The following is a 72,089-nucleotide window of genomic DNA, read 5'->3' on the forward strand; positions in this document are numbered from 1 at the left end:
AACCCAAAGCCTAAGCGTGAAAAATTCTGTGCATTGTTATAAATACGCTGTACAGAAGATCATTGTATAAAAAAGAAACCCTAAGGACTCAGTTATTAGACTCTCTGGAACATGGACTCCAAGATAACCTTTGAAGTATTTCCCATTTATTAAACTAACATGAATAATTGTATAAGGAATTGATGAGAACAATTGAGTCAAAGATTTCTCATGTTTACATTTGAAAGTTAAATGGTTTTAACCTTCTAATGTAGCTACTCTTGTGTGTCTCTTATATAAAAGTTTAAAATATATATTTAAAAATATCATTTAATTTCCTAACAAATTTTGTTGGTTCTATTCTCCAAAACTAGTAGCCTAATTTAAACCACCACAAGTTACTAAGGATGCTGCAAATGCTAACATATTTGTCCCACAAACTTTCATATCTGCCCATTTACTGATATCTCCTGCAACATTCACTATGTGAGTACTGTAGGATCCTAGTCTTGATGCACTCCTCTATTCCCAGATACCATGTGTATGACTGGCCTATGACCACATCTCGTGATTTGTAATGAAACACACATGAAATTAGTCACTGCTGATTTTTGTATTTTGATGCTGAATCACTGGCGTAATGGATCTGAATAGTCTGTTAGTCATTGAATGCGGTGGTTTGGACTGTCCAGGATCCAGTATTTTGTTAGTCAGACTTACATCAGCAATTACAAAAAACAACAACACCCTGGCCTTTAATTTCAGGCAGCAATACTGCACAGTGTAAACAAAATCATGTGAAAATTAAAATTAAATGCACTACATGTGAAAAATGTGTGAAACATAACGTGTAAGATTATATGAACATTTTTTAAGATGACCGAAATCTTGTTAATACCACAGTCTGCACATGTGAATAGTCACATGATCCATAATCACATAAATAACAAGATTTAACTGATTTCATTAAACCTTCAACAAATTAAACAAAAAGACATTATTACACTAAACAGGCCTTAAGTTCACCTAATGTCATCTCAGTTGACATAATTATAATTAAATGATTTGATTTCCATCCATCCATCTTCTACCGGTTACTCCTTTTCAGGGTCACGGGGAACCTGGAGCCTATCCCAGGAAGCATGGGGCACAAGGCGGGGTACACCATGGACAGGGTGCCAGTCCATCACAGGGCACAATCACATACACACTCACACACCCATTCATACACTACGGACACTTTAGACACGCCAATCAGGCTACCATGCATGTCTTTGGACTAGGGAAGGAAACCGGAGTACCTGGAGGAAACCCCAGCAGCACGGGGAGAACATGCAAACTCCGCACTCTGCACACACATGGCCCCGGCAGGACTTGAACCCTGGAGGTGTGAGGCAAACATGCTCACCACTAAGCCAGATGTATTTGAATTCAAATGTTTGTGAAAGATCATTTGAGAAATCTTGGTTCTTGCACTTTGAATGCTGACTTGGTTGCTTTCAAGACACAATACTAAAATGGAGAACTTGTCATGCCATCTCTCATAACCAAAGCATAGCTGTGAGATTTAGGCTGAATGTGAAAGAGGAACCCAGCTGAGTCTTCTGATCACTGGAAATGAATAAGCTGGTTTCTTTTACCACAGTCGGACTGCATGAGGAGAGAACCAAAAAAAAACATTTAGCCTCTAAGAAGCATCACAGGGAGACTCCCTAACTTATCTTTGGAGTTAAAATGTGAACAATACTAGTTATAGGACACCTTCCATCCATTTTCTGTACTGCTTATCTTACACAGGGTCGCAGGAAGTCTGGAGCCTATCCCAGGGAACTTGGGGCACAAGGTGGGGACACCATGGACAGAGTGCCAAACCATTGCAGGGCACAATCTCTCACACATTCACACACCCATTCACACACTGCAGCCATTCAGCCTACAGCACATGTCTTTGGACTGCAGGAGGATATCTGGAGATACATAAAACCCCCAAAGCATGGGGAGAACATGCACACTCCGTGCACACAGGACAGATGTGGGATTCAAACCCCCCAGCCTTAGTGGTGTGAGGAAAACGTGCTAAGACACTATATTACCAATAATTAAATGTTGCTGGTTTTGATTAAATGTGATTTATTTTGAATCTAAATTCGCAGCTTATTAGACTCAAAAGAGAAAGCTCCTGTAAAAAGATGAACTTCTACAAAAGTTATAACTTGTTTCAAAGATTGGAAGTGCAGTGTAGCAATGCAGGGATTTGTGGATCTATATATTTTATAATTTGTATTCTAATTTATATTCAGGATGTTTTGGGGCACAGTGGCTTAGTGGTTAGCACATTTGCCTCACACTTCCAGGGTTGGGGGCGTGAATTCTGCCTCCACTCTGTATGCACAGAGTTTGCATATTCTCCCCATGCTTTGGGGGTTTCCTCCCCTAGTCCAAAACCATGTGTTGCAGGCTGATTGGCATTTCTAAATTGTCCATAGTGTATGAATGTGTGTGCGATTGTGCCCACAGATGGGTAGGCACCCCTTCCAGGGTATCCCCGCCTTGTGCCGAGTTCCCAGGGATTGGCTCCAGGCTGCCCCGCAACACTGTGTAGAATATGGTATGGAAAATAGATGGATGGGTGGATTCTAGAAGTTTATAAAAAGTAAAGGTAAGTACAAAAGTGAAACAGACCAAAAAAGTACAAACCTTATGCAACAGATGCTCATGCAGCTTTTTGTTGAGTCCTATGAGATCCCAGTCCAGAGATGCTGTGAACAATACTAGCAAGCTTTCTAAAAACAAACAAACAAGCCAAAAAAAAAAAAAAAACCTCTTATGACTGTACATCTCATGAGAAACATATGAATTTAGTCATCATTGATTTTTGTATTTTGATGCTGAATCATTGGCATAATGGATGTGAATATTTTGTTAGTCATTAGTTGTTGTGTTATTGGAGTCAATAATATCAGCTATTAAAAAAACAAAACAAAACAAAACAACAAAACAATCTGGTGGCAATACTGCCCAGACAGATAAAGTGAGATTTCATGATAACAGGGATGTCAATATTTTCCTTTAAGGGCTAAATCATTCCTAAATAAATTAAATAAATGAAAAATTGGTATAATTAACAAATAAATACATTAATTGTCCACAACGAACTGTTTTAACAAGTATCAATTGTAATAAAAGTCCACAAACTGTACACAAATGGAAACATTTATGCAAAACAAGCCTCTCATTTCTCTCAGATAAGAAATAAAAGCTGCGATAATTAATAAAGTTTTAGCTATCAGTTGTTGGATGAAGACTCATCTGTCAGAGTGTGATAATTATATTCTCCAGCATATTTATAGCTACAAAGACATTACAAACAAGTTCTAAAAAAAAAAAAAAACAACAACAACAAAAAAACAAAAACCATTGGAAATAAGTGATAGCTAGGGTTCTATGGAAATCAAAGCTATATAATTTGTATCATCGACCATAAAATGAGATTCTTCCTGTGTAACTGACGGCTTTCCATGAAATGCAGTAAAATTCAGATATTAGGTGAACTGTGCCTTAACTGGAGCTTCAGAAAACATAGCACTAATATAATTTGTCATTTTGGATGAAGCAAGGCATTCAAGCGGCATTACTTAGTATACAAGTTAGCAAGTTTATAAGAAAGCTTTCATTAACCACAGATCCTAAAAACTGCACAGATCCTAAAAGCTGCACAGATCCTAAAAGCTGCACAGATCCTACAAGCTGTATGCAGTTTTGACCTTTCAAATTTTTTCATGTAGACTTGAATTTAACCACCATTCAGAACCACCATTCTTGGATTTGACCACTGCCAGATTCTCTATTAGTATATTTAACTATTAGGATACTACTACAATCATGTGTGATTAAAAAGTGCCATTAAATAATTGTTGTGGATTGATCTAGCTTTTCTCTTTGAGAAATCCACAAAATCTGTGATTTTTTAAAATTTTATTTTAGAAAATATGTAGGCCCACAGCAGTGTGTGCTCCTGTGAACCCAGAATCATTTTCTTGTTCACAATCAAGTTCTTTACCAAGTCTAAATCTAAATAAAGTGACTAGTCTAGTCTGTTTGTCGATCACCTGACTCTATTACATCTTTGAGTATTGGTTTGTCTTGAGTTATTTTAATGAAATAAAACAAACTGTTTTGTGAAATTTGTGGATCCTTGCTGAAAAATAATAACTGGATGTCTGGACATTTTCCACTGACCTTTACTTGGTCTTTTATTTGGTACTTTCACATTTGAAATCCATAACTTCAAGTAAAAAGGGCAGTGTTGCAATGACTTGTCTCAAGGCCAGTTTCTCTTCCTTTTTACTCTGACAATACTGAGACGGAGGTGATCTGTAAGTCATACTACGGGCATCAAACCAACAAGCAATTTAATCATAAAGAAACATTGACATTGTTAGTACTAAATAAGAGTCATTGATTATCTTATACTGAAACACTATCACAAGTATGCAAAGGGCAAATGAACTCTCATAAAAATAAATGTGTGTGTACTTCCACCCAGTGGTCACAGCCTAACATTACGTCTAAAGGGCTGTGACATAAATCCATGATAAGAAACCCATTCAGCATTACTATACATTCATTTTACACACCGACACGTTCAATTTCACATGCAGAAAGTTATTATTTCTAAATACAGCAAAAAGCATATGTATATTTGTATGAATATTTTACCATAAGCAATAATAAAGATCCAGGTCCTTTTCACAGAGAGGCTACAACTTCAAGTCAAGTCAATCTTTACTGTAATAACAACCATATGCAATGTCTAGTAGACAGTGTGATGAACTAACATTTCTCCTAGACCAAAGGTGCAACATATATGCATGATATACACAGTGCTGACAGGACGTAAATAAATACAATACCAGGGCTCTATGGTAACAATTTATTTTAGGAGCACTTGTGCTCCTAATTACAAAAATTTAGGAGCACAGTAAAAAATTTAGGAGCATGGTTGAAGTTTAGGTTTTTTGTTTGTTTGTTTTTTTTTTTTTTGTTATAGATTGTAACATTAATGTGCCACAATATAACACAAGTAGACATGAGAAAACTTGAGCTTGTCAATTAACACAGAATTTAGGAACATAGTGTGAGCCATGACACATTCATTTACCTTCTGATAAACTAAATGTGATATTTTCAGTTAATTTTACAGGCTGTATGCAAAAAAAAAACAAAAAAACAACAACAACCGTTAACCTGTTCCACCTTGTAAACAAATACAATAAACATCAATGTTCAATCTTTGAAGTCCGCTCCTCTTAAATATATATTTAAAGCTATGCTATTAGACATTTTCCACTGTCGTGGTTCTAGGTTGGAGCCAGTTCTCGAACCGCTCTGTGTATATTGTGTATATATCTGAATAATCTCATATAGGATGTGATTGGGTGAGTTCATTTACCTGTCAGAAGCAAAGCGCTTTAGTTTAATGGTGTTCGTTAGTGATGCACTGATCAGGATTTTTAAGACCGATACTGATCTAGATACCAATCTTTTTTTGTTGTTTACTGTTGGTTAATTGATAAATAAACAAGCATAAAATATTTATTTTTAAATATCTTAAACAATAAAGAGTACTAATTAAAAGTAGACTAACACAAAAATGATCCATGTTGACTTTTAGAGTTAGTTTTTAGAGTTAGTGAAGGAGAGCGACAGAGTACTGTATGTTTACAGACTGAACAATTACTACTCTTATTATTATGATTGGTGAGGAATTATTTAATCAAGAAGGTTGAATTAAAACCCACCTAGTAGCATTAGCATTATTATTAATTTACTCTGCCCGACGCCGCTGTGTCTACACGAGCAGCTCACAGTCGCAGGTTCAGGTCATTTTGCGGGATCAATAAAAGATGGCGGTTTATGAGATTGGGAAGTTGAGAGAAGCAGATGATATACAGTGTTATTCCTGTCATAATAATGGCTTCCCTGCAGTATTTACACACTTGTTCGGTTGACTGAGCAGATGAAAAGCAGTGTGAAAGTAACTGTTGCATGGTGTAGATGCATTTTGGACTTCCTGTAGTTTTTATTCTAATTGTATTATACAACTCTGAAAAGGTCACTCGCACTGGTGCGAATAAATATTTATTCTGGTGTTTATGCACTGAATGTGTGTCACGATTCCCCCTTGAAGCAGCGTGCTCTAAGCGCGAATGCGCGAGCACCTGCTTTTCCGCTGTTGACCGTAGTGACATTGGGACACGTGTGTTTTGTTTGTCTGTCATGTCTCCACCCTGTTCCGTCATTGGCTGGGAATTCACGTGGGTCTGAATTGCTCTCAGCTGATAGCAGTTGAGACGCTGATCATGTCGGCATATATACCATGTGTCTCCCACCACACAACGCGGATGATTAAGAAGTCGTAAGTAGTAAGTAAATGGTTAGAGTAAGGTCAGGTCAGGTCAGGTCAGGTCAGTTCGTAGCGTATTCATAGTCACAGTTCATGTTAGAGTTAGTTTAGTTTGTGTCATAGTCACAGTCCCATAGTCACATAGTTCGTGCTGGATTATACGCTTCCAGTTCCTCGTTCTAGTTCGTGTCGTTTTGTTAATCGACCTAGATTCCTGCCTAGCCCCGTGTATGCCTGTTTGCCAATCGCCTGACCTCTTGCATGTTTATAGATTACGTTTTGGATCACGTTTTGGATTTGTCTGCCTGCCTGTCTCTACAAATAAACAACTGTTATCCTGCACTTGCATCTGCCTTATCTCTGCTCCGTCACAATTCGTAACAGAATCTTCCGCCGAAACATGGATGCAGCAGGAGAACGGAGGAGACGCAGAACCCGGAAGTCGATGCCAACCGTCCCTGTATGGACTCAGTCCACTTCCCACAATGGACAATTATGGAGCTTCCTGATCCATTTGACGGATTTTTCGGTGCCCCAGAGTATTTCCTGGTAGATTGTCAATTCTATTTCTCCAGCCTGTCAGACCCTAAGCCAGAGGAGAAGCACTGGCTCCGATTCATGTGGTCCCGGTTCTTTGGACCGGCCCGTCAATGGGTGCAGTTCAAACTGGATAAGCACTGTAGGAACCTGGACAGTGTAGAATAGTTTGTGGGGGAATTCATGATGCGATTCGGGAGTCCGGAGGCGAAGGAGGAGCTAGAACAACTTCTCAGGGGGGTAAGTCTGGAAGGCGAACCTGCCCTGCCGTTTACCCACTACTACAGGCAGCATCAAGCAGAGCTCAACTCTGAAATCCAAGACAAGCCTCCAGCCCCTGAGATCCAAGTCAAGCCTCCAGTCCCTGAGATCCAAGTCAAGCCTCAAGTCAGGAAGGTCCAAGTCAAGCCTCCAGTCCCTGATGTCCAAGTCAAGCCTCAAGTCCCTGATGTCCAAGTCAAGCCTCAAGTCCCTGAGATCCAAGTCAAGCCTCCAGTCCCTGAGATCCAAGTCAAGCCTCAAGTCCCTGAGATCCAAGTCCAAGTCAAGTCTCCAGGCTCTTATGTCCAAGCCAAGCCTCCAGGCTCTTATGTCCAAGCCAAGCCTCCAGGCTCTGAAGCCCAAGCCAAGCCTCCAGGCTCTGACGCCCAAGCCAATCCTCCAAGCTCTGATGCCCAAGCCAAGCCTCCAGGCTCTGACGCCCAAGCCAAGCCTCGCATCCCTGAGGTCCAAGTTAAGTTTCACCTCCCTGGGCTCACATTCAAGCCTGCTGATCCAGTTTCCCAAGCTCTGCTCATATCTCAGCCTAATGACCAAATGCTGCTCACGCCCAAGTCTACCGACCCGGTCACCCAAGTTCAGCCCACTGACACGCACACCCAAGTTCTGCTCACGCGCCAGTCTGCCGACAGGCCCAGCCAAATTCTGCTCACGCGCCAGTCTGCCGACACGCCCAGCCAAGCTCCGCTCATGCCACAGACTGTCGACACGCCCAGCCAAGCTCCGCTAGCGCCACAGTCTGCCGACACGCCCAGCCAAGCTCCACTCACGCCACAGTCTGCTGACACGCACCGCCAAGCTCCGCTCGCGCCCCAGTCTGCTGACACGCACCGCCAAGCTTCACTCACGCCCCAGTCTGCTGACACGCACCGCCAAGCTCCGCTCGCGCCCCAGTCTGCTGACACGCACCGCCAAGCTCCGCTCGCGCCCCAGTCTGCTGACACGCACTGCCAAGCTCTGCTCGCGCCCCAGTCTGCTGACACGCACCGCCAAGCTCCGCTCGCGCTCCATTCTGCTGACATGAACCGCCAAGCTCCGCTCGCGCCCCATTCTGCTGACACGAACCGCCAAGCTCCGCTCGCGCCCCAGTCTGCTGACACGCACCGCCAAGCTCCGCTCACGCCCCAGTCTGCTGACACGCACCGCCAAGCTCCGCTCACGCCCCAGTCTGCTGACACGTACCGCCAAGTTCCGCTCGCGCCCCAGTCTGCTGACACACACCGCCAAGCTCCGCTCGCACCACAGTCTGCTGACGCGGCCAGCCAAGCTCTGCCCGCGCCACAGTCTGCTGACACGACCATCCAAGCTCCACCCTTGCCCAAGGTTCACCTAGTGACCTCAGAGCCTCAGTCTTCCTGTTCAGCTGTTGACGTCGCTCAGCCTCCCTGTTCAGCTGTGGACATCGCTCAGCCTCCCTCTTCAGCTGTGGACGTTGCTCAGCCTCCCTGTTCAGCTGTGGACGTCGCTCAGCCTCCCTGTTCAGCTGTGGACGTCGCTCAGCCTCCCTGTTCAGCTGTGGACGTCGCTCAGCCTCCCTGTTCACCTGTGGACGTCGCTCAGCCTCCCTGTTCAGCTGTGGACGTCGCTCAGCCTTCCTGCTGCATGGCACATAGCGTTCCCCCCTTCTGCTTCGAGGAGACCCACGCTCCTCTCCCTGGCCTTACAGGGGACTTCACTCTGCCTCCCAGTTCAGCTGGGGATGCCACTCCGCTTTCATGCTCCGACGAGGACGTCGCCCTGCTTCCTTGCTCCGCCCAGTACAGTGCTCTGTTTCCCTGCTCCGCCGAGTACAGTGCTCTGTTTCCCTGCTCCGCCGAGGACGTCGCTCTGCCTTCCTGCTCCGCAGAGGATGTCGCTCTGCCTTCCTGCTCCGCCGAGGACGTCGCTCTGCCTTCATGCTCCGACGAGGACGTCGCCCTGCTTCCTTGCTCCGCTGAGTTCAGTGCTCTGTTTCCCTGCTCCGCCGAGTACGTCCCTCTGCCCTCATGCCCAGCCGAGGACGTCGCTCTGCCCTCATGCCCAGCCAAGGGCGTCGCTTAGCCTCCCTGTCCAGCCAAGGTCGTCGCTCAGCCTCCCTGTCCAGCTGAGGTCATCTCTCAGCCTCCCTGTTCAGCTGAGGTCGTCGCTCTGCTTCCCTATGCCGCCAAGAACACCGTGCAGTTTCCTGGCTCTTTCGGGACATTCAGCCCAGGGTGCCGGGGCCGCCAATGAAATGGGATGACTCCTTTCGGGGGGGGTTCTGTCACGATTCCCCCTTGAAGCAGCGTGCTCTAAGCGTGAATGCGCAAGCACCTGGTTTTCCGCTGTTGACCGTAGTGACATTGGGACACGTGTGTTTTGTTTGTCTGTCATGTCTCCTCCCTGTTCCGTCATTGGCTGGGAATTCACGTGGGTCTGAATTGCACTCAGCTGATAGCAGTTGAGACGCTGATCATGTCGGCATATATACCACGCGTCTCCCAGCACACAACGCGGAAGATTAAGAAGTCGTGAGTAGTAAGTAAATGGTTAGAGTTAGTTTAGTTCGTAGCGTATTCATAGTCACGGTTCATGTTAGAGTTAGTTTAGTTTGCGTCACAGTCACAGTCATAGTCATAGTCACAGTCATAGTCATAGTCAATGTTTAAAGTTAGTTCGTGCTGGATTATACGCTTCCAGTTCCTCGTTCTAGTTCGTGTCGTTTTGTTAATCGACCTAGATTCCTGCCTAGCCCCGTGTATGCCTGTTTGCCAATCGCCTGACCTCTTTCATGTTTATGGATTACGTTTTGGATCACGTTTTGGATTTGTCTGCCTGCCTGTCTCTACAAATAAACAACTGTTATCCTGCACTTGCATCCGCCTTATCTCTGCTCCGTCACAATTCGTGACAATGTGGTGCTAATTTTATTGTCAGAATTACCATGACATTGCTGTGTTTTAAGGTCAATGTTGATCACAAACTTGAAATTCTTTTGACACTGTCACTGTGGTATACTGAAAAATAGTGATGTGTATATAGGGATTCAAAGTGGTGTGATAATTATATTTCTACAATTTGAATTTTGAGAATGCGCAAGTGAATAATTTAAAGGTTCATATGGTTTTCTTTAAAAATCTGATGTCAATTTCTAACAGTTCATCTGTGCATTGTGTTTTCAAAAGTGATCTGTTATGATGTGCATTTATTGAATTATTTAGTTGTCTTTACGTACCTGCACGCTGATGTCATCACAAGCTTCAGTAAGAAGTATGCCCATGATGCACTTCATTCGAGGTAAAGACACCGCTGAGAAAGCCATTCAGGAATACTACATAAGAAGCTGTGAAACTAAAAACTGTTGCCAACCCATGGATACATCTGTGCCTCAGATCTGGGGATGTGAAGGGCAGCAGTTGGCATACTCATTCTGCCACTAACAGTCTCCTTTTGTGCTTTGTAATGCCTCTGAAACATTCTGGTTGCTAATGCAGTGCTTGAGTGGGAAAACAACACATTATTCACTATGTAGATGACTTAATCTTCAACGCTTTATACATTTTCTTTGCTGTAAACAACATTTATCTGTTTGTTTGGGGATTTTTTAAAGCGTATACTTTATTGATTCCCAAGGGGAAATTTGATGTCACAACAGCCACAAGACATGAGCAACAGAGAGGACTAAGACTTAACAGTGCACAATTATACAACTGTATGAAATAGATTACAGGTTGGCAGACTTGAAACTGTATATTAGACATGTGTTATGAGTAGTTGTGACAGTGTGTGTATAAGAATGTGCAGTGACCCTATGTAAAAATTGTTGTGAAATATGCTGTGTAATAGTTGGGTATGCTAAATCAGTGGACATGTCCATTATATCCAAGTCCACATAGCTCCCTAACCTCATTGTTGACTCATTGTAGAGTCAGACAGCAGTGGGAAAGAATGACTTCTTGTACCTTCTTTATCACAGCAAAGCTGCCATAATCTACTGGAGAAGAAGCCCTACCGTTTGGCCAGTGTGGCATGGTTTGCTATTGTCCATGATCCTCTCAATTTTGTCCACTATCCGCCTTTCCACTACCACCTCCAGGATGCCCAATTTGCAGCCAAGGATGGAGCCAGCTTTCATGATTAGCTTATGTAGCAAGTGGCTCATTCGTAAGGACTACGTCACCCCGAGGAAATTGGGAAAACAATCCAAACGAAGGCACACAACTACAATCCACTTAGGAAATGCAAGAGGCATGGGTTTCCATACAAAATAAATTTTATTTGAAGCTAAAAAGACTGCCCCAGAATTATTTAAAAAGAACAACCAATGTGTAATACAACAAAAAAAAAGAAAAAGGAAGGGACCTTCCCGCCCACTTGGGTATTAGACGGGGACCTGACTGGACACCAAAAAAGGAAAACAAAGCAGAGCAAAGCAAAGCAAAACAGAGCAAAGCAAAGAAAAACAAACATCCGCTCCACGAGTGAGGGGGAGGAGCTATACTGAAATGACCACACTCACTCAGCCTACCGTAACGCATGCCAAATCAAGGACCGTAAGAACAACAAACAGATGTTACGACCTCAATTTAGAAAGCATACGAGATCATTTAACTCTAATAATAGAACTGAACAATTTACCTACCGTGGTCCATTGACATAATACTCATGATAGAACATACAAAAATCATATGATAGCTTCTTTAATAGTTGAGACAGCAACACCTGGTGCTCCGACCGGGACTATGTTAAACTGCCATGCTACACAGATGGGACTCCTGACAGCACACCGGAATGAGTGTGAGCAGCACACCACACATGCACACAGTCTTGGTAGCCCAACATCACACTAAACAATTAAATCGCATGATATGAGTGGGCTACACTAGCATCAAACAGCTAAGCAACAAAGCTAAAAACACATACCTCTGTAGTCCGTAGCAACAAAAGGAAGGGGTGGGTTTTCGGCCATGATGCATACCATGAGGCATAAACAACAGCTTATATACTGTGGTAGAGAGATAAGTCATTGTCCACGTAGTTAACAATGGTGACGTTTTAATCATAGCGCAAGCCTCACTACACTTATTCAGCTTCTTTGCCTCATCAGCTCTGATGCTGCTCCCCCAACTGATTGCAGCAAAGAATATTGTACTTACATCCACAGACTGGTAGAAGGTCTCCAGCAATTTGATACATACATTGAAGGATCTGAGTTTCCTCAGGAAGTAGAACCTGCTCATACCCTTCTTGTAGACCATCTCATTGTTGGTCCTCCAGTCCAGTCTGTTGTTGAGGAGGACACCAAGGTATTTACAATCACTGACTACCATGACTTCTTCAAATTTGATGAATTTGGCTGGGTTACCATCTTCTTCCTCTTATGGTCCACCACCAACTCCTTGGTCTCCCTGCCCATCCTTAATAGACCGTACCACTGCAGAGTGATCAAAGAACTTCTGCAAGTGCCATGACTCAGTATTGTATTGGAAGTCCAAGGTGTAGATCAGAATTGTGAACAGAAAGTGCTCCTGTGTTACACACCACCTGTTCAGACATGCCACTACTGTACCCATTCTAACAAACTGGGGCCTGTCAAATGTGGATAAACCCCTTTTTTGCATTACAGTGTGAACAATGAAAAAATGTCTTTCAAAATTCTGGCATATAATTGTCACAATATTGCCACAATTACATTATGACTTTAGTGTGCTTGTATTCATTTGTTAAAGTTGAGCTACCTTTAAACCTTTAAGTAACTCAAATTATCTGTCAAGACAAAGAAGCTGTTTGGATTATTTTGTGCCACTAACCTCTTCCTATTCACACTCCACACAACTGCAACATCAAAACAAATTAAATCTGTGGAAATGATTAAAGGTCATGTGACAGAATCCCAGTGTGCATACCCAGCATGCCGTTTTCAAGTTTCATTGTAGATGGCGAAAAGTTTTTGAAATGTACTGAGAATATAAAAATAGCACTTTCAAACTTATCCGTGTGTAAGTGTGGACTAGGCTGGGGGAATTGGATGGCCATTTTAGTGACAAGGGTGAATAAGCAAAATATTGTCTACGCAAAATACATGACAAGTTCTTATGCCCATGCTTCCAAATCCAAATCAAAATACAGTCTTATGGGTATCACACATACCCTCATGATGTTAGTTGTTGTTGTTGTTATTTTTCCATTTATTTTTAGCTGCAAAGCTCAGAAGATTCCTCACAAACCCACAGTCCTACATACCCTAAAGTCAACAACTGGGATTTGAAAAACATTTGACCTGTGGGATAAAGTCAATGTATAGGGATCCAAATATTTTATGTCTCTGGTGGATGCCCGAGTGGTTATAATGAACACCATCACCTCAGATGTTTTCACTCTATGGGTTTTTTGATGCTGTAGCACTTTCACTGACAGTCATCAACATACTAAGTCTAATCAGCTTGTTCTAGGTAAGAAAACATAGTCGTAGTAATTTCATTATTTCATTTCATGTTTATATTTCACATAAAAATACTTTTTTATTAATATTTTCCAGGCCTTGTAGGTACAATGGAGGGAAAGACATCTCAATATAATTTAAATGTATCACGTTTCATGACAATTCTGACCATGGAATCGTTGGACATTCCACCATCCAGTGTTGTTTCTGCATTTATCTTTTGCATTCTCACATATTGTTTAATTTTACTCTTCAACTCCATGTTGCTTGCGACTATTGTTGCACAAAGGAATCTGCATAAACCAATGTACATACTGCTGTTTAATTTGACCATATGTGACCTTATGGGAGCTACAGCTTTTTACCCACAGTTGGTTTGTAGTATACTGTCTCAGAGTAGAGAAATATCCTACCCTGCCTGTGCCTTGCAAGGCATCCTTCTTCATGTCTATGGGGGAGGATCTCTTTCATTTCTTAGTGTTATGGCTTATGACAGATACGTTGCCATTTGCAAACCTTTGAGATACAATAATCTGATGACCCAAAGTACATTGGTGAAACTTATTTTTATGGTCTGGTCTGTAAATATTACTTTGATCGGGACTTCATTTATACTCACAATAAGCACAGAAATCTGCCGGACAAATATAGTGGACATGAACTGCAATAATCCTTCTTTAATGAAGTTAATCTGTGAGGATACAAGAGTGATGAACTACTTTGGCTATGTTACTGTAATTCTTCTACAAAGTTTTTCCCTACTAACAGTATCGTTAACATATATCAAAATCCTAATTACATGTCTTTCTACAAAACAGGCAAAATCTATAAGTAAGGCAATGCAAACCTGTGGGACACATTTAGTTGTTTTTCTGAGTTTTGAGATTAACACACTGTTTCTATTGACATCTCACAGGTTAGAATCAGTATCTCCACACTTAAGAAGGGCCTTTGGTATTTCAATTATTATCTTTCCTCCAATTCTTAACCCTCTAATTTATGGTTTGAAAACAAGGGAAATTCGACAAACAATTTTTAAGTTCATACAAAGAAAGATTTCTTCTATCTAACAAGAAAATAACTAAAAGCACATACATATGCTTGTGCATTTTACTACATAAACTATGTTAAAAAAATTATTAGGCTTTTCTACCACACTGAAGTAAAATAAGCATTGGAAATTGTGTATTGACATACCAGTGATATTTATGCATATTTATTTTTAATTTCAATTTACTCCTGTTATTAAAAAATAATTATTAAATAATGACTAACAGAAATTTTTGTTAGATGAATGAAAAACACAACAGGATAAACATGCAGAGGAGTGTTTAGAAGAGATTGTGTTTATTCTGCTGTCATAAAAACTAAACTAAGTACTGAGTAGAAGACTTTAATTTAAACCATAAAGTTCAATCATCTAAATAATGCTCTGTTATGTGCAGTTATGAATATCAGTATTAACACACAGTATATCTATGGGAACATTATATTTACAGAACCTCAAATTAAAGTATAATTAATGCTGATTACACAAAAAGGAATTAATCAATTTTAAAGTACAAATTTCCATGGTTTGATGTTGAGTATAATCACTGGCTTACACTGGGCTTTTTCATATTTCTTTTCTATTTTTCCCAATCTTTTGCATGTAACATTAACACATGATTCATGAGATTTTACAGGCAATACTAAACATGCATTTTGTGACAAAGTGCACATGATACATGTGCCAAGTAAATAATACACCTATTAAGTTGTTATTGTCATTGGAAAGATTAAGACAGTTAACTATTGACAGCATTAAAGGATGAGACACTTACCATTAATTTAACATGATGCACACTGGCAATATTTACTAGTACTTTAATAACAGATATAGTACAGTAATAATACAAATACTTTTTATTGTTATTTATTGACTGTACACAGAAACTGACATATACATTAATTTACTCATTTGTAATATACTTCTACCCAGAGTGACAAAACATGAAAACAGCTGAGGGTGTAACAATACAAAGAACTTGGAGAATTTGTAAGAACTGGTAACATGAAAGAGTAATGAGAAATGCTGGTTTGTATAAGTGCTGAAGCGATATGGTAGGTAACTGAAAAAGTAGTTTAAAGCGAGTAAGGAATAAATGCCAGTGCAAAAGAAGTACAAAGAAATGTTATCTGTTTTGAGAGTGTGGAATATTTTAATAAGTGGGGAGATTTGTTAATCCAAGTATGTGATGAAAAGGTAGAGAGTGATTTCTAACAGCAGTGGCAGGTATATATATATATATATATATATATATATATATATATATATATATATATATATATATATATATATATATATATATATATATATATATGTTGTATACTGTACATACAGTACATAGATAATTATCATACAGCTGAATTGAGCTATCATACAGCTGAAATTATTCTGATTAACCTGAAATAAAGACCAGTTGTTTCTGTAAAATTTTCTTGACCTCTTCTTTGTTTCATCTCACTGCTGAAGGCATGGTCCATGGTGATCTCACATGTTGAAAGATACCAATCAGTATAGGGTTATAAAAGAATTTCCAAAACATTATATGTACCATGGAACACCTGAAGGTAATCATCAACAAGTGAAGAAAATGGAGCACCACAGTGACAATACCAAAAACAGAACATCCCTCCAAAATTTACAAATAGACAAGACAAAAATGTACTAGGGTGGCTGCCAAGAGACATACAGCAAAATTAAAGGAACTGCAAATATTTGACAAGTACTGATTACTTTCTGCATTTGACAACAATCTCTCGTATTCCTCACATAACTGGGCTACATTGTAGAGTTGCTAGACGGAAACCATTTTCTCACAAAAATCATCCAAACATCCAAAACCGCCAAACCATGTGGCAAAATGTGCTATAGTCTGATGAGACCAATTTCAAAAAGGTATAATAATTCCATAATTCCAAGTGGCATGTATGGTGCAAAAAAACAACAACAAAAAAATCACGATCACCAAAAGAACACCATGCCCACAATGCAGGATGGTGGTGACAGCATCATGGTATAGGGCTTCTTTTCTTCAGGCAGGCCTTGGGATTTTGGGTGGAGGGAATCATGAATAGCTACAAATACCAGTCGATTTTAGTGCAAAACCATCAGGTGTCTGTAATGAGGGACACAGACAAGGGGACCCAAATGCAGAACACAGACACAAGAACTGACAGTTAAACAGGATTATATTGAAGGAGTAGCAGAAGCTGGGGTGTGAGGGAAAGGAGAGCAATAACATGCAGTCGGGGTCAGGATTCGAACTCAGGTCAGCCGCATGGGAGTCGAGTACACAGCTGATGCATATTTGTGTTAAGGCTTGAGCCTTTGAGGGTGGAGAATATTCTGACATGATACATCACAAAAACCTGCCATTTTAACAGGGGTGTGTAGACCATTATACAGTATATATTCAGCAACACAAAGAAATGTCTGGGTTACGCATGTAACCTTGTTCCCTGAGAAGGGAACAAGATGTTGCGTTTAGCATAGCACTATGGGAGCGCCCTTGCGCTACCGACATCTTAAGCTAGTGTAAAATAATACCTATTTATAGGCCTGCTGCGATCAGGTGACGTGGAAATTAAGCAAGTCGTGTGATATAAATATAGCACCTGTGAACCGCGCCGTCAGCCTCTATTATCTGAAGCGAAGACACAATTCACAGGCCTACCCCGGTATGACAAAGCTACGCAATGCCTCGTTCCCTTCTCAGGAAACAGGGTTACATGCATAACCTAGACGTTCCCTTTCAAAGGGAACTCCATGTTGTGTTTAGCATAACACTATGGGAACGAGAATACCCACGCCATCATACCAAGGGCACGGCCTGTTCGAAAAGACCCAAACCCGTGGGTCGCTGCAAGACACTCAAGCCCGGGGTGGAATGAATATACAGGCTGTAATATCAAATGAAGGTGTGTGGCGTAGACCACCCTGCAGCAGCACACACATCCTGTAAGGATACCCCATTGGACAAAGCCTTCGAGGAGGCCACCCCCCTAGGAATGAGCCCTTATGCCCAGAGACCGCGTGCCTCATAAGCGATAGAGATGGCTTCCACTGTCCAAATAGAGATGCGCTGCGTTGACACAGCATCACCTCTATGCCAAGCAGACCAGCAGCTGCTCCGACTTACGCCACTGGCCAGAGCGGTGGACATAAGTACAGAGAGTCCTTACTGGACACAGCATGTGCATTCTCTCTTGTTCCAGTGTGAGGAACAGAGGAGGGCAGAAAGCCTGCAACACCACAGGCTGGGCAGCAGATGTAGGCACCTTAGGAATATAATCCGGCCTAGGATACAGGAAGGCCTTGGCTAATCCAGGGGTAAAGTTAAGGTAGGAAGGGGCAACAGAGAGAACTTGTAGATCTCCTACTCACTTGAGAGATGTCAGGGCCAGCAGAAGAGCTACCTTTAGTGTCAGAAGCTTCTCAGAGCCTGACTCTAAGGGCTCAAATTGGGCACCTGACAGACCTTTCAGGACCACAGAAAGGTCCCAGGAAGGTAGGTGAGGCCTGCAGATGGGTCTCTGCTGCCTGACACCACACATAAACCTCGAAGTTAGAGGATGTTGCCCCAAAGAGGCACCATCAACAGGGGCGTGACTGGCCGAAATGGTGGCCACGTAAACCCCGAATGTAGAAGGAGCCCCCACTAAGAAACGTTCTTGTTGGAACTCCAGGACTGTAGCTATTGCGCAGTTCACTGGGTCTAGCTGGCATTCCTCACACCACAAGAAAAAAAGCCACCACTTGATGGTGCTCTAGGGTTCAACATGGTCTCTACAACCTCAGTTGTGAGACCAGAAACTATGAGCTGGTGCCACTCAGGGGCCAGACCCACAGTTTCTATAGTTCCGGCCGAGGGTGATAAATCAGCCCTCTGGCTTGAGACAGTAGATCCCTCCATTATTATTATCTATTATCTCTGAGAACCATATTCGAGCTGGCCAATAAGGTGCTACTAGCAGCAGACGTAGACTGTCTTGGCAAACTCTTGCTAGAACATTTATGGGAGCAGAGCGATCGGGGGAAAAGTGTACAGTTAAGACGTTGGTCACATGTGCACCATGGTGTCCAGCCCTAATTGTGCAGGAGGAGTGAGGGCGAACCACAGTGGGCAGCATGTTGTCTCCTCGGAGGTGTACACATGCAGTCCTGCTTGGCCCAACCTCTGCTATATAGACTCCACCACTTGTAAATAGAGCCACCAATTCCTCTGCCTCAGCCCCTGTCTCAACAGGATGTCTGCCTCAACAGGATGTCTGCCCCCACATTCCAGTTGCAATAAATGTATGTTGCACTCACTGCCAACACTTTCCCTCTGCCCAGAGAAGAATTAGTTGTCCCTTCCTGACCAGGGGGTGCAGACATAATCCTACCTGGTGGTCAATATGTGAGACCACCGCTGTGTTGTCTGTAAACACATGGTGACCTCTCAATTGAGGTTGGCTGCTGCTGTCATAAGCTCCAATCGTCTCCCATAGAGACTGCAGGGGATGCCAAGATCCAGCTTTATCTTGCTCAATGTTGATAGGATTGACCCTATGCATCTTGGGGATTGAAACGCCCTCATCTTAGTAGAATCCTTATAACCCCTAGAAAATCACTGGATAAAGCATACTTCTCTGAGGTTCAACCTGAGCCCCAAGCTCTTAATGTGGGCAAGAACAACATCTCAATGTTGAACTGCCAGTTCCCTGGATTTTCCCATGCTAGAATTAACCAGTCATCCAGTTAGTTTAGTACACAGATGGCATCAGCATCTTGAACCTGTATGTCAGTGACAGTTCAGATGAGGCAGATCTAAAATTGGCCGCATTCTCCTCTATTTTTTGCAGACCAGGAAATAATGGCTGTAAAAACCTCCATCTCTCAGGGAACGGGGTACATGTTCTATGGCCTGTTTGTCCAAGAGGGATCTTACTTCCTGCGCTAACATTGGGCTCTGGTTTATGCTGACTACTGTGATGAGCACACCTCTGAACCGGGGGGACTAGCTCTAAACTGGACCTGGTAACCCTTTTCTATGGTAGACAGAACCCATGGAGACATGTTTGGCAGTAGTTTCCAGGCTGCCAGACGGTGTTTTTGTGATGTTAACTATTCCACATTCTATTGGAGGGAAAGCATCAGATTTTTGTTGCCCTGTGACAGCTCGCTGACCAGAGAACACTGAAAACTTGGGACAGCCTTGGCTAGGGGAGGCCCTACAGTAGCACTGGGGGCTAACTGCCCTAACAACCTCATGTCCCCTGATACGTCCCTCCATGGCCTGTCCAGACAGCTCTTCTTTCTCTGCTTGGCCTTTATGACCATTCTCAGATCAGGCCTAGTAGCAGTCCGCGACCGTGGCCACCCGGTTCCCCTGGCTGTCTGCGGGGGTTGGTGGGCTGCCATACTCACCTTCTGTGTCTCCCTCGCACTAGTGCTGGCCTGGGCTCCGCTCGTGGATGTGAACTCCACACAACAGGGAAGGAACTGGCTGAATGCCGCCATATGTCGAGCTCACTCAGCAGGTCTGTTTGGTAGGCTTGCAACACTGTCATTGTCTGCAGTGACCCACAAGCAAGACTACTACTGCATAGACTTTGTCCACCAACGCCATGGTGGCCTTACATGGTGGCTTGAATGGCAAAGCTGGCCCCCCTAAATTACCTGCCACTGATGGAGAGAGGTAGCTCGCAAGCGCCTCCTCCACCTTCAGCATAGCTAAATAGCCATGCCGTTCATTCCCCTCAATGGCCGAATAATCCAACATTGTGGGGTTATAAATATGGCTTATGCATGTTTTCCCCCCAGAAGCCTGATATTTTGTCATGCACTTCTGGAAGAAAGTTGAGTTTTCTGCAGTGTGAGGGATTTACTTTCACTGGGGAGAAAAAAGCTCATCCAGCCATAGAAATAACTTCAAGTTATTAGTACTCAGTTTTTAGTACACCCTTCAGTCAGAGAGGAATTATTACTCTTATTTTTGTGTGTGTGTGTTTTTTTATTTGGCTTTTCATATTGGAAGTCACCACGTGAGATCCAAAATCCAGCGGAGAGCCGGACGTGGAAGACAGAGCAAGAGATAGAGCAGCACTCGTCTCTGGCTTCTCTTCCGGATCCATAAGAGATTCCCCAGACCTGAGACAGCTAGGCAGCGGCCTCGGCAGCGGCCGGCTCAGATCCACAAGGCTCTGAAACCCAACTCGCTTCGGCTTCCGAGAAGATAGCGAGTCGCGAGCGGAGCTGCCTAATATAAGGCGTTACAATGCACGGTCAAAACTCTCGAGGGCTGCCGTCACATGCTCCATTCTCAGACACTTCACACAGAAAGTGTGCACCACTACACGTGATGAAACGGGAGCAAAGCGTAACACACTTCCTGAATTCTTTCACTCATATTTTTCTCTCTTGCTCATTCTTTTTTTTTCTTCTCTTTTTTTAAAGGGATAGAAAAGTTCAGATATTTTGAGAAAAGATAGACAGGAAATAAGGCATCTTTTTGTTTCTTTGCACAAACAACCGACATGCAGTTCACAGGTGCCGTATATATATCACGCGACATGCTTAATTGCCACGTCACTTGATCATGGCGGGCCTATAAATAAGTATGAATTTACACAAGCTTCAGATGCCGGTTGCGTGCAAGGGCGCTGCCATAGTGTTATGCTAAACACAACGTCTCCATGTTTGAAAGGGAACACAGGTTGCAATTTTCAGTATGTTTTCACATGTACCTGAACATACAAAACTCACAGAGCAAAACATTGAGTATCCCAGAGGTGTAGTGGTACAGATCCACCCCTACCAGCTACCTGAACACAAAAAAATGTGGTTTGGGTGGACCTCAAGGTTATGTTTAACATGAAAGTAGAGGTTTCACAGTGATTCAAGCAGCCTTATGGTCTTGGTGCCCAAGTCCGATAGGTTGATCTGTTTTTGTTTGGACTTTTCTAAATATGTCTTTGGTGTCTAAATTTGATGCATACCCAATGCCATGCATTGTTGTACTGCTCAGTTGGTTAGTGTCACAATGTTAGTGTTTTGATTCCCAATGTCATAATTTTGTTTTGGCAGTGGTAAGTTTCTTTGAGTAGTAGGCCATGGGATGGAGCTTGGGCTTTTCTCCAAAGCGCTCGGACAAAATAGCCCTCACCCCTGTTCCTGAAGCATCCACCTCTACAACAAATGGTTTCTTAGAGTCAGGGTGTTTCAAAATTGGTGCAGTGAAAAAAGCTGCAATCTTCTCTGATTCAGACCTACCCCTGTGACAGGCGAAATATAAGTACCACTGTAAAATAAATTCCTTATATAGCAATGTATCAGGCATAGGCTTGGGTGCTCGGAAGGTGAAGATGGAAGCTTGGGGAGCTGGAGCACCAGTTAGAGCATAGTACACTGAGCATAACTTCGCAAATTCCTTGTGAATGAAGTTTCTTTTTTAAAGGGTGGTGTGTGTGTGTGTGTGTGTGTGTGTGTGTGTGTGTGTGTGTGTGTGTGTGTGTGTGTGTTTGTATGTGTGTGTGTGTGTGTGTGTGTGTGTGTGTGTGTGTGTGTGAATGGCAAGAGCTGTGTGTGATTAAAACTGAGACTGAGAACACACCAGTGTGCAGAGTTGGGAATTGTAGTCTGTGACAGCTATGTTTGTAGGCAGCAGTGTATTCTAGGAACTGGAGTTGGAAGACAGAGTTGACCTGACAGTTAGGTGTGGCTCACTTTTAATCAAGTCTGGATTTGAGGAGTATTGGCAGACTTGATTCCAATATCCTGAGAAAATCCCCACACTGTTTGGGTTACACCAATCTGTCACTGTTTGTTTGGAACCCTGGTGATTTTACATAATCTCAAGGAGTAAATACTCCACCCACACAGTGCATATACCACTGCTTATTTAGATATAATAATTCGTAGTAATGATTGGCAGTGGCATTTACAATATCTGAGAGCTGTTCTGAAATCCTTGAGATGGGTAGAACTCAAGCCCATTAAAGTGTGCGATTAGATTTGTTGAAGAATGGTATGGTAAATGGTCTACACTTATATAACGCCTTTTAACCTTAACTGTTCTGCAAAGCACTTTACACTGTTTCTCATTCACCCATTCACTCATACACACACACACACACACACACACACACACACACCAATGGCAGCAGAGCTACCATGCAAGGCGCTAGCCTGCCATCAAAAGCAACTTGGGGTTCAGTGTCTTGCCCAAGGACAAGCCACAGAGACACAGACTTGATTATACATACTGTACAGTACACTTTTCTATCCCTTCCTTGGATCCTTCCAATGTTTCACAGAATTCAGAAGCTATTGTCACTAGTGGTCTGCAGACCCTGTGGGCTTCCTCTCTAAGCAGATCTGCTATCCCATGTAAAAGGAAAGATTTAGACCCATATCTAGGTCACATGTGCATGGGGTTTGTGATTTCCTGTAGCAGCCTTATGAACATTCCCCAAGAGCTCCAAGTACACAGGCCCCACGTACACACTGTCCATCCTGGCTCCAATGCTCTAGACCACCTTGTATGACCTCAATTCCAATTTACGTGACTCCATATCATCTATCATGTCCTGACTGCCTTGAAGACAGCAAGCATTATACTCACAGTAAAAAAGCAGACACTAGATACTAGATACTACCAACTAGTATTAATTCACTCCTGTCTTTCTAAAATTCTTGATCATGCTGCATACAACCAGGTATCTGACTATCTTACCCAAAATGAACTTGATTCTACCCAGTCTGACCTTCACAGAAACAGACCAAGTGTTCACATTTGACATGAAAGAAACAAGGAGCTCTCTTATCCAAACAGAGACAATCTCCACCAACCAGTGGACTTATCACAATGACCTACTGGCAAACTGGATGCTTGGTAACTAGGGATGCACCGAATGTTTGGCTACTGAAATTATATAATAAGTGAAAAGGCCGAATAAATTTGACCGAACAATGACGTGTTTGATGACATGACCAAATAGCCTAGTGACCAGAGTGAGACGCGTGAATGTCATGACCTCGATGAGGGGGTGCACGCATGCACAAGCTACGTGCGCGTCGGATGTTTACTGTGCGTTTGTTTTGTTTCTGTCACGTTGCGAGACGTAAGGGAGTAGAGTACGGAAACAGGTAAAGACATATTCATTTAAGGTCAGGCAGACAAATGCAGTATCTACTATAATACTCCGTGAGGTGTACAGGGACACGAGCGGTATATATCCCCAATATAATCAGCCGTATAGAACCCAATAGAACCATTTATCGCACTCTTGTCAATGCATTTTTTAATGCACTTTTTGTTGTAGCCTACAGAGTGTTCCATTCTTTCAGCAGTCAGTTATAGGCCTAACATAGGCTATTCAAGGGGGGCTCAAAGATGACCACATAAAAATATTTTTATTTTACTCATTTATTTATTTAAAGTTATATTGTGCCTTGTTGGTAGCCTATGCCTGCTGGAATGAAAAAAAATGTTCAGTGTTAAATAAATATTTTGAAATTGTAATTTTTGTAATTGATTTTTTTCTTTGAAAAGCAAGACAAAATAGTAAAAAGCACATTTTGACTATTAATTTATGCAATGGTGAAAAAAATGGCTAAATAAATGGAAAAATGTGAAAAAACGTGTTCGGTATTCGGCCTTCGGCTTTCGGACAAGTTTTTCATTATATTTGGTTTCGGCTTCAGCCAAGAATTTTCATTTCGGTGCATCCCTATTGGTAACTAACATGACATACCACTCTACAAGAAGTGTCTAATATTCAATTCATGGGCATTACTTACATGTGTGCCACTGCCGGTTTGCACTGCTGCTACATGGTCATCACTGTACAATTCATCCGGTTCTACATAGCTCCTCCCAATCGTGTGAGTGTGGGTTTGAGTGTGAGTTTTGAACAGGGCCATGCAGAGAACTGTAGAGGGAAAAAATCTTATCAGTAGTAACTCAAAATTCAAGCAAAACATAAAGCATGCCATATTATATGATTAGATTCCTATTTATTAAATTACATGCTTATAAATATTTCAAATGTTTGCACTTACAAATACAGTCTTATCATAATCCACTTTAAATGACCCCCATAGGCTTCAAAACTTAGAATATTCCTCGCACAGTCCCTCGTAACCTACAGTACACAGCTGGGAATTTGAAAAACATTTGACCTGTGGGAACACATGCAAGGGTACAAATATTTTAGGTCACTATGTGCATGCCCTTGTCGTAACAGTGAACACCATCACCTCAGAGCTGTTCAGTTTCTGGGGGGTTTCATGATGCTGTAGCAATTTCTTTGAATTACTCGTCAACATACTTAGTCTTATCAGCTTGTACTAGGTAAGAAAGCATAGCTGTCATAAAACAAAACAATTTGCCCATGTTAAATGTTAACCCATATTTTGTTACATTATTACTTTTTTTTCCAGGCATTGAAGCTACAATGGAGGAAGATACATCTCTTAATCATTTAAATTTAACACGTTTCATGGCAATTCTGACCATGGAATCATTGGGCATACCATCATCCATTGTTTTTTCTATATTCATCTTTGGCATCATCACATACTGTTTAATTATACTCTTCCACTCAATACTACTTGTGACTATTGTTGTAAACCGGAATCTGCATGAGCCCATGTACATACTGCTGTTTAATTTATCCATATGTGACCTTATGGGAGCTACGGGTTTTTACCCACAGCTGGTTTGTAGTATACTGTCTCAGAGCAGAGAAATCTCCTATGCTGCCTGCACCTTACAAGGCATCATTCTTCATCTCTATGGGACTGGATCTCTTTTATTTCTCACTGTTATGTCTTATGACAGATATGTTGCTGTTTGCAACCCTTTGAGATACCACAGTCTGATGACTCAAAGTATCTTGGTGAAATTTATTTGCATGGTCTGGTCTGTAAATTTTGCTATGATTGGGGCTTTATTTGTGCTCACAATAAGCAAAGAAATCTGCAGGACAAACATAGTGGACACATACTGCAATAATCCCTCTCTAATGAAGCTAAGTTGTGAGGATATGAGCGTGGTTAACTACTATGGCCTGGCGATTATAGCTCTTGTACAGGGCTTTTCCATACTGATAGTATCATTAACATATATCAAAATCCTAATTACCTGTCTTTCTAAAAAACAGACACAATCTATAGGTAAGGCAATGCAAACCTGTGGGACACATTTAGTTGTTTTTCTGAGTTTTGAGGTTAACATATTCTTACTACTGGTTTCTCACAGGTTAGAAGCAGTATCTCCACACTTACGCAGGGCTTTTGGTGCTGCAGTTATTATTATTCCTCCAATTCTTAACCCTCTAATTTATGGGTTGAAAACAAAGGAAATACGACAAACAGTGTTTAGGTTCTTACAAAAAAAGGTTTCCTCTATCTAACAGGAAACTAAATTAAAATCACATGCATACTGTTCTGCAAGTTAGCAAATAACTTAAAACAACAAAATAACTAGTCTGAAACGAATGAAATGAATGAAATGATGCAAGATGTTGCAGTATTTCTAGTTTACTTTTTAAATGTAAGCAACTTTATTGATATTGACCATGTTAAGTCCTTTGTACAAAAGGTCAGAGTCTTATCCCTTCCATTAAAGCGTGTGTTCAAACAACCTTCTGAAATTCATGTAAATAGGTTTATGATTCTACCTTTCAATTAAGTTACTGCCAATATCATTTTCAATTATTTTTTTCTTGACAAACTGGTAAGAATGCAAAACATAATATTTTACAATAGTAGTCTCAGACATTTGGGCCCTACCGTACATTTCATTATATAAATGAAACACACTTCAGGAGAGTCAGGTCGAGGAGCCATTAGAAGGTTTTATATTTAATGTACTGTCATAAAAAGTAGCAGCTTGCAATTGTGCATCTGACATATAGATAATATGAAGTATGACATAAAATTTGAACCAAGAATTTAAATCACCTATATAATGTTCTGTGCTCTTATGAATATCAGTATTAACAGTACAGTTACTAGTACATTATTTACAATAACAGTGCAAATTAAACTGGATAAAGTACTGATGCCCATTATTTGATGAGTATGACAGTGGTTTACACCATTTTACTTCATCCTTTGCAAATGTCACTTACGTTTACTACCTGGTTCATGGGACATTTCTAAAGGCATCTCTAAAGGTACATTCTACTAATGAATTTCATAAAAATAGACTATACTGTATGTTTAAAAGAAATGTATATTTGGGCTGTACCATAATAAAGCTCTCATAAGTTGAATTTACTTTTGTTCTATAAACCCCCAAAATGTGACTTCCATAAGTCATCTACTTTAGCAAGCAGTGGGCCTCTACCTATCTAAATATCACAAGACTGAGTAAATAGTCCCCAAATTAAAAATGGTTAGTGTTATGTTAAATTAAGACAACTTAAATTATTGACACTATCTAACACTGTGCCAACTGATGATATGTACTATTTCTTCTTATTATTATTAGCCAAAATTTAACTGTACATTTGATTATTTGGAAGAATATTTTTTTCCAGAGTAACTTATAGAACATGCTAAAAATATTTCTTGTACTGGAAATAGCTCTGTTGTGAACCTATGCTGTGATTTGGTTTGTGATTTTTGTAACAAAGATGCAAGTATGTGCAGATTAACTTTAGGTGAGAATATTAACAGTGACCGTGTTGCAGAGATACAAACTACAGTTTTGCTGTCGATCCAAAAGTGTGATTTGAAATGTAGACTCCTCCCAGTTCAGAGTTATACACACATTGCCATTTCTAGGTATAGGCAAATTAGGGGCTGAAGTCACAAAGATTTTTTCTTTAGCCCTGAATAATTCTCCACTTGGAGCAGTTCATCACTATGTAACTGAATGTTAGTAAAAGAAGACAGCAGTTGACAAGTATCAATTCTGCCAAATGCTAGCTCACACAGTCAGTATGGGGGGGGGGGGGGGGGGGGGGGGGGATGGAAATACACTGATTTATTATTGTTATTTATTTATTTATTTATTTATTTATTTACCAGTAAAGAGGTTGAAAGTGAAACACTAAGATCCTCTCAGTCATGAAGTGAGTCCTGGGAGATAGATGCACATGCAGAACTTCTTTATTGAAGACAGATACAGAGAACAAGCTCAGAGAACACAAAGAACCAGGGCTATCAGAAACTTAGTAAAACTAGGAAAGAAACCTTAAGAAAACACAAAATAAAAACTGAACAATAAACTGAACAATAAACTGAACAATAACAACAGTGAAAACTCGGGACCACAAACATAACCTGACTTGATGCAATGCTCCAGCAACTGATGAGAAAAACCAGGGAACTTAAATAGAGCACAAGTCAGGCAGGGAAAATAACAAACACATGGGTATGGATATTCACAAACTGAACGGAGACAACAGAAGTTCAGCAATGGCAGTCAGGGTGCCCTCTAGTGGCCAAATGTCCTCCCTGGAGGACATGACAGAGCCCCCCACCTTAAGGCACGACTCTTGAAGCTCCACCTGTGCAAAAGGCTCGAAGCAGCGACTGCAGAGAGGCCCAAAGGCGGAGAGACAATGACGGTGAGGCCAGAGGGGGGAGTGATGACCTCAGCCGAGCAAGGGAGAGGAGCGACATTCTCAGCCAAGACAGGAGGCGGACCTACATCCTCAGCTGAGATGGGAGGCAGGGCGACGTTCCTAGCTGAGACGGGAGGTGGAGCGATGTTCCCAGCTGAGCAAGGGACCAGTACTGTGCCACTGACAGGGGTGGGTGGGAGGATAAGTACACCAGCTGGGAATGGCAGGGGGCAACGGCTGTAATGGGACCATGGAGCAGAGCGATGTCCTTTGTGGAACACGGAGGTGGAGCAACATCCTCAGCAACACAGGGAAACAGGGCAATGACCTCAGAAGGAACCCAGAAGCCGAGCGACGTCCCCAGGGAAACACAGAAGCCAAGCAACAACCTCGCGGAACACAGAAGTTGAGTGGCGTCCTCAGTCAGTGGAGCAGGATGGGAGGGAATCAGAGAGCCTGGTCCTAGTCCAGTCTATCCCACTGCCCCAATAGTGGCCAAAGATGGAATTGTCCCTGGGGGCCATTCCTGAAAACAAGGTGTGTAAATGTCTATATGAGTTCCAGTTTACGTGAACATGATATGAGCAGAGCAGAAGGACAGCTAATGTACTTTGCAGGACACTGTATTCAGCTAGACCCATGCAATAATAGTTTAGTTGTGCCTCCCCTTGGATAGCAACATCAAACTAGCCTAGACTTGTGTTAGATAGGCAAAAATCTATTTAGAAGTATGTTTCTTTTTAAAGGTTTGTGATGGAGAAGAATCTGGGCTCAGCCCAGGATGATTAACAGTCCAGCTAATGTCCCTGGAGAGTACAACATATTTTTTTACATATTATTATTATTATTATTATTATTATTATTTTGTTAGTTTAGTTCCCTTTCAAAGGGAACTCCATGTTGCGTTTAGCATAACACTATAGGAGATCCCTTGCGCGCGACCGGCATCTGAAGTTTGTGTAAAATCATACCTATATATAGGCCTGCCGTGATCAGGTGACGTGGCAACTAAGCATGTCGCGTGATATATATATGGCACCTGTGAACCGTGCCGTCAGCCTTATTATCTTCAGCGAGACTGCATGTCGGTTGTTTGTGTAAAGAAACAAAAAGATGCTTAATTTCCTCTCTATCTTTTCTCAAAATCTCAGGACTTTTCTATCCCTTTAAGAAAAGTGAAGAAAAAAAGGAATGAGCGAGAGAGAAAAATATGAGTGAGAGAATTCAGGAAGTGTGTTACGCCTTGCTCCCATTTCATCATGGGGAGTAGTGCACACTTTCTGTGTCAAGTGTCTAGAGAAGGAGCATGCGATGGCAGCCTCGAGAGGCTGGGCATTGTAACACCTACATTAGGCAGCTCCGCTCGCAACTTGCTCTCTTCTCAGAAGCCGAAGCGAGTTGGGTTTCAGAGCCTTGTGGATCTGGGCCGGCCACTGCCAAGGCAGCTAGGTCCGAGGGATCTCTTATGGATCCGGAAGAGAAGCCAGAGACAAGCACTGCTCTATCTCTGGCTGCTAGTTTCTCTCTTACCTCTCTTATCATTATTCTGGAGAGCGCATTGTACAATGGTGCAGGGGCTGTACAGTGGTGCAGGGACATACTGTTGTGTCAGTTTGTAATCCTGGAAGAGTGCCATCTGCACCCAAGTTTTGCAAGGAACAAGAGGACTTTCTCATTGATGTTAAATCAATTAAGTGCCAAAAGTGTTTCTCTTTATTAGAACCGGACCACCCACTGGGACAGAATGAACTGACATACAGTTGGCCCAACTTTCTGCTGTACATTTTTTTCTGTCTCTGCCATGGATTCTTTCCATGTTGCACATAATCTAGCAGCTACTTATATTAGTTATCTGCACAGCCTGATGGTTTCCACCCAGGAATTGTCCTTAACACATTTTTTTCCTCTCCTACTAAAGTGATCCTGCAGATTATGTTGTCCATCAGTCCTACCACTTGCCTGATGTATCATCCTCCCCTTTATCATGTCTATTAGAAACAACTTTGTCAAATCTGGTCATGTACCGACTATGTCTATATCAATCTTGAAAAAGCCCACACTGGATACCCTAGTAATCAGTGACTGCCAACTGGTATCACTTCTCCCCGTTTCATTCCTATCAGTTCTATCCTTCAAGATCTTTATCAGTCTACCTTAAAAGCAGCACATCCACAAAACCTGCCCTTCCTGCCATTATTGAGAAGCCCCATGCCACTAGATCAACAAACCTGGCAACGACCCTCATTCTCCCTGTCTTTCAGCAGCCTTCAACATACCTTTCAATCACAAGACTGTTTGAACCATTCTCATGAGATGGAAATGCATGATGGTATTTGCTTTTTACCTGGCGAGAATATCCTATAAATTGGCATATAGGTGAATCTCAAAAAATCAGAATATCATGGAAAAGTTTTTTATTAAATTATTTTTACTGCAGTGCTGCAGTAATTCATGCAAAATTAGCCCCGACCAAGTATTGAGTGCATAAATTAACATACTTTTCAGAAGGTTGACATTTCTGTCATAAATTCTTTATTCTTGTCATGTATTACTCATAATGAAGGTTAGGGCGGATGCAAATGCAGATAAGCTTTTAATGAGAAAGAAACAAATCCAAAACACAAGACAAATCCAAAACACAAGACAGTAGACAAAACAGGCAAAGGTTCAGGCAATTGGCAAACAGCCATGAACAGGACAAGGCTAGAATCGAAATCGAGAAACCAGAATAATACTTCCCAAAGACATTGTTAGAAAACAGTCTCTTTATACTGTGGCACGAGTGTGTGAAATTGGATGCAGGTGTGCATGATTAGAATGAACAAGTGTTCTGGGAACTACAGTCCATGGCAGCCATGTTTGTAGGCCACAGTGCTGGATGGGAAATGTAGTCACTGGTTTGCTGTGATGACAGAACCAGTCCCCCCCCCCCCCCCCCCCCCCCCCCCCCAGGCTCATGCACCGGACTCATGCACGAGCTTGTGCTTCAGTTTTCTAAGCATGCTGCAATACTGGAAATCATGACAGAGCGCCCCCCACCACCCCACCCAAGGGCACTCCTACCAAAATACACTCCCTTCCCCCACAGTCCTGGCCCTCTGGTCAAAAATGTCTTCACATGAACCTGGAGACTGAGCGGTATCCTCAGCTGAGCAGGAAGGCAGAGTGAAGTCCTCAGTGGTGCAGGAAAGCAGAGTGTCGTCCTCCTTCGACTCTCAGGCTGCACTTGGTTGGCTGTGCCAACAGACTTGGGAGTGAGCAGAACTTGGCTATTCATGTCAGCAGACTCGGGCATGAGTAGAACCTGGTTGTCCGTGTCAGCAGACTTTGGCATGAGCAGAACTTGGCTGTCCAAGTCAACAGACAGCAGACTTGGTTGGTCGTGACGTCGGCTTCAGGCATGAACAGAACCTGGTTGGTCATGATGTCAGCTTCAGGCATGAGCTGAACCTGTTTGGTTGTGACGTCGGCTTCAGGCGTGAGCATAACGTGGCTGGTCGTGACGTCGGCTTCAGGTGTGAGCAAAACCTGGTTGGTCATGATGTCGACTTCGACCTGGGACAGGAACTTGGCATGAGCAGAGCTTGAGTTGGCCGTCTCTTCGACCTGAAACAGGAACTTGGCATGAGCAGAGCTTGGGTTGGCCGTCCCTTCGACCCGGGACAGGAACAAGTCTTGAGAGGTCGTCTTCTTGACCTCGGACAGGAACTTCGCTTGGGAGGTCGTCTCTTCGACCTTGGACAGGAACTTGTCTTGGGAGGTCGTCTCTTCAACCTCTAGAAGTCGTCTCTTCGACCTCGGACAGGAACTTGGTTTGAAAGGTTGTCTCTTCGACCTTGGACAGGAACTTGGCTTGAGAGGTCGTCTCTTCGAACTCGGACAGGAACTGAGCATGAGAGGTCATCTCTTTGGCCTTGGACAGGAACTGGGCTTGAGAGGTTGTCTCTTTGACCTCGGACAGGAACTGAGTGTGGGAACTCACCTCGTTGACCTCGTGTGGAAACATGCTTGGTAGGTTGCCTTGTCCACCTTGGACGTGAATGTGGTGTGGGAGGTCGCCTTGTCAACCTCGGTTGGGAAAATGGCTTGGGAGATCACCTCGTTGACCTCTAGCAGGAACTTGATTTTATGCTGGAGCTCTGGGGAGGAGGTCACCACGTTGACCTCCGACTGGGGCTCTGGGAATGAGACCACCTCATGAGTCTCATGCTGGCGCTCTGTGGATGAGGCCGCCTCCTTGGTCTCATGCTGGAGCTCTGCAAGTGCTTTCTTGCAGAGCCATTGGCGGGCATGCCATCTGGCCTTGAAACATTCCTGAGAGCAGTAAGATGCTCCAGATCTCCCCAGCTTATCACAGTTTAGACATTGTAGCTGCCTCGGGTAGTCACACAATCCATGTACTGGGGCGTGACACTCTCCTTGCTCTCCTACTGCTTCCATGTTGAGGCGAAGTATTTTGTCATGTATTCTTCGTAATGAAAGTTAGGACAGATGCAGATAAGAGTTTAATGAGAGATAGACAGGCAGACAAATCCAAAACACGAGACAATAGCGAGGTCAAGAAAGAGGCAAAGGGTCAGGCGATTGGCAAACAGGAATCAACAGAGCAGCGCTAGAATTCGATCACTTGGTACAGCGGTAACACTAATACTTTGCAAAGACAATGTTTGAAAACAGACTCTTTATAATGTGGAGTGAGTGTGTGAAATTGGATGCAGGTGTGCGTGATTAGAAAGAATGAGTGTTCTGGGAATTGCAGTCCATGGCGGCCATGTTTATAGGCTGCAGTGCAGGATGGGAAATGTAGTTACTGATTTGTTGTGATGGGCACATGGTGGCTTAGTGGTTAGCATGTTTGCCTCACACCTCCAGGGTCTGGGGTTTGATTCCCGCTGGGGCCATGTGTGTGTGGAGTTTGCAAGTTCTCCCTGTGTGGCGGGGGTTTCCACTGGGTACTCTGGTTTTTTCCCCTAGTACAAAGACATGCATGGTAGGCTGATTGGAGTGTCTAAAGTGTCTGTAGTGGGAGTGTGTATGTGATTGTGCCCTGTGATGGACTGGCACCCTGTCCAGGGTGTACCCCGCCTTGTGCCTGTTGCTCCCTGTGATTGGTTCCATTTTCCCCTGTGACCCTGAAGAAGGAATAAGCAGTAGAAGATGCATGGATAGAGGGATGGATGGTTTGTTGTGATATGACATTTCTAATATTTTGAGATACTGGATTTTTTATTTCAATGAGCTTCTTAAGCTGTAATCATCAAGATTAAAACAAAAAAGGCTTAAAATATTTTACTTTATGTGTACTGAATCTAGAATATATGAAAGTTCCACTTTTTGGATTAAATTACGGAACAACAATGAACTTTTCCGCGATATTCTAATTCAACATCTGCTTCATGTAGACTTTCCACTGAAGCCCCACAAAGCTCAGTGCTTAGTCCTCTTCTGTTCTCCATCTATACCTGCTCTTAGTGAAGTCATATTCTCACATTGTTTTTCATACCACTACTATGCTATGTTAAGTCACCCAACTCATCCTTTCCTTTCCTCCCTCAGACATTTATGGCTCTGCATCTATCTAAGCATGTATGGCAAACATCCTGTCACTGATGTCTCCCTTCACCATCTCATACCATCTGACAGTGCACATAACCTGGAGGTAGTTCTGGACAGCGAACTATCCTTCTAGCTTCAGATTGCTAACCTATATAATTAATGTATGTTTCTTCTTTACAACATCAGGATGATCTGGGCATTTCTCTCCACAGAGGCCACTGATCCAAAATGCAGCTGTAAGACTTCTTTCCCCAAGTTCTTACACCATCCAGTTGTTGTGTTCCCTATCCTGGATCCCTGTAACTGCCCACATCAGGTTGTAAGCATTGATTTTTCTCTGAAATGTCAAAACAGATAAGCCAACACTTCCCTATAGTCAGTTGTCACATCCTTCTCTTTGTGGGGGACATTATTACTATGGACTATAACTATACTGGATACCTAGCCCCTACTGAGATCTGCCAATCGAGGTGACTGGTTCATGCAAGATGCTGAACTGTAATGGGTGTGCAAAAAATATTATTAATATTTGTTAGTCATGTAAGTCATCACTTCATTAGTCATGTTAGTCATCACTTCAATGAAAAAAAAACTGGTAGAACTACGTGCTTTGTTGATAAGCTCGTTGTGCATGTTTTGGTGCACAGATCACTCTGGAGTGACCTTGTACTTAAATCTGGGGTTTCCAAAGGTCATATTACCAAATTTTGTAAACCAGATGATTGAGCGTGTAGCATTCCTTGCACAGTGCACACATCAGCAGTGGCTATAAAGATTTGGACATATAGTGTATACACCATGTCCAATATACACCAGAATACAGAATGTCTCTTTCCCATGCTTCCAAATGGGCTTCCAAAAATATAGTCTTGCACATTATACACATTATATGAATTATTTTTTCCACAGGCCACTGTTAGCTGCAAAGCTCAGAGGATTCCTCACAAACCTCACAGTGCAATATAACCTAGAGTCTAGGATTTGAAAAACAATTGACCTGTGGGATAAACTTAACATGCAGAGATTCAAATATTTTAGGGTGGAGCCCCGAGTGATTATAATGACTCACCATTGACTCAGATGTGATCAGTTTGTGGGTTTTGTAATGCTGAAGCATTTTCAGTGTATTAGGCATCAGCATACTTAGTCTTATCAGCTTGCTCTAGGTAAGAAAGCATAGCTGTAGTAAAACAAAACATACTGTATGTTAAATTCTTGACCCAAATTTTGTTATTTGTGTTTTTCAGCCTTTGTAGATACAATGGAGGGGGACACATCTCTTATTAATTCAAATTTAACACGGTTTATGACCATTCTAACAATGGAATCGTTGGACATACCACCATCCAGTGCTTTTTCTATATTCATTTTTGGCATCATCACATACTGTTTAATTTTGTTTTTTCACTCTACGTTACTTGTGACTATTATTGTAAAAAGGGATCTGCATAAGCCTATGTACATACTACTGCTTAATTTGTCCATATGTGACCTAATCGCATCTACAGCTTTTTACCCACAGCTGGTTTGTAGTGTATTGTCTCAGAACAGAGAAATCTCTTACCCTGCTTGTGCCTTGCAAGGCATTCTTTTTCACATCTGTGGAAGTGCATCACTCTTATTTCTGTCTGTAATGGCATATGACAGATACATTGCTATTTGTAAGCCTTTGAGATACCATAATCTGATGACACGAGGTACCTTGGTGAAACTTATTTTCATGGTCTGGTCCATAACTTTTTCTATCATTGGGATTTTATTCATACTCACAATAAGCAAAAAAATCTGCAGGACAAATATCGTGGACACATACTGTAATAATCCATCTTTATTGAAGTTAAGCTGTGAGGATACAAGAGTGGTTAACTACTATGGCTTATTTACTATAGCTCTTATACAAGGCTCTTCCATTCTGATAGTATCATTAACATATATCAAAATCCTAATTACCTGTCTTTCTATAAAGCAGGCAAAATCTACAAGTAAGGCAATGCAAACCTGTGGGACACATTTAGTTGTTTTTCTGAGTTTTGAGGTTAACACATTCTTGCTACTGATTTCCCACAGGTTTGAAGCAGTATCTCCACACTTAAGAAGGGCCTTTGGTGTGTCAATTGTTATCTTTCCTCCCATTCTTAACCCTCTAATTTACGGGTTGAAAACAAGGGAAATTCGGCAAACAATTTTTAATTTCTTAAAAAGAAAGATTTCTTCAATTTAACAGGAAACAGAACTAAAAGCATATACCTATTCTTATGCTTATACCTATACGTAAAGGGCAGTGGTAGTTTAGTGGTTAAGATGATGGATTACTGCTCAAAGGTTGTGAGTTCAAATCCCAACACTGCCAATCTGCCATGACTGGGACCTTGAGTAAGGCCCTTAACTCTCAACTACCCAGTTATATAATTGGGATAACTGTGAGTCATTCTGTATAAGGGCATCTGTCAAATGTTGAAATGTAAATGTAGTCTTCTCTCAAAATTTCTGACTCAATAAATTAACAACTTTGACATTGTCTGAATTTTTGTGCTGATATAGCAGTGGAATATTGATGTATTTATTTAGTAACTTAAATAATGTACTCCAGTTATTCAGTAAATTCAGTATTATCTATATAATGAATACATTCCTTATTCTAACATTTAACACAAGACATTAGAGGTAGAAACATGAATAATTTTTCAGATTTTTCGATAAGTGTAGTAGTAACAAAAATATGATGTAGTAATAAAAATGATTATCTAAAATGTAACAACTTTGAAGAAGGCTTAAACTCTGTTCACTCAGCACAATCATGCCATGTCATTTATGTACAAAAATCTTGTTTGCCGATATATATTTGTCATTATGATATACAACATTCCTTTTCAATTTCATATGAAGTTTATTCTTTCCTATCACTGATTAGAAGGATGTTTTAATATTAACAACATCCAAAGATTATTTTTTCATTTTAGTAAGCATGCAATTATTACTTTTTTTTTTTACAGTCCAAAGACAGGCTGGGTGGCATGTCGAAAGTGTCTGTAGTGTATGAATAGGTGTTTGAATGTGTATGTGATTGTGCCCTGCAATGGATTGGCACCCGGTCCAGGGTGCACCCCGCCATGTGCCCGATGCTCCCTGGGATAGGCTCCAGGTTCCCCATGACCATGAAGGATAAGAAGTATAGAAGATGGATAGATGGAAGCCTAAATGGAAATTCTTGAAACAATTCCAACACAGAAAATACTTCAAATGGCAAAGATTCATTTTGATATCTTTTTTTTTTTTTTTTTTTTTTTACTTATTACTATATTCATTTGTAGTGTCTTGCCTTATATAAAAGGCTACACAGCATCTTAAACCCTTTGTATACTGAGCTTGTTTATATTCATGCAATGGTCTCAATCTTCTGTATCATAATACTGGAGGTGATGTCTGCTGTTGTTCAGGATGTAAATCAGATTAAAGCCATTATATGTTGCAAGATATTCTGAGTTTCTGTGTTCTTTTCATTAATCATAGAATTATGAATAGACTTCTTCAATAAGTCAGCAGACAAGTATATGGTAAAGCATTTAACTTGGACAGTGGTGTCTTAGTGGTTAAGAATTTGGGCTACTGATCATTACAAATATGTCATTGGCCTTTGCAGTAGGCCATTAACGCTCAGTCATGTACCAGCATTGCTGTGCCTTGTTGCATACTATCAACTTCACACAAGCCCTAAACAGTGAAACTGATGCCCTCAGGCTTCTAGTAAGCAACTCCCATTAACCTCCTGGTGGCCCTATTCAGTACCCTCCCACCACAAATGGACCCCACAGAGCACATCCATGAAGGGCAGTTGCTGGCTCTGGGGCAATTTACAGCAAAAACACTGTTTTTTTTGGCAGATATTACAACAGATAAGAGTGTCCTGATGACAGTGTTGCAGGGATAGTTCCAGTGCAAAAGTTGATGGTGGAAATTCCAGTTTCACTGTCTATCCATAAGTGCAATATGAAATGTAGACCCCCACAGTTCAGAACAAAGAGTTCTACACAAAGGATTTTCTTCTTAAAAATAAGAATGGTGGTTTATATATCACTTTATATTGTTCCATATGTTATAGTTGTCAAATGTAACTAATTTTGTGCAAAAATTGAACTAGTCCATGTTGTTTGAGCTGAGCAATGTCTTAGCAAACCTAGGATTTCTGAGACTTGCCTTCCAAGCAGATGCCTTCCATTTCAAGCTTTGACCCTTTGACCTCTCTTTAGGACTTGCAGATGCTGTTGGACTTTCCTCATTTGGCAGGTGGTGTTGACAGTCCAGCAGCATTTTTCTGTGTTGTGCACACCAAGAAATATGGAACTTTTAAGATTATCCACAGTTGCTCCATTGATGTGCATTGGCAAGTGGTCCAGGCATGTCCTCCTGAAGTCAACAATCAACCCTATGGTTCTATTGATATTGAGAGATAGATTGTTGCCTCTACACCATTCTGTGAGCTGCTTGACCTCCTCCCTGTATGCTGACTCCCTCCTTTAGATAAGGGCTTCTGCCAACTGTCATAAACGTAAATGTAATGTTGGTGGTGAGATCCACACCTGTAGCATCATCAGCAAACTTGATATGTTGGCCCTGTACTTTGTTGTGAGTTGGGAGTCAGCAATCTGAACATCAGTGGACTGAGCACACAACCCTGGGGTGCACTAGTGTTCAGTGTGGTGTTACTGGAGTTGGTGTTGCCAATCCTGATGGACTTGCATCTCCCAGTAAGAAAGTCCAGGATCCAGTTACAAAGGGAAGTGATCAAACTCAGCATGTTCAGCCAACTGAAGCCTATGAACAGCATCCTCACATAATTGTCTTTTTTGTCCAGGTGGGTCAGAGACAGGTGGATAGCAGCAGATATGGTTTCCTCTGCAGATATGGCTGCCTCCTCTGTTGAGTGGTTAGGGAAGTAGGCATACTGGAATGGGTCCAGTGTGGTGGGAAGACTGCTCTTTGTATTTCAAGATTAGCAGCTTGAAGCACTTAAAGGTGTGATAAATGTAAGTGCATTTTGCCAGTAGTGAGACAGATCATGGATGATCTCTTTGGCACAGGGATGATGGTGGCCATCTTGAAGCACACAGACAGCTGCTTGGCTCAGGTTGATGTCCTAACAAACATCTTCATGCTGATCAGCACATTCCCTAAGCACCCAAACAGGTACAGTGCTGTGGAAAAATTATTTGCCTCATCCTGATTTCTTCTGTGTTTCGGTATATCTAATGCTGAATAGTTTTAGATCTTCAAATGAAATACAGTATAAAACAAAGGCAACCTTAGTAAATACAAAATATAGTTTCTGTTTTTTTATTGAAGCAAAAAACGTTATCCAACACCTGTCACCAATTTGAAAAAAATACTTTCCTCCTTAAACTTTAAGTCTGGTTGTGCCACCTATAGCAGCAATAACTGCAACCAAATGCTTCAGATAACTAGAGATCAGTCTTTCTTTTACTTCTTGGACTAGGACCTGCTCCTATACTTTGAATCACTGTCTTGCTGCATAATCCAGTTGCGCTTGAGGTTCAACTTACAGACTGAAGACCGGACATTCTCCTTTAGGACATTCTCCTTTAGAATTCATGTTTCTCTCAATTATTGCAAGTTGCCCAGGTCCTGAAGTAGCAAAGCATGCCCACACCATCGCACTTACACCACCATGCTTGACCGTAGATATGATGTTCTTTTTGTGGAATTCTGTGGTTGGTTTAAGCCAGATGTAATGGGATTCCTGTCTTCTAAACAGTTCTATTTTCAAGTCATCAGACCACAGAACATTCACCCAAAAGGTTTGAGGATCATCAAAGTGTGTTTTGGCAAAATTCAGACAAGCTTTAATGTTTTTCTGGGTTAGCAGTGCTTTTTGCCTCACTACTCTTCCATGGATGCCATTTTTGCCCAGTGTATTTCTGATAGTGGAGTCATGAACAGTGTCCTTTATTGATGCAAGAGAGGCCGGTAGTTCTTATGATGTTGTTCTTGGTTCTTTTGTTACTTCTTGGATGAGTCGTTGTGTGCTCTTGGAGGAATTTTGGAAGTTTTTCCATTTGGAGATAATGGCTCTCGCTGTGGTTCTTTGGAGTCCAAGAGCCTTTGAAATAGCTTTGTAACCCTTCTCAGACTGATGTATTTCAATCACCTTCTTCATCATTTCTGGAAATTTGGCATAGTGTGTTAATGGGTAAGACCTTTGAACAAATTTCACGCTGTTGAAAAAGTTCTATTTAAGTGTTGATTTTAGTGAACAGGGTTTGCAGTAACCAGGCCTAGTTGCGTCTAGTCCAATTGAACCCCAATATGAATGCTGTTTCATAGATTTGGGGAACTCATAACTACAGGTGCATTTTCACACAGCTTCAATAAATAACATAATCATTTAAAAGCTTTATTTTGTGTTTACCTTGTTTTATCTAAAAATCTATTATCTCAGAATATTAGAATAAAGAGTTTATAATACAGAAATGTTGCCCTTCTGAAAAGTATGTTAATTTATGCACTCAATACTTGGTCAGAGCGCATTTTGCAGAAATTACTGCATCAGTGTGGCGTGACATGGAGGCAGTCAGCCTGTGGCATTTCTGAGGTGTTATGGAAGCCCAGGTTGCTTGGATACACTTCTACATACAGTATTGCAAATTGGCATTTTACTTGTTTAATCTCTGTGGATTTCTTTCAGCCCCACAGTCCCATGTAACCTAGTCAACAACTGACATGTGAAAAAAGTGACCTGTGGGATGAAGTTAATATGCAGAGATCCAAATATGTTTAGGTCTCTGGGTGGATACATCGGTGGTTATAATAAACACCATCACCTCAGATGTGTTCAGTTTGTGGATATCGTGATGCTGTAGCACTTTCACAGAATAAGTTATCAAGATATTTAGTCTTATAAGCTTGTTCTCGGTAAAATACTGGTCATAACACTAAACAATTTGCCCATGTTAAATGTCTTAACCCATATATTGTTATATTGTTTTTATCATTTTGTCCAGGCCTTGAAGTTACAATGGGGGGAGACACATCTCTTAATAATTCCAATTTAACACGTTTTATGATTACTCTGACCATGGAATCATTGGACATACCACCATCCAGTGTTTTTTTTATATTGATCATTGCCATCATGACATACTGCTTAATTTTGTTCTTCCAGTCCATGATACTTGTGACTATTGCTGTAAAACGGGATCTGCAAAAACCGATGTACATATTGCTGTTTAATTTGTCCATATGTGACATTATGGGAGCTACGGCTTTTTACCCACAGCTGGCTGGTAGTGTATTGTCTCAGAACAGAGAAATATCGTACGCTGCCTGTGCCTTGCAAGGCATACTTCTTCACCTCTATGGGAATGGATCTCTTTTATTTCTCACTGTTATGGCGTATGACAGATACATTGCCATTTGCAAGCCTTTGAGATACCACAATCTGATGACACAAGGTACCTTGGTGAAACTTATTTTTATGGTCTGGTCCATAGATGTTGTTATAATTGGGTCTACATTTATACTCACGATAAGCAAAGAAATTTGCAGGACAAATATAGTGGACATGTACTGCAATAATCCTTCTTTAATGAAGTTAAGCTGTGAGGATACAAGCGTGATTAACTATTATGGCTTGTTTACTATAGCTCTTATACAAGGCTCTTCCATACTGATAGTGTCATTATCATATATCAAAATCCTAATTACCTGTCTTTCTACAAAACAGACACAATCTATAAGCAAGGCAATGCAAACCTGTGGGACACATTTAATTGTTTTTCTGAGTTTTGAGATTAACACATTCTTACTACTGATTTCACACAGGTTAGATGCAGTATCTCCACACTTAAGAAGGGCCTTTGGTGTTTCAATTGTTATCTTTCCTCCAATTCTTAACCCTCTAATTTACGGGTTGAAAACAAGGGAAATTCGACAAGCAATATTTAAGTTTTTACAAAGAAAGATTTCTTTTATCTAAAAGAAAACTAAAAGCAAATACAAAGTCTTTCGCTATGTATGAAAATAAATAAATAAAAAAACTTGGCTTGTCCATTACACTAAATTAAAATGACTTCTGAAATTATTCACTGAAACAGCATTGAAATGTATGAATATTTTGAAATTCTATTCCTGTTTTTCAAAAACATTTTATTTTACGATAAAAAAGTATATGAAACATACAATAGGATAAGCATGCTAATGAGCTGTTAGAGGACCTTATATTTATTTTGTTGTCATAAAAACTAAATAATGCATAATTAAACTAAATAATGCTCTGATGTTATGCATGTAAGTATTATAGTCAGAGTCAAATTCAACTTTAACATTCTGCATATTGCACAACAAATTAGGTAATGTGCCCTTTCAGTGACACATTATACATACACATTAAACGAAATCATTAAATGCAACCAATAAAAGGATATATCTGGTAGTGTAAACAGCTTAAGGCCCATTATTTAATTTCCCACTGAAATTCACAGGATTTAATTATTTGTAAGATTAGCACAACAGTTTGTCCAGTTACAATGTGGTCACCTTTTGAAAAAATGATTCCAAATATGAAGAGGTGAGAATGCTCTCTAACAGCAGTTGTATATAAAGTGTGTATGTATAAATAAATAAAAGAATGTTAGATATTCAGTATACTGTTATATCACATGGTATCAACATGGAATGTGCTGAACCGGGATATGTCCAACATATTATTGTATTCGATACACAGAAGAGAATTCATTGTGTCCAAGATGCCACCATTTGTATCATTTTTGTATTATTTTTCTTCTGTTTATCTGTCTAGGGAGAAGCTAGTTCAAGAACTCATCTAATTTGATTTCAGTTGAATGTTTTTGAACTAAAAGTTACAGTGTTTTGTACTGGAACTCACAGTGCATTATGGGAATTCTGTGTTGTGAACCTATGTCGCGATTAGATTTGCTTTGTGATTTTAATAATATAGATAAATGTATTTGTAGATTACCCTTAGGCTAGAATATTTCCTTGAGTGGAGATGTATTAAACAAATCACTTGCACCATAATCTGTCTGTGTTGGGGAGGATTCACTAGCTGTTGTTAATTCCAAGTGATATAGAGATGTTCGCTATTGGATGCCGATCAGGACACTAGAGCTACAACAACTAATTGATAAAATCGATTATTATCGATTTATTATTCGGACAATCTTTTTTTGTTTATTATTTATGTTACAATTATTCGGATATTGGGGCGGGGGGGTGGGGGGGGTCAGTGGTGGTCAGTGTTGTAATTGCAAGGGGTACGTGGAAAAGTTTTGAAAATGTTTAAATAATAAATATACATACACATATATATATATATATATATATATATATATATATATATATATATATATATATATATAATTTTTTGTTAAATCTATCAAAATATATTCAAATGAGATGTTTTAAAATTATTATTCACATACATTCACAAATATCACATTAGCTACGTTGACGATCGTTCATTGATGGATTTATTTTAAATTTATTTACAAATGAAATGATAATTTGAAAAACCTGTGACTGGTAGACAAGTTCAAGTGTCGCTTTGATGTATAATATAAACAAAAGATAATTCAGGGAGTCAAATTAAATGTCACACCAAAAATAAAATGTAAAAAATAAAACCTTGAAATGTTTTCATGATATTTTAAATGTCCAATGTTAATATTATTAATGTGAAAGATTGATAAAATAAAGCAACATATATAGAAATGACTGTTAAATATATCACCTATAATTGTTGTGGAGTGAGGGGGTCCTTGTGGATTCTTCGAAATATGCTAGGGGTCCAGAGCTCACAAAAGGTTGAGAACCATTGGTCTAGTATATGAATTTAGCAGTATAGTTTCAAATGGAACACATTAGTTTTTTTCTAACCGGAAGTATAAGCCACTTCCTAGTAATGTGCATTACTGTGAACTGTTGGACTAGTTAAAGTCTTTTTGTGTGGTACTTGAGTTGGAGATTTTAGCGAAACCTGAGAACCCTCCCCATGAGCTTTCACAAACTGTTCTTTAAAGTACAGCAAAATAAAACCCTCGCTTTCATGCAACCTGTTTTGTTTTGTCCAATGGGATCCAAATGCACACACCTAGTTTAAAGATTTTTAGGAAGATGTTTAGAAAAAAACAAAGGATATTCTATTATAAATACTAATATGCTCATTTTTCAAATCTGTATTTGTATTCTTTTGGGACACATTATCTGTTAAATCCAAATCATGCATGGGTGTTCAATTACAGCTCAGTATAAGTAATACAGTATAAGTTGGATTTGCATAAGAATTTCTACTAACACTCAGTGCTAATAAACAAAGGCTAAAGGGTTTGTTACCTAGCCCGCGTCTCAAACTCAGTATGAACAAATATGTACACATCAAATTCTCAAAAATACTTTTGATATTTTAGAGCAAAATTACTATGCACTCAACTTATAATATTAAATATATAAAAGGTACCATACATTTCTCACATATGCATGTAAACACAATTTTTGGATAAATGAATTAACATTGCCTCTTATGTTGGGAAAATCAGCTACCCACCTTCCTCCTTACTTTATCTCACATCACAAGAGGGCACTCAATGGCTTTTGCAAATTAAAGAAACAATAGAATTATATTATTTAGTGAAATAACAATAGCAATTGTTTCCAGCTTCTCTATCATAACACTGAAGGGGATGTCTCGTTTTGTTTATGTTGAAAATCTGATGAAAACTGTTGCATTTTTCTGCAGGTCTCTTTATGTGTTTCTATGTCCTATCCATAAATCACATAATTATAAGTAAAGAGATTCAAGGAATATGCAGACAGGTATACAGTAATGCATTTATATTTGGGCAGTGGTGGCTCAGTGGATAAGGATCTGGGCTACTGATTAGTATCGATCTCCCACTGGCCTCTGAGCTAGGCCATTGACACTTGTCTGCTCCAAGGGCACTGGTTCATGAGAGAGCCTGCACAAGGAAATGGGTAGGCTCTCCTCCTTTCTATTTTATGCACAATACAAAGCGTGGTTAGCAAAGCCTGCCTTGCCAGGCTTGAAATATATGCTCTGTCTGCCATAGTTGCTCCTTGGACACTGCTTCAAAAAGGCCCTGGAAAGGACAGTGACAGTTTCAGAATCAAGTAAACCATCAGTTACAAACATACCAGCAACATGGTGCCTTTAGATCACTATATTGCAACCCATATAAAGATTCCATCAACTTTGCATGAGCCCTATACATAAAGATTCACAGAAAAAAGTCAGGTTGGGAGCACGGCCCCACAGAGAACAGATTCCATGCCACTGGCGGGACACTGCTAAAAACATTGAAACAAATGACATCTTAGCAAGTAATATATCTTGAATATTCTCACATTCATCTAGCATTTCTTATTATAAGATTACCAATAAACCTAAAATAAGATTATTACCCTATTTCTAGACATTTTACTAATTTCAAGCTTTAAATGTTCTTACTTTTTGGCAGAAAATGTTGGTTCTTTCTAGAAATAAATAAGTACAAAATTATATCTAGAAATAGGTTCAACAATCATATACTTGGTTTATTGAAATCTAATAATAGGAAATAACATAAAATTCATATAAACCCTGAACTGCTCAGTTGTATAAATGAGATAAATGTAAGCTGCTCTGGATAAGGGCATCTGCCAAATGCTGTAAACGTAAATGTACACGTGAGTGCCCAGATGACACTGTATTGACCTTGTAGTCAAACTCTAGGTTTCAGACAAAGGTCACATTATCGATGGACCATACAGTGTTGCATGCACAGTGCACTTCCTTCAATGATACTTAGATAAACAATTGATCTGAGAATCAGATGGCCCACATCATATCTTTCACTGATGACAGATGAAAGGAGCAGACTTGTTCAAACAGCAACTTGCCCACTGAGTGGTGGATATTGTCACTATGGCCTACTGGTAGGATGGACATCTGGACCCTACCAGTGACATACCACTCTATGAGGAGTGTCTAATCCCCACTTCATGGGAGTTACTTAGAGGTATACTGCTGCAGGAAGCTTGCACTGCTGCTACCTACTGTCATTGTATCTCTGAACAAGACTATATAGAGAATATTAGACGGGAAGTTAAAAAGTTAAAAAGGGACATGTGGATCAACGTTTTAAAACCCCACCTATAGCAAAACCTGCTTAATTATACCAAACAACATTCAAGTAGAACATACAGCATGCTTTATTATATGATTAGATATTATAGTATTATATTTACTTCAAACAAATACATCCATATACAAAATTCATTAAAAGATGTCTCCATTCTGTACTCCCAAATACAGACTTGCACAATATCCTCATCATATTACTTGTTTTTTGGGTTGTTTTTTTTTTTTTTTTTTTAGGGGAATGTGAGGTGGGGGGTGTCTGTTGTTGTGTTTTTTACTGCAGGCCACTGTTAGCTCCAAGGATAGCTCTCAAACCCACAGTCCAATGTAACCTAGCATCAACAACTGTGATTTGAAAAACATTTGACCCGTGGGATAATGTTAACATGCAGAAATCTAAATATTTAAGTCTCTGGGTAGATAAACGAGTGGTGAAAATGAACACCATCACCTCAGATGTGTTCAGTTTGTGGATGTCATGATGCTGTGGCACCTTCACTGAATTAGTTGTCATCATACTTAGTCTTATCAGTTTGTTGTAGGTAAGAAAGCATATTTGTAGTAAAAGAAAATAATTTGCACATGTTAAATGTCTCAACTAGTATTTTGTTATGTTGTTTCTTCCAGGTCTTGAAGTTATAATGGGGGGAGACACATATCTTAATAATTCAAATTTAACACGTTTTATGACTATTCTGACCATGGAATCATTGGACATACCTCCATCCAGTGCTTCTTCAATATTCGTTTTTGGTATCATCACATACTGTTTAATTTTGTTCTTCCAGTCCATACTACTTGTGACTATTGTTGTAAAAAGGGATCTGCATAAACCAATGTACATACTGCTGTTTAATTTGTCTCTATGTGACCTTATGGGAGCTACGGCTTTTTTCCCACAAATGGTTTGCAGTATACTGTCTCAGAGCAGAGAAATATCCTACCCTGCCTGTGCGTTACAAGGCATCCTAATTCACCTCTATCTATGTGGATCAGTCTTATTTCTATCTGTTATGGCGTATGACAGATACGTTGCCATTTGTAAGCCTTTGAGATACCACAATCTGATGACACAAGGTACCTTGGTGAAACTTATTTTTATGGTCTGGTCCATAGATGTTGTTATAATTGGGTCTGTATTTACACTCACAATGAGCAAAGAAATTTGCAGGACAAATATAGTGGACATGTACTGCAATAATCCTTCTTTAATGAAGTTAAGCTGTGAAGATATGAGAGCAAGTAACTATTATGGCTTGTTTACTATAGCTCTTATACAAGGCTCTTCCATACTGATAGTGTCATTATCATATATCAAAATCCTAATGATCTGTATTTCTACAAAACAGGAAAAATCTATAAGCAAGGCAATGCAAACCTGTGGGACGCATTTAATTGTTTTTATGAGTTTTGAGATTAACTCATTCTTTGCACTGATTTCACACAGGTTAGATGCAGTATCTCCACACTTAAGAAGGGCCTTTGGTGTTTCAATTGTTATCTTTCCTCCCATTCTTAACCCTCTAATTTACGGGTTGAAAACAAGGGAAATTCGACAAGCAGTGTTTACATTTTTACAAAGAAAGATTTCTTCTATCTAACAGAAAACTAAAAGCAAATACAAAGTCTTTCGCAATGTATCAAATGAATTAAATTTCCATTTCACTAAATTAAAATGACTTCTGAAATTATTCACTGAAATAGCATTGAAATATATGCATATTTTGAAATTCTATTCCTGTTATCCAAAAACATTTTATTTTACGATTAAATGATAAAAAAATGTATATGAAACATACAATAGGATAAGCATGCTGATGAGCTGTTAGAGGACCTTATATTTATTTTGCTCTTGTAAAAACTAAATAATGCATAATTAAACTAAATAATACTCTGATGTTATTTAAGTTTTATAGTCAAAGTCAAATTCAGCTTTAACATTCTGCATATTGCACAACAAATGCGGTAATGTGCCCTTTCAGTGATACACACATACATACACATTAAACGAAATCATTAAATGCAACCAATAAAAAGAATATATCTGGTAGGGTGAATAGCTTAAGGACCATTATTTAATTTATATGTATATATATATATATATATATATATATATATATATATATATATATATATATATCAAAAATTTGATGAACAGGTTGAGGATTCTCTCTCAGAGCAGCTGTATATAAAGGTGTGTGTATAAATAAAAGAATGTTAGATATTCAGTGCATTGTTATATAACATGGTATCAACATGGAATGTGTCCAACATATTATTGTATTCAATACACAGAAGAGAATTCATTGAGTCCAAGAAGCCACCATTTGCATTACTTTTGTATTATTTTTCTTCTGTTTATCTGTCTAGGGAGAAGCTAATTCAAGAACTCATCTAATTTGATTTCAGATGAATGTTTTTGAACTAAAAGTTACAGTGTTTTTTACTGGAACTCACAGTGCATTATGGGAATTCTGTGTTGTGATATTAACAATATAGATAAATGTATTTGCAGATTAACCTTAGGCTAGAATATTTCCTTGAGTGGAATGTGTTAAACACATGAATTACACCATAATCTGTCTGTGTTGGGGAGGCCTCGCTGATTTACTTGTTAATCCCAAGTGATAAAGAGATGTTTGCTATTGGATATTTTATTCAAACTGCAGGCAGCATGTTACTTTATGTCCATGATTTCTTAAATAAAATCTAATCAATAATTAATATTGTGTTTATACTATAGTAACAATAATACATTTTGGGGCACTAATATCTAATAATAAGCTGGGACACTTACAGTGCTGCTTCAAGTCAAAATGGGATCCAGAATTTCATTATAATGCCCGTATGATTTTCTCAGAATATTTTCTTTTAATAATGATGGAAAATGATCATTTAAGAACGACGAAAAATATGCACAATGAATGCACAATTATTATTATTATTTTTTACAATATTTAAAAAAAATAAATTAAATTGTTATTTTTGTGGAAAACCAACAGAATTATGCAGCCCTGTGAATGGTCTGTGTGAACTATATGGTAGGGTTCAATATGTGAATGTATATTTCTTTTATTTGTACAGACACACAGTAGAAATGTGGTTTTATTTAGGGATCAATAAGGCAGTCAGGCTAAACCCAACTCATTAGCATAATTTTAAAGACCTTGACCTTTTTAAAATTTTCATGAGCAGGTTTTGCATATAATGTCCATGTATTGCACATACCCATTTGCTACAAATCAGAAATGTGCATTACTGTGAACTGTTGGACTAGTTAAAGTCTTTTTGTGTGGTACTTGAGTTGGAGATTTTAGCAAAACCTCCCAACCCTCCCCATGAGCTTTCACAAGCTGTCCTTTAAAGTACAGCAAAATAAAACCCTCGCTTTCATGCAACCTGTTTTGTTTTGTCCAATGGGATCCAAATGCACACACCTAGTTTAAAGATTTTTAGGAAGATTTTTAGAAAGAAAAAAAAAAAAAGAAAAAGGATATTCTATTATAAATACTAACATGCTCATAGGCCATTGACACTTGTCTGCTCCAAGGGCACTGGTTCATGAGAGAGCCTGCACAAGGAAATGGGTAGGCTCTCCTCCTTTCTATTTTATGCACAATACAAAGCGTGGTTAGCATAGCCTGCCTTGCCAGGCTTGAAATATATGCTCTGTCTGCCATAGTTGCTCCTTGGACACTGCTTCAAAAAGGCCCTGGAAAGGACAGTGACAGTTTCATACCAGCCACATTGTGCCTTTAGATCACTATATTGCAACCCATATAAAGATTCCATCAACTTTGCATGAGCCTTATATATAAAGAGTCATGCCTTCAGGAAAACTGTGGTCAGCACAGTCTGCCATACTGTAAGTGTGAAAATGTAAGTGTGAAAATGTAAGTGTGAAAATCAAATGTATGAAATATGCTCTGTGTGTCAGAAACGCTGCCAAAAGACAGGAGTGTGGAAATTTCAGAATTAAAAAAAAAGAAAGAAATCCTTGCCACACTATGCCTTTAGGTCCCCAGGTTCCAAAGGTGCCCTCAACCTTGTATGAGCCATAGACGGAAAGATTCATGCCCTCGTGCACCTCCACTAACTTCATTGGGCTGGCCCTAAGCAGCACCCCTCACTACTAAAAGGACCAGATTAAGCATGGCCACGAAGGATTTACTCTGGTTGTGTGGCAATTTACAGCCTAAAACTTTGCTCATTTGGTAGTGCCTATAGTAAGTCAATGAATCCTGATGACAATATTGCAGCATTAAGAGATGCATTGAGAATGCTAGCCACCCTGTCATTCCAATATGTGGTGCATATTGCATCGGCAATGCATTCATACCTGCTGAGGATGCTAGGACTACTGACAGCAAGCTGTTATATCATAACATATAATAACATGGTTGAGGCCTTCAGGTAAATGGGCTACAACAACAGAAGACTCCTGTTCTGTTGTACACTTCTGTTGTAGTGTATAAGTGGATCTATTTCTTTAAGTGGACTCACCACCCTTAGTATTGATTTCTTATTGGTAATTAGTCATGCACATTGATATGTTGTTTGCTCTTGCTATGGTTAATACATGAGTTAACTTTACCTCTGAGTGTCTCCTTTATTTTTCTTAAGTTGCAGTCTAACATGAAGACACAACAAATTGGTGACAAGTAAATTCTGAACCTGAATATCGCTGGATACACGGTTATGAGATGCCAGATGGTCTCCAGAGGAAAAGAGGAGAGGAATAGTGAATCACGTAGGCAGTCACTGATAGCGAAAGGGTTGCGTGAGTAACGTTAACTGTGCATGGCACGCAGTAATAGATGCTGCGTGCATCTAAAAGCTAAAGTGGAAATAACTTAATGGCCTTCGTCGGGGAAATAGATGAGTTTGACAGTGCTAATGAAGACTAGGAGGCACATATTGAAAGGGTTCAACTGTATTGTGAGGCGAACGATGTGGGTGCAGAGAAAAAAGTTTCTGTACTCCTTAGTCTTATGGGGACTAAAACATACAATCTTTTACGCAACCTAGTAACCCCTGCAAAGCCAGAAAACAAGACGTTCAAACAAATTGTTGACATCTTACAAGGTCACTTGAATCCCAAACCACTAGTGATTGTGGAAAGATTCAGATTTCACAAAAGAAACCAGTCTAGGGAGGAGAGCATTTCTGAATACATAGCAGAACTACGCAAACTTTCACAGCATTGTGACTTCAAAGAGGGACTTTCTGATGCATTAAAGGACAGGCTGGTATGTGGCATGCATTGTTCGAGCACACAGAAGAGGCTATTGTCAGAAAAAGACTTAGAAAAAGCACTGGCCATTGACATTTCAATGGAAACAGCAGCCAAGGATGCATGGGAGCTATAAAAGAAGAGTGTAGAAAATGAAATGCACAAAATGTCCCTAAGTGGTGCAAAAAGGCAGAAATGTTAAAGATGTGGTAAATCCTCTCATGATGCAAATGATTATTGGTTCAAGGAAAAAGTCTGTAGAAAGTGTCACAGACAAGGCCACATAGAAAGAATGTGCAAAACAGACAAAAAGCACGACCAAGAAGGAAAACCAGGTAAAGACAAAGGTTTCAAATACAAAACGAAACAAGTGCACAAAGTGTTTGAATGTGAAAACATATCAGAGAGCATAGGCTATGATGAAGATGATCTGTCATGCCTAGAACTGCATAGCATGACTGAAACAGACAGGAAAATAATATGGATAACAACAAATGTGTCTGGTGTAAAACTGAAAATGGAGCTGGATACAGGCTAAGCTTTCTCTGTCATTTCTGAGGCCGTCTACAACAGACTGTTTTACAAGCTATGTTAGAAAAGACCTAAGTCATGTTAAAGACTTAGATAGGTGAAAAGGTGTCTCCTAAACGCAAACTGAAGGTAGATGTTACATATGGTGGTAAAACACAGTAGCTGGAGCTTTATGTGTTGAAAAGTGAAGGGCCAGCTCTTTTTGGACAGGAGTGGTTGAGAAAAGTCCAGCTTGACTGGCATACCATCAAAGCCCTCAACATATCATCAACAGCCAGCTCTTAACAGCACAAACTGTAGCTCTAAACAAAGATTGTCACAGCTCCTGAATGCTAATGCAAAAGTGTTTGAAAAGGGCATTTGTAAACTTAAAGGCATGAAGTCGAAAATTGAATTAAATGAAACAGCGACTGCAAGATTTCATAAAGCATGTCCAGTGCCCTATGCACTATGTCCTAAAGTAGATGCTGAATTTCAAAGCTTGGAGGCATCTACCACTCTCTCCAAGGTTGACTGGAGTTATTGGGCTACACCCATCGTGCCGATAATCAAGAAAGGGAAAGGTGGAGGTGTTCGCATATGCGGGGACTTCAAAGTGAGCATTAACCCTGTACTGCACACTGTGCAGTACCCCCTGCCACGAATTGAAGATAGTTTCTCATCTCTGGCAGGAGGGGACAAGTTTTCCAAGGTTGACTTGTCACAGGCATCTCGAAATGGATGTTGAGGAGTCAAGCAGGAAGTACTTAACCATCAACACTCATAAGGGACTGTACCAGTACAATTGTCTTGTGTTCGGTGTGGCATCGGCTTCAGCCATTTGGTAAAGAGCAATGGATCAGGTTCTTCAAGATATACCAGGGGCACAGTGTTATCTTGATGACATAATTGTGACAGGCAAGAATGATGAAGAACGTCTCAGCAAAATGCTTACCAGGCTAAACGAGTATGGTCTACAGGCAATGAAAGAGAAGTGTGAGTTTTTCAAGAGTGAAATCTCATATTGTCGACATGTCATTGACAAACGTGGCTTACACAAATCACGGGAGAAAGTTGAAGCTGTGCTGCAGGCACCTAGACCAGAAAACATGTCACAACTTAGATCATATTTGGGCCTTGTAAACTATTATCACAATATTCTCCCAAATCTTGCTACAATGCTGCACCCACTTAATGCACTGTTACAGACAGCAACAAAATGGGAGTGGTCAGAAAAATGCAAGAAAGCATTCAAACAGACAAAAAGACTGATAACCTCAGATGAACTCCTTACCCACTATGACCCATCAGACTGGCATGTGATGCGTCTCCATATGGCATTGGTGCTGTTTTATCGCACACTATGGTCGATGGATCTGAGCATCCGATTGCGTTTGCTTCAAGATCACTGACGAGTGCAGAACACAATTATGCACAGATCGATCGAGAGGCCCTTAGTCTAGTATGGGGCATAAAGAAGTTCCATCACTACCTTTATAGCCAAAAGTTCATCTTAGTGACAGATCACCAGCCCCTTGTGTCCATCTTCAACCCCAGGAAGGGAACTCCGGTGATGTCAGCCACACGGTTACAATGTTGGGCACTTTTCTTGGGAGCCCATTCTTACAACATAGAGTTTAAAGGTACCATGATGCACAGTAAGGCTGATGCTTTGTCACGCCTTCCACTGTCTACAACTGAGGAAGAAAAGTCTTCCACTCAGGATCCAGAGGAAGTGTTCCATACAGCACTGGTGGACCAGCTGCCGGTAACAAATGCAGAGATACGAAAAGAAACACGGAATGACCCGACACTGTCAAAAGTGTATGACATCAACATACAGGGTTGGCCAGCTCATGGAAATGTTATGTTCCCAGAGTTTTCAATAAGACGTGAGCAACTGTCTGTCTGCCAAGGGACTCTGATGTGTGGCTCTCGTGTTATAGTTCCCGCTAAGCTCCGTACTAGAGTGTTGGAGAACCTACATGAGGGTCACCTGGGTACAGTCAAGATGAAAAGCCTCACTCGTAGCTACGTGTGGTGGCCGGGAATAGATAGACAGATCAAGGATCTCACAAAATCCTGTTCAGGATGTCATAGCATTCAAAATGTACCTTCTTAGGCACCCTTACATCCGTGGGAGTGGCCATCTGCACCATGGCAAAGGGTGCATATTGACTTTGCCAGGCCATTCATGAATTCCATGTTTCTGATTGCTGTAGACGCTCATTCAAAGTGGACCGAGGTCATACTAATGAAATCTACCACCTCAGAAAAGACTATTTCTGTTTTGAGGAGTATCTTCTCCAGAAACGGCCTACCTGAGCAAATTGTGAGTGACAACGTACCACAGTATACTTCAGACGAATTCAGACTTTTCATGAAGAGAAATGGCATTTAACACTTCAAGTCAGCACCACACCACCTGGCTACAAATGGGTTAGCTGAATGGTTTGTCCAAACATTCAAAAAGTCCATTATAGCTATGGAGAAAGAGGACATTCCTCTGCAACATAAGGTGGACAACTTCCTTTTTGTATACCGAAACTCTGTGCATGCAACAACAAACCAGACGCCTACGTGGAGACGAGCATACGTGGAGACGTCACGTTGATCAAATACTGGATGCTCAGCCAAAGAACACCCCTGAACAGTCTGCATTCAATAAACCAGACACAGTGTGTCTACCAGACTTATCACTTGATTCTGATCGTGACACTAACAAATGTATGACACCTCCAACAGAAACAGTTTCCCTTGAAAAGAACCCTCATGGTACTTCACAGATACAGAGGCCCTACCCTGAAAGGAACAGGGTGCCACCCAAAAGACTGGATCTGTAAAGAACTGTGTTGCATCAATTTTTGCCCATTACCCAAAGAACTTTAAGATTTAACATAGAGACAGATACTCACATATATTAACCAGATGAAGGTAGAAAGTAAGACACCGAGAGCCAGTGAGTGAGAAGAAGCAAGGGTCCAAGTTTATTTGTTCCATGAGATCCACACAGTTGAGACATTCCAAGGGTGATCTAAAAAACCAGATCTTAAGCTCTCCTTTTTATACAGTTTTCTTAGGGTCAGGCTGACCCAGACACCATTACGTACGTTAATTAGCATTTTTGAGTGACCTTGATCCCACTGTGTTCGCTTTTCCCAGAGTCCCTTATCTCGCGGCCCTCGCCGTTCCCAGAGCCCCTTATCTCGCAGGTGCAGCTCGGCTCCAATAGCCTTATATTTTGTTTTGTTTCACTCTTTAAAAAAAACTCTGACCTTAGTCTGTGTCACTCCTGACTGGATTTTCGTTGAGAAAGGATTCTCCACACCTTCAAACACACCATCTCTACATTATGAGTAAGTTTTATGTTTGTTCTGTATTTCTTTTTTATAGTGCTGGCATGTACATTACCCTATAATAGTTTATTTCTGTGTTCTGCATATACACCAGGCCTCCGTGTGTGTGTGTGTGCGTGTGTGTGTGTGTGTGTGTGTGTGTGTGTGTGTGTGTCTTAGTTGGACTTCGGCCTCTGTGTGTTTCTTTGCTTGTACTCCCCCATTTTTCCCATTACGTCAAATAGCATTTTTAGGTGTCAGTGTAAATAATAAAAATAAATCTAAATGTTACATCTAAAGTGTAAATCTAAATCGTCAGTGTCACATACAGTTCATTCTCTCCTATGTGTCTTAGGTGAATGTCAGTTTTTCTTATCTCCTTTACTGGAGGGGCTGGATTTGGATCTGAACACTCGCTATCAGCTTGTGCATCTCACTGCCGACATCACTATTCTGATCAAAGTTCTTCGCACCCCCTCTGGGAATGCAGGGTTCCCCCCCACCTCTCAGATATAGAATCCACCCAGAAAATGTGTGGGTGGATGCCTCTACACAGACTTCAATTTCAGTCCATAGAGGCCACTAAGTCCCCTGTCACAACTGGACTACAGCAACTCGCTCTTGGCAGGTGTGCACCTGTGTGCCATCCAACCTCTGCAACTGATCTAGAAGGCAGCTGTTAGACTTGTTTTCAGTCTCACTTATCTGTAGGTACTTACCACACCCTGCTCTGCACCACATTCTTTTTAAGCTGCTAGCATGGCTTGACTAGACTCACCATTCCTCAGGGAAAAAGAAATACATGCATCAAGAGTTTTCTCTGTGTTGGAACCAAGGTGCATCATCAAAAACTGGCACAAAAGCTGTTTTTGATAGAGCCTGCAAAGTACTTCTGTACTTCTGTCTCTCTAGATCAGAGCATCCCCTATATAACGCAAATGTAACTCAATGGTGTGTACCTCATCAACTGCATCTTGTTTTCAAAACACTACCTGCTAGTTAGTGGCAAGTCCACATCTGCACAAAGGTTTGTGTGAAGGCCAGTGTGGCCATGGGTGGTATCTCTCTGGGGGGCTGTATTACAACCTTTCTGAAAGGAGCAAAGCACCTCCATCTGCAACAAGTTCCCAAAAACCAAGTGTGGGATTTCTACTTGACTCCCTTAAGATACTGAACTGAAATGTTCATCAATAAAAACTGCTTATAACTAGTGATCACTTCCATAAAAAGACGGGGAGAAATGCATGCATTAGTGATAAGCTCATCATGTAGTGGTATCTCAGTAATTAAGATGTTGGACTATTGATAGGAAGGTTGTTAGTTCAAATCCTAGCACTGTCAATCTGCCACTGCTGGGCTCTTGAGCAAGGCCCTTAACCCTAAACTGCTCAGTTGTATAAATGAGATAAATGGATGTTGCTCTGGATAAGGACATTGCCAAATGCAGTGAGTACCCAGATGACTCTGTATTGACCTTGTGATCAAACTCTAGGTTTCTGACAAAGGTCACATTATCGATTGACCATGCAGTGTTACATGGACAGTGCACCTCCAACAATGATACTTAGATAAACAATTAATCTGAGAATCAGATGGCCCACATGTTTCAAAACATCACCTATAGCAAAACCTGCTTAATTATACCAAACAACATTCAAGTAGAACATACAGCATGCTTTATTATATGATTAGATATTATAGTATTATATTTACTTCAAACAAATACATCCATATGCAAAATACATTAAAAAAAAAAAAAAAAACTTCTCCATTCTATGATCCCAAACACAGACTTGTACAATATCCTCATCATATTACTTGTTGTTTGTTTTTTCGCTTTTGTTCTTTACTGCAGGCCACTGTGTCAAAGCTCCAAGGATACCTCACAAACCCACAATCCAATGTAACCAAGCATCAACAACTGTGATTTGAAAAACATTTGACCTGTGGGATAATGTTAACATGCAGAAATCTAAATATTTAAGTCTCTGGGTAGATAAACGCGTGGTGAAAATGAACACCCTCACCTCAGATGTGTTCAGTTTGTGGATGTCATGATGCTGTGGCACCTTCACTGAATTAGTTGTCATCATACTTAGTCTTATCAGTTTGTTGTAGGTAAGAAAGCATATTTGCAGTAAAACAAAAATAATTTCCAATGTTAAATGTCTCAACTAGTATTTTTTATGTTGTTTCTTCCAGGTCTTGAAGTTATAATGGGGGCAGACACATATCTTAATAATTCAAATTTAACACGTTTTATGACTATTCTGACCATGGAATCATTGGACATACCTCCATCCAGTGCTTCATCAATATTCGTTTTTGGCATCATCACATACTGTTTAATTTTGTTCTTCCAGTCCATGCTACTTGTGACTATTGTTGTAAAAAGGGATCTGCATAAACCAATGTACATACTGCTGTTTAATTTGTCTCTATGTGACCTTATGGGAGCTACAGCTTTTTTCCCACAAATGGTTTGCAGTATACTGTCTCAGAGCAGAGAAATATCCTACCCTGTCTGTGTGTTACAAGGCATCCTAATTCACCTTTATGGAGGTGGATCAGTCTTATTTCTCACTGTTATGGCATATGACAGATATATTGCCATTTGTAAGCCTTTGAGATACCACAATCTGATGACACAAGGTACCTTGGTGAAACTTATTTTTATGGTCTGGTCCATAGATGTTGTTATAATTGGGTCTACATTTATACTCACGATAAGCAAAGAAATTTGCAGGACAAATATAGTGGACATGTACTGCAATAATCCTTCTTTAATGAAGTTAAGCTGTGAGGATACAAGAGTGGTTAACAATTATGGCTTGTTTACTATAGCTCTTATACAAGGCTCTTCCATACTGATAGTGTCATTATCATATATCAAAATCCTAATTACCTGTCTTTCTACAAAACAGGCAAAATCTATAAGTAAGGCAATGCAAACCTGTGGGACGCATTTAATTGTTTTTCTGAGTCTGGAGATCAACACACTCTTTGCACTGATTTCACACAGGTTAGATGCAGTATCTCCACACTTAAGAAGGGCCTTTGGTGTTTCAGTTGTTATCTTTCCTCCAATTCTTAACCCTCTAATTTACGGGTTGAAAACAAGGGAAATTCGACAAGCAGTGTTTACATTTTTACAAAGAAAGATTTCTTCTATCTAACAGAAAACTAAATGCAAATACAAAGTCTTTCGCAATGTACCAAATACATTAAGTTTAAAATAAATAAATAAATAAATAAATAACTAGGCTTGTCCTTTGCACTAAATTAAAATGACTTCTGAAATTATTCACTGAAATAGAATTGAAATATATGAATATTTTGAAATTGTATTTCTGATATTCAAAAACATTTTATTTTACGATCAAATAATAAAAAGCGTATATTAAACATACAATAGGATAAGCATGCTGATGAGCTGTTAGAGGACCTTATATTTATTTTGCTGTCATAAAAACTAAATAATGTATAATTAACCTAAATAATACTTTGATGTTATGCATATAAGTTTTATAGTCAAAGTCTAATTCAACTTTAACATTCTGCATATTGCACAACAAATGAGGTAATGTGCCCTTTCAGTGATACATTATACATCACACATTAAACGAAATCATTAAATGCAACCAATAAAAAGAATATATCTGGTAGTGTAAATAGTTTAAGGACCATTATTTAATTTCCCACTGAAATTCACATGATTTAATTATTTGTAAGATTAGCACAACTCTTTGTCCAGTAAACATGTGGTCACTTTAAAAAAATAAATAAATTATTATATTATTATAATATTATATCATATTATTGTATTCGATACACAGAAGAGAATTCATTGTGTCCAAGAAGCCACCATTTGCATCACTTTTGTATTATTTTTCTTCTGTTTATCTGTCTAGGGAGAAGCTAGTTCAAGAACTCATCTAATTTGATTTCAGATTAATGCTTTTGTACTAAAAGTCACAGTGTTTTTTACTGGAACTCACAGTGCATTATGGGAATTCTGTGTTGTGAACCTATGTCACGATTTGGTTTGTTTTGTGATATTAACAATATAGATAAATGTATTTGCAGATTAACCTTAGGCTAGAATATTTCACGTGTTAAACACATGAATTACACCATAATCTGTCTGTGTTGGGTAGGCCTCACTGGTTTACTTGTTAATCCCAAGTGATAAAGAGATGTTTGCTATTGGATGCCGATCAGGACACAGAGAACCCAATTATAGTGAAGCAATATTTTATTCAAACTGCAGGCACCATGTTACTTTATGTCCATGATTTCTGAAATAAAATATAATCAATAATTAATATTGTGTTTATACTATAGTAACAATAATAAGTTTTGAGGCACTAATATCTAATAATAAGATGGGACACTTACAGTGCTGCTTCAAGTCAAAATGGGATCCAGCATTTCATTATAATGCCCGTATGATTTTCTCAGAATATTTTCTTTTAATAATGATGGAGAGTGATAATTTAAGAACGACGAAATATATTCACAATGAATGCACAATTCTTTTTTTTCACAATTTAAAAAAAAAATAATAAATTCATTAAATTGTTATTTTTGTGGAAAGCCAGCAGAATTATGCAGCCCTGTCAATGGTCTGTGTGAACTATATGGTAGGGTTCAAAATGTCAATGCATATTTCTTTTATTTGTACAGACACACAGTATAAATGTGGTTTTATTTAGGGATCAATAAGGCAGTCAGGCTAAACTCAAATCATTAGCATAATATTAAAGACCTTGACCTTTTTAAAATTTCCATGAGCAGGTTTTGCATATAATGTCCATGTATTGCACATACCCATTTACTACAAATCAGAAATGTGCATTACTGTGAACTGTTGGACTAGTTAAAATCTTTTTGTGTGGTACTTGAGTTGGAGATTTTAGCGAAACCTGAGAACCTTCCCCATGAGCTTTCACAAGCTGTCCTTTAAAGAACAGTAAAATAAAACCCTCGCTTTCATGCAACCTGTTTTGTTTTGTCCAATGGGATCCAAATGCACACACCTAGTTTAAAGATTTTTAGGAAGATTTTTAGAAGAAAAAAAAAGGATATTCTATTATAAATACTAACATGCTCATTTTTCGTATCTGTATTTGTATTCTTTTGGGACACATTATCTGTTAAATCCAAATAATGCATGGGTGTTCAATTACACCTCTAGTATACAGTATAAGTTGGATTTGCATAAGAATTTCTACTAACACTCAGTGCTAATAAACAAAGGGTAAAGGGTTTGTTACTTAGCCCGCGTCTCAAACTCAGTATGAACAAATATGTACACATCAAATTCTCAAAAATACTTTTGATATTTTAGAACAAAATTACTATGCACTCAACTTACAATATTAAATATATAAAAGGTACCATACATTTCTCACATATGCATGTACACACAATTATTGGATAAATGAATTAACATTGCCTCTTATGTTGGGAAGATCAGCTACCCACCTTCCTCCTTACTTTATCTCACATCACAAGAGGGCACTCAATGGCTTTTGCAAATTAAAGAAACAACAGAATTATATTATTTAGTGAAATAACAATAGCAATGGTTTCCAGCTTCTCTATCATAACATTGAAGGGGGAGGCTCGTATTGTTTATGTTTAAAATCTGATGAAAACTGTTGCATTTTTCTGCAGGTCTCTTTATGTGTTTCTATGTCCTATCCATAAATCACATAATTATAAGTAAAGAGATTCAAGGAATATGCAGACAGGTATACAGTAATGCATTTATATTTGGGCAGTGGTGGCTCAGTGGATAGGGATCTGGGCTACTGATTGGTATCGATCTCCCACTGGCCTCTGAGCTAGGCCATTGATACTTGTCTGCTCCAAGGGCACTGGTTCATGAGAGACCCTGCACAAGGAAATGGGTAGGCTCTCCTCCTTTCTGTTTTATGCACAATCCAAAGCGTGGTTAGCAAAGCCTGCCTTGCCAGCCTTCAAATATATGCTCTGTGTGCCATAGTTGCTCCTTGGACACTGCTTCAAAAAGGCCCTAGAAAGTTTCAGAATCAAGAAAACCATCAGTTCCAAACATACCAGCAACATGGTGCCTTTAGATCACTATATTGCAACCCATATAAAGATTCCATCAACTTTGCATGAGCCCTATACATAAAGATTCACAGAAAAAAATCAGGTTGGGAGCACGGCCCCACAGAGAACAGATTCCATGCCACTGGCGGGACACTGCTAAAAACATTGAAACAAATGACATCTTAGCAAGTAATATATCTTGAATATTGTCACATTCATCTAGCATTTCCCATTATAAGATTACCAATAAACCTAAGATAAGATTATTACCCTATTTCTAGACATTTTACTAATTTCAAGCTTTAAATGTTCTTACTTTTTGGCAGAAAATGTTGGTTCTTTCTAGAAATAAATTAGTGAAAAATTATATCTAGAAATAGGGTCAACAATCATATACTTGGTTTATTGAAATCTTATAATAGGAAATAACATAAATTCATATAAACCCTGAACTGCTCAGTTGTATAAATGAGATAAATGTAAGCTGCTCTGGATAAGGGCATCTGCCAAATGCTGTAAACGTAAATGTACACGTGAGTGCCCAGATGACTCTGTATTGACCTTGTAGTCAAACTCTAGGTTTCAGAAAAAGGTCACATTATCGATTGACCATACAGTGTTGCATGCACAGTGCACTTCCTTCAGTGATGCTTAGATAAACAATTGATCTGAGAATCAGATGGCCCACATCATATCTTTCACTGATGACAGATGAAAGGAGCAGACTTGTTCAAACAGCAACTTGCCCACTGAGTGGTGGATATTGTCACTATGGCCTACTGGTAGGATGGACATCTGGACCCTACCAGTGACATACCACTCTATGAGGAGTGTCTAATCCCCGCTTCATGGGAGTTACTTAGTGGTATACTGCTGCAGGAAGTTTGCACTGCTGCTACCTACTGTCATTGTATCTCTGAACAAGACTATATAGAGAACATTAGACGGGAAGTTAAAAAGTTAAAAAGGGACATGTGGATCAACGTTTTAAAACCCCACCTATAGCAAAACCTGCTTAATTATACCAAACAACATTCAAGTAGAACATACAGCATGCTTTATTATATGATTAGATATTATAGTATTATATTTACTTCAAACAAATACATCCATATACAAAATTCATTAAAAGATGTCTCCATTCTGTACTCCCAAATACAGACTTGCACAATATCCTCATCATATTACTTGTTTTTTTTTTTTTTGTTTTTTTTTTGGGGGGGGCTGTTGTTGTGTTTTTTACTGCAGGCCACTGTTAGCTCCAAGGATACCTCACAAACCCACAATCCAATGTAACCAAGCATCAACAACTGTGATTTGAAAAACATTTGACCTGTGGGATAATGTTAACATGCAGAAATCTAAATATTTAAGTCTCTGGGTAGATAAACGAATGGTGAAAATGAACACCATCACCTCAGATGTGTTCAGTTTGTGGATGTCATGATGCTGTAGCACATTTACTGAATTAGTTCTCATCATACTTAGTCTTTTCAGTTTGTTGTAGGTAAGAAAGCATAGTTGTAATAAAAGAAAATAATTTCCAATGTTAAATGTCTTAACTAGTATTTTTTATGTTGTTTCTTCCAGGTCTTGAAGTTATAATGGGGGGAGACACATATCTTAATAATTCAAATTTAACACGTTTTATGACTATTCTGACCATGGAACCATTGGACATACCTCCATCCAGTGCTTCTTCAATATTCATTTTTGGCATCATCACATACTGTTTAATTTTGTTCTTCCAGTCCATGCTACTTGTGACTATTGTTGTAAAAAGGGATCTGCATAAACCAATGTACATATTGCTCTTTAATTTGTCTCTATGTGACCTTATGGGAGCTACGGCTTTTTACCCACAAATGGTTTGCAGTATACTGTCTCAGAGCAGAGAAATATCCTACCCTGCCTGTGCGTTACAAGGCATCCTAATTCACCTCTATGGAGGTGGATCACTCTTATTTCTCACTGTTATGGCATATGACAGATATATTGCTATTTGTAAGCCTTTGAGATACCACAATCTGATGACACAAGGTACCTTGGTGAAACTTATTTTTATGGTCTGGTCCATAGATGTTGTTATAACTGGGTCTACATTTATACTCACGATGAGCAAAGAAATTTGCAGGACAAATATAGTGGACACGTACTGCAACAATCCTTCTTTAATGAAGTTAAGCTGTGAAGATATGAGAGCTATTAACTATTATGGCTTGTTTAATATAGCTCTTATACAAGGCTCTTCCATACTGATAGTGTCATTATCATATATCAAAATCCTAATTACCTGTCTTTCTACAAAACAGGCAAAATCTATAAGTAAGGCAATGCAAACCTGTGGGACACATTTAATTGTTTTTCTGAGTTTTGAGATTAACACATTCTTTGCACTGATTTCACACAGGTTAGATGCAGTATCTCCACACTTAAGAAGGGCCTTTGGTGTTTCAATTGTTATCTTTCCTCCAATTCTTAACCCTCTAATTTATGGGTTAAAAACAAGGGAAATTCGACAAGCAGTGTTTACATTTTTACAAAGAAAGACTTCTTTTATCTAACAGAAAACTAAAAGCAAATACAAAGTCTTTCGCAATGTTCCAAATAAATTACATTTCCATTGCACTAAATTAAAATGACTTCTGAAATTATTCACTGAAATAGAATTGAAATATATGAATATTTTGAAATTGTATTTCTGTTATCCAAAAACATTTTATTTTACGATCAAATAATAAAAAGCGTATATTAAACATACAATAGGATAAGCATGCTGATGAGCTGTTAGAGGACCTTATATTTATTGTGCTGTCATAAAACTAAATAATGCATAATTAAACTAAATAATACTTTGATGTTATTTATATAAGTTTTATAGTCAAAGTCTAATTCAACTTCAACATTCTGCATATTGCACAACAAATGAGGTAATGTGCCCTTTCAGTGATACATTATACATACACATTAAACGAAATCATTAAATGCAACCAATAAAAAGAATATATCTGGTAGGGTGAATAGTTTAAGGACCATTATTTAATTTCCCACTGAAATTCACATGATTTAATTATTTGTAAGATTAGCACAACTCTTTGTTCAGTAAACATGTGGTCACTTTAATATATATATATATATATATATATATATATATATATATATATATATATATATATATATATATATATATATTCCAAAAATGTGATGAACAGGTTGAGGATTCTCTCTCAGAGCAGCTGTATATAAAGAGCGTATGTATAAATAAAAGAATGTTAGATATTCAGTGTATTGTTATATAACATGGTATCAACATGGAATGTTTCCAACATATTATTGTATTCAATACACAGAAGAGAATTCATTGTGTCCAAGAAGCCACCATTTGCATTACTTTTGTATTATTTTTCTTCTGTTTATCTGTCTAGGGAGAAGCTAGTTCAAGAACTCATCTAATTTGATTTCAGATGAATGTTTTTGAACTAAAAGTTACATTGTTTTTTACTGGAACTCACAAAGCATTATGGGAATTCTGTGTTGTGAACCTATGTCGCGATTTGGTTTGTTTTGTGATATTAACAATATAGATAAATGTATTTGCAGATTAACTTTAGGCTAGAATATTTTCTTGAGTGGAGATGTATTAAACACATGAATTACACCATAATCTGTCTGTGTTGGGGAGGCCTCGCTGACTTACTTGTTAATCCCATGTGATAAAGAGATGTTTGCTATTGGATGCCGATCAGGACACAGAAAACACAATTTTAGTGAAGCAATATTTTTATTCAAACTGCAGGCAGCATGTTACTTTATGTCCATGATTTCTGAAATAAAATATAATCAATACTTAATATTGTGTTTATACTATAGTAACAATAATAAGTTTTGGGGCACTAATATCTAATAATAAGCTGGGACACTTACAGTGCTGCTTCAAGTCAAAATGGGATCCGGCATTTCATTATAATGCCCGTATGATTTTCTCAGAATATTTTCTTTTAATAATGATGGAGAATGATCATTTAAGAACAATGAAAAATCTGCACAATTAATGAACAATTTTTTTTCTACAATATTTTTTCAATAAATTAATTAAATTGTTATTTTTGTGGAAAGCCAGCATAAATATGCAGCCCTGTGAATGGTCTGTGTGAACTATATGGTAGGGTTCAATAAGTGAATGCATATTTCTTTTATTTGTACAGACACACAGTAGAAATGTGGTTTTATTTAGGGATCAATAAGGCAGTCAGGCTAAACTCAAATCATTAGCATAATGTTAAAGACCTTGACCTTTTTAAAACTTCCATGAGCAGGTTTTGCATATAATGTCCATGTATTGCACATACCCATTTACTACAAATCAGAAATGTGCATTACTGTGAACTGTTGGACTAGTTAAAGTCTTTTTGTGTGGTACTTGAGTTGGAGATATTAGCGAAACCTGAGAACCCTCCCCATGAGCTTTCACAAGCTGTCCTTTAAAGTACAGCAAAATAAAACCCTCGCTTTCATGCAACCTGTTTTGTTTTGTCCAATGGGATCCAAATGCACACATCTAGTTTAAAGATTTTTAGGAAGATTTTTAGAAAAAAAAAAAAAAAAGGATATTCTATTATAAATACTAACATGCTCATTTTTTCGTATCTGTATTTGTATTCTTTTGGGACACATTATCTGTTAAATGCAAATAATGCATGGGTGTTCAATTACACCTCTTGTATACAGTATAAGTTGGATTTGCATAAGAATTTCTACTAACACTCAATGCTAATAAACAAAGGCTAAAGGGTTTGTTACGTAGCCTGCGTCTCAAAGTCAGTATGAACAAATATGTACACATCAAATTCTCAAAATTACTATGCACTCAACTTATAATATTAAATATATAAAAGGTACCAGACATTTCTCACTTATGCATGTACACACAATTTTTGGATAAATGAATTAACATTGCCTCTTATGTTGGGAAAATCAGCTACCCACCTTCCTCCTTACTTTATCTCACATCACAAGAGGGCACTCAATGGCTTTTGCAAATTAAAGAAACAACAGAATTATATTATTTAGTGAAATAACAATAGCAATGGTTTCCAGCTTCTCTATCATAACATTGAAGGGGATGTCTCGTATTGTTTATGTTTAAAATCTGATGAAACTGTTGCATTTTTCTGCAGGTCTCTTTGTGTGTTTCTATGTCCTATCCATAAATCACATAATTATAAGTAAAGAGATTCAAGGAATATGCAGACAGGTATACAGTAATGCATTTATATTTGGGCAGTGGTGGCTCAGTGGATAGGGATCTGGGCTACTGATTAGTATCAATCTCCCACTGGCCTCTGAGCTAGGCCATTGATACTTGTCTGCTCCAAGGGCACTGGTTCATGAGAGACCCTGCACAAGGAAATGGGTAGGCTCTCCTCCTTTCTGTCTTATGCACAATCCAAAGCGTGGTTAGCAAAGCCTGCCTTGCCAGGCTTGAAATATATGCTCTGTGTGCCATAGTTGCTCCTTGGACACTGCTTCAAAAAGGCCCAAGAAAGGACAGTGACAGTTTCAGAATCAAGAAAACCATCAGTTCCAAACATACCAGCCACATGGTGCCTTTAGATCACTATATTGCAACCCATATAAAGATTCCATTAACTTTGCATGAGCCCTATACATAAAGAGTCATGCCTTCAGGAAAAGTGTGGTCAGCACAGTCTGCCATGCTGTAAGTGTGTAAATCAAATGTATGAAATATGCGCTGTGTGCCAGAGATTCTGCCAAAAGACACTAGAAAGGAGTGTGGAAATTTCAGAAAAATTAAAAAAGAAATTGTTGCCACACTATGCCTATAGTTCCCCAGGTTCCCTGGGTGCCCTCAACCTTGTACGAGCCATAGACAGAAAGATTCATGCCCTGTGCACCTCCACTCAGCTCATGGGGCTGGCCCTAAGCAGCACCCCTCACCACTAAAGGACCAGATTAAGCATGGCCACGAAGGGTTTACTCTGGTTGTGGGGCAATTTACAGCCTAAAACTTTGCTCATTTGGTAGTGCCTATAGTAAGTCAGTGAATCCTGATGACAATATTGCAGCATTAAGAGATGCATTGAGAATGCTAGCCACCCTGTGGTGCATATTGCATCGGCAATGCATTCATACCTGCTGAGGATGCTAGGACTACTGACAGTAACCTGTTATATCATAACATATAATAACATATAAATTCACGATCCACTTTAATAGGAACACCTGTACACCTAATTATTTATGCAGTTATCTAATCAGCCAATCATGTTCAGCAGCACAATGCATAAAATCATGTAGATTCAGATAAAGAGGTTCAGTTAATGAGGAAAAAGTGTGATTTCTGTGACTTTAACCATGGCATGGTTGGTAGTGCCAGATGGGCTTGTTTGAGTATTTCAGAAACTGCTGTTCTCCTGGGATTTTGACACATCTCTAGAGTTTGTACAGAATTGTGCGAAAAACAAAAAACATCTTGTGGGAGGAGGATCTGCAGGTTGAAACACCTTGTTGATGAGAGAGATCAGAGCAGAATGACCAGACTGGTCTGAGCTGACTACTGATTGGAAGGTCTTGAGTTCAAATCCCAGCACTGCCAAGTTGCCACTGTTAGGCACTTGAGTAAGGCTTTTAACCCTCAACTACTCAGTTTTACAAATGAGATAAATGTAAGTCGCTCTGGATAAGGGTGTCTGCCAAATGACATAAATGTAAATGTAAGCTGACAGGAAGTATATGGTAACTCAAATAAGCACTCTTTATAACCGTGGTGAGGAGAAAAGCATCTCAAAATGCACAACACATCAGACCTTAAGGTAAGTGGGCTACAACAACAGAAGTCCACATCAGGTTTCACTCCTGTCATTCAAGAACAAGAATCTTATCATGGGCACAGAGTCACCATAACTGGACTTGAAGACTGGAAAAATACTTTTAAAAAAAAATCATTCTTCTTGACCTTTCAGTATCCTTTATCTCTGTCAATCAAAAGTATCTGTCCACCCTCATCACCTTTTGCAATTACTGGGATAGTATTGTGGTGATTTGCTTCTTACCTAGAAGCAAGGTCATATCAGTTGACACAAAGGTGATCCAGATCCACATTTTCATTCCACTGCTAGGAATGAAGAGCTGCTTGTTGGCAGCTCTTCAGCTGAAACTAAATCCCAGCCAGACTAAGCTGCTGTATATCCCCAAAGATGCATCCCTATATCAAGATCTTGTGAACTCACTGGACACCACACACAACCACAGATCTGGAGGATCTGGCCATTTCAATCCATAGAGGCCACTCAGGTGCTTGTTCAGTCCCTTGTCACAACTGGACTACAGCAACTCACTCCTGGCAGGTGTGCACCTGTGTGCCAACCAACCTCTGCAACTGATCTAGAAGGCAGCTGTTAGACTTGTTTTCAGTCTCACTTATCTGTAGGTACTTACCACACCCTGCTCTGCACCACATTCCTTTTAAGCTGATAGTATGGCTTGACTAGACTCACCATTCCTCAGTGAAAAAGAAAAACCTACATCAAGACATTTCTCTGTGTTGGAACCAAGGTGCAGCATTCTGTACTTCTGTCTCTCTAGATCAGGGCATCCCCTATATAACGCAAATGTAACTCAATGGTGTGTACCTCATCAACTGCATCTTGTTCTCAAAACACAACCTGCTAGATAGTGGCAAGTCCACATCTGCACAAAGGTTTGTGTAATGGCCAGTGTGTCCATGGGTGGTATCTCTCTGGGGGGCCGTACTACAACCTTTCTGAAAGGAGCAAAGCACCTCCATTTGCAACAAGTCCCCAAAAGCCCAGTGTGGGATTTCTACTTGACCCCCTTAAGATGCTGAACTGAAATGTTTGTCACTTAACACTGCTTTTAACTAGTGATCACTTCCATAAAAAGACAGGGAGAAATGCATGCATTAGTTATAAGCTCATCATGTAGTGGTATCTCAGTGATTAAGATGTTGGACTATTGATAGGAAGGTTGTTAGTTCAAATCCTAGCACTGCCAATCTGCCACTGCTGGGCTCTTGAGCAAGGCCCTTAACCCTAAACTGCTCAGTTGTATAAATGAGATAAATGGATGTTGCTCTGGATAAGGACATTGCCAAAAGCACTGAGTACCCAGATGACTCTGTATTGACCTTGTAGTCAAACTCTAGGTTTCTGACAAAGGTCACATTATCGATTGACCATGCAGTGTTACATGGACGGTGCACCTCCAACAATGATACTTAGATAAACAATTGATCTGAGAATCAGATGGCCCACATCCTGTCTTTCACTGATGAAAGGTGTAAAGAACACACTTGTTCAAACAGCAACTTGCTCACTGAGTGGTGGACATTGTCACTATGGCCTACTGGTAGGATGGGCATCTGGATCCTACAAGTGACATACCACTCTATGAGGAGTGTCTAATCCCCGTTCCATGGGAATTACTTAGTGGTATACTGCTGCAGGAAGCTTGCACTGCTGCTACCTAGTGTCAGTGTATATTTGAACAAGACTACATTGTGAATGTTAGAGGGGAAGATGTTCCAAGTTAAAAAGGGACATGTGGATCAATGTTTTAAAACCCCACCTATAGCAAAACCTGCTTAATTATACAAAACAACATTCAAATAGAACATACAGCATGCTTTATTATATGATTAGATATTATAGTATTATATTTACTTCAAACAAATACATCCATATGCAAAATACATTAAAAAACCTTCTCCATTCTATGATCCCAAATACAGACTTGTACAATATGTTCATCATATTACTTGTTTGTTTTTTTGCTTTTGTATTTTTACTGCAGGCCACTGTTAGTGTCAAAGCTCCAAGGATACCTCACAAACCCACAATCCAATGTAACCTAGCATCAACAACTGTGATTTGAAAAACATTTGACCTTTGGGATAATGTTAACATGCAGAAATCTATATATTTAAATCTCTGGGTAGATAAACAAGTGGTGAAAATGAACACCATCACCTCAGATGTGTTCAGTTTGTGGATGTCATGATGCTGTGGCACCTTCACTGAATTAGTTGTCCTCATACTTAGTCTTATCAGTTTGTTGTAGGTAAGAAAGCATAGTTGTAGTAAAACAAAAATAATTTGCCTATGTTAAATGTCTTAACTAGTATTTTGTTATGTTGTTTCTTCCAGGTCTTGAAATTATAATGGGGGGAGACACATATCTTAATAATTCAAATTTAACACGTTTTATGACTATTCTGACCATGGAATCATTGGACATACCTCCATCCAGTGCTTCTTCAATATTCGTTTTTGGCATCATCACATACTGTTTAATTTTGTTCTTCCAGTCCATGCTACTTGTGACTATTGTTGTAAAAAGGGATCTGCATAAACCAATGTACATACTGCTGTTTAATTTGTCCGTATGTGACCTTATGGGAGCTACGGCTTTTTTCCCACAAATGGTTTGCAGTATACTGTCTCAGAGCAGAGAAATATCCTACCCTACCTGTGCGTTACAAGGCATCCTAATTCACCTCTATCTATGTGGATCACTTTTATTTCTCACTGTTATGGCGTATGACAGATACGTTGCCATTTGTAAGCCTTTGAGATACCACAATCTGATGACACAAGGTACCTTGGTGAAACTTATTTTTATGGTCTGGTCCATAGATGTTGTTATAATTGGGTCTGTATTTACACTCACAATGAGCAAAGAAATTTGCAGGACAAACATAGTGGACATGTACTGCAATAATCCTTCTTTAATGAAGTTAAGCTGTGAGGATATGAGAGCAATTAACTATTATGGCTTGTTTACTATAGGTCTTGTACAAGGCCCTTCCATACTGATAGTGTCATTATCATATATCAAAATCCTAATGATCTGTATTTCTACAAAACAGGAAAAATCTATAAGTAAGGCAATGCAAACCTGTGGGACGCATTTAATTGTTTTTATGAGTTTTGAGATTAACACATTCTTACTACTGATTTCACACAGGTTAGATGCAGTATCTCCACACTTAAGAAGAGCCTTTGGTGTTTCAGTTGTTATCTTTCCTCCCATTCTTAACCCTCTAATTTACGGGTTGAAAACAAGGGAAATTCGACAAGTAATATTTAAGTTTTTACAAAGAAAGATTTCTTCTAACAGAAAACTAAACTAAAAGCATATGCATATCCTTTTTTAATATACTTATCTTAAATAAGTTAAGCTGAACAAAACAACTAGTCTGAAATGAGCTGAAATGATGTACTAATATAGTCGTAGCAGTGCACTAATATAGCATCTACTCCTGTTATTCAATCAATTTAATTCATATAGTGAATAAAATATATACAGTTCCTTATAGAAATGATCTAAATAGAAATGATTTACATCTAAACCAGAACTTTCAATCACCTACATAATTCTCTGTGACATTATGAAGGTCAGCATTAATACAGAATAGTTTTTGGAACATTATTTCCAACAGTGAAGGAAATTAAATTGATTGAAGTGCAGTTCATTATTTGATGTTGAATGAATCATCATGCCTATCACTGTTTTTCTTTCTTTTTTTTATCACTGGTAAATGTCACTTGGCTCATGAGATTTTTATATGCAATTCTCTAAAGGTACATTCTACCCATGAGAAATTAAGAAAACAACGTGTGGCTGTACCATAATAAAGCTGTCCTGAGCTTAAGACATTTCTGTTCTTTAAACACCCACAATGTGAGTTTCATAAGTCAGCTAACAAGCTGTGGTGTTCTAAAATACTACAAGACAAATAATCACATAATTTTAAATTTAGTGTTACTGGAAACACACCTTAAACTACTGACACTTTTAAAGAACGAGACATCAGTAACTAATTTTACATGGTGCATACTGATGAGAAATACTATTTATTATTATAAATCTACACTGAAATGTACATGTTCATTTGATTAAGATATTTGTGACAATCTTTAATCCAGAACGACTTGCAGAAAATACCTTTTACCTTA

At 39.4% G+C, this 72,089-nt stretch overlaps 9 protein-coding genes across 9 annotated transcripts in view; all 9 read left to right on the forward strand.

The window, feature by feature from the left end:
• The window catches only part of rhoga (ras homolog family member Ga), a 3,241-nt gene extending 2,936 nt beyond the window's left edge, over window positions 1-305 (forward strand). Inside the window, exon 2 of the mRNA XM_017490187.3 lies at window positions 1-305. This exon is cut by the window's left edge and continues 554 nt beyond it. Within this exon, the coding sequence (XP_017345676.1) occupies window positions 1-42 (42 nt within the window). The 3' untranslated portion in view covers window positions 43-305.
• A 13,451-nt stretch (window positions 306-13,756) lies between these two features.
• LOC108277564 (olfactory receptor 13D1-like) lies at window positions 13,757-14,671 on the forward strand. The gene has a single exon (XM_017490384.2). The coding sequence runs from the start codon at window positions 13,757-13,759 to the stop codon at window positions 14,669-14,671; it is 915 nt and encodes a 304-aa protein (XP_017345873.2).
• A 10,459-nt stretch (window positions 14,672-25,130) lies between these two features.
• LOC108277562 (olfactory receptor 52B2-like) lies at window positions 25,131-26,045 on the forward strand. The gene has a single exon (XM_017490383.3). It carries the CDS (start codon window positions 25,131-25,133, stop codon window positions 26,043-26,045), a length of 915 nt encoding a protein of 304 aa, XP_017345872.3.
• A 9,025-nt stretch (window positions 26,046-35,070) lies between these two features.
• On the forward strand, window positions 35,071-35,985 carry LOC108277561 (olfactory receptor 52B2-like). Its single transcript, XM_017490382.3, has one exon. It carries the CDS (start codon window positions 35,071-35,073, stop codon window positions 35,983-35,985), a length of 915 nt encoding a protein of 304 aa, XP_017345871.2.
• A 4,785-nt stretch (window positions 35,986-40,770) lies between these two features.
• On the forward strand, window positions 40,771-41,754 carry LOC108277560 (olfactory receptor 14A2-like). The gene has a single exon (XM_017490381.3). It carries the CDS (start codon window positions 40,795-40,797, stop codon window positions 41,752-41,754), a length of 960 nt encoding a protein of 319 aa, XP_017345870.1. The 5' UTR covers window positions 40,771-40,794.
• Window positions 41,755-46,445: 4,691 nt separating this feature from the next.
• On the forward strand, window positions 46,446-47,534 carry LOC108277558 (olfactory receptor 52B2-like). Its single transcript, XM_017490380.3, has one exon. It carries the CDS (start codon window positions 46,545-46,547, stop codon window positions 47,532-47,534), a length of 990 nt encoding a protein of 329 aa, XP_017345869.1. The 5' UTR covers window positions 46,446-46,544.
• A 7,057-nt stretch (window positions 47,535-54,591) lies between these two features.
• LOC108277435 (olfactory receptor 1509-like) lies at window positions 54,592-58,564 on the forward strand. Its single transcript, XM_047161497.2, has 2 exons — window positions 54,592-55,032; window positions 55,367-58,564. Exon 2 carries the CDS (start codon window positions 57,177-57,179, stop codon window positions 58,185-58,187), a length of 1,011 nt encoding a protein of 336 aa, XP_047017453.1. The 5' UTR covers window positions 54,592-55,032; window positions 55,367-57,176; the 3' UTR covers window positions 58,188-58,564.
• A 4,062-nt stretch (window positions 58,565-62,626) lies between these two features.
• LOC124629112 (olfactory receptor 4K5-like) lies at window positions 62,627-63,656 on the forward strand. Its single transcript, XM_047161549.2, has one exon. The coding sequence runs from the start codon at window positions 62,667-62,669 to the stop codon at window positions 63,654-63,656; it is 990 nt and encodes a 329-aa protein (XP_047017505.1). The 5' UTR covers window positions 62,627-62,666.
• A 6,680-nt stretch (window positions 63,657-70,336) lies between these two features.
• On the forward strand, window positions 70,337-71,263 carry LOC108277557 (olfactory receptor 52B2-like). The gene has a single exon (XM_017490379.3). The coding sequence runs from the start codon at window positions 70,337-70,339 to the stop codon at window positions 71,261-71,263; it is 927 nt and encodes a 308-aa protein (XP_017345868.3).
• The last annotated feature ends 826 nt before the right edge of the window (window positions 71,264-72,089 follow it).

The sequence above is a fragment of the Ictalurus punctatus genome, chromosome 17 (genome assembly GCF_001660625.3).
Source record: "Ictalurus punctatus breed USDA103 chromosome 17, Coco_2.0, whole genome shotgun sequence".
Taxonomy (NCBI): domain Eukaryota; kingdom Metazoa; phylum Chordata; class Actinopteri; order Siluriformes; family Ictaluridae; genus Ictalurus; species Ictalurus punctatus.

What these genes read in the sequence shown, in the direction of transcription:
- LOC108277557 (XM_017490379.3), top strand. Translation starts at nt 70,337, where the DNA reads ATGACTATTCTGACCATGGAATCATTGGACATACCTCCATCCAGTGCT.
- LOC108277560 (XM_017490381.3), top strand. Translation starts at nt 40,795, where the DNA reads ATGGGGGGAGACACATCTCTTAATAATTCCAATTTAACACGTTTTATG.
- LOC108277561 (XM_017490382.3), top strand. Translation starts at nt 35,071, where the DNA reads ATGACCATTCTAACAATGGAATCGTTGGACATACCACCATCCAGTGCT.
- LOC124629112 (XM_047161549.2), top strand. Translation starts at nt 62,667, where the DNA reads ATGTTGTTTCTTCCAGGTCTTGAAGTTATAATGGGGGGAGACACATAT.
- LOC108277558 (XM_017490380.3), top strand. Translation starts at nt 46,545, where the DNA reads ATGTTGTTTCTTCCAGGTCTTGAAGTTATAATGGGGGGAGACACATAT.
- LOC108277562 (XM_017490383.3), top strand. Translation starts at nt 25,131, where the DNA reads ATGGCAATTCTGACCATGGAATCATTGGGCATACCATCATCCATTGTT.
- LOC108277435 (XM_047161497.2), top strand. Translation starts at nt 57,177, where the DNA reads ATGTCTCAACTAGTATTTTTTATGTTGTTTCTTCCAGGTCTTGAAGTT.
- LOC108277564 (XM_017490384.2), top strand. Translation starts at nt 13,757, where the DNA reads ATGACAATTCTGACCATGGAATCGTTGGACATTCCACCATCCAGTGTT.